This window comes from Castanea sativa, chromosome 1 (assembly GCF_040712315.1).
Source record: "Castanea sativa cultivar Marrone di Chiusa Pesio chromosome 1, ASM4071231v1".
Classification (NCBI taxonomy): Eukaryota; Viridiplantae; Streptophyta; class Magnoliopsida; order Fagales; family Fagaceae; genus Castanea; species Castanea sativa.
In genome coordinates, this window is record NC_134013.1 from 84,506,733 (window position 1) to 84,578,821 (window position 72,089).

A 72,089-nucleotide genomic window follows, 5' to 3' on the forward strand; every position below is an offset into this window, starting at 1 on the left:
AATGAGAAATATCTTAGAGAAAGCTGCTACCACCACATTAAAGACTCTGCACCAACCTCTCTAGCCACATTAATGAGGAAATGACATCTGAATAGTGGGAATCAACTTTACAGCTATTGTTTGAAGACTTCAAGAGGGTAGTGGATGGGACAAGTATCTGGATCAGTGATCTAATCCATACATGGAGGATGGAGGGAAGAAGGAGGATGATATAAAAAAGAACAAAAGGCATTCAAGCAGAGGGATCGAAAAAGAAAGAGAGAAAAACTGTACACACCACCCTCAATTGTAATCTATCTTTAGAAAAGGAAAATACAATACAAACCGTCCTCAACATACATCCGAGGATAATTTTCACTATATAAACAGTCCGTTGCATGTGAATTGAGATTGAGTCCATCATTTCTGTTATCCAACATCTATAGAACCTAGGTTTCAAGCTCACTCTCTACAAATTTCATTGTATTGGGCTTTTTGGGCCAGTTCCCTTCATACTGTTGGGTTCGGGTGCAAATTGTGACCCTACAACATCAATACTTAATAATTAAATTATTGTTTATATACCAATAATTGCACAGCCCAGTAGCACCTTTCCCCTGCCGGCCTTCCCCTCCCATTTGTGGTGGATTTGATTTGGCCTCTCCCACTCTAATAAAGTTGATATTATATTATTTTAGTCAATTTAAGAAAATAATTTTTATTTATGAACTTATAAAAACTAGATTTATTAATCTTTTAAAGTAAGAAATTATATTTGATTTTTAATACCAGATGGATCATATAAATTACTAATAAGTTAAAAATAATAGTTTGATATCTTGAGACTTATTTACAAATTTAGAAAAAAAAAATCTTAAATCTATATAAATACACATTTCGTGTGTGTATAATTGTATATATCTAATTAAGTTTCATATTTGTAAATTTATTAATTAACACATTATTATGTTTGAGCATAATTCGACTATTATCAAACTTAAGGTTTAAATTTGATTTATTTATTAAACAAATAAACATAAACAAGTTTTACTAGAGGAAGTAGATCTATTTGTAGATCGTTGAAAAATCTAAGTAAAGGGCCTCACCTTCACGAGACATGATGATTTCAGTAATTGTGTAAATTGGCATCATGTTGCCTTTTCAATCAAATGGAGGTCTCTAGCATCTTTGTTTACCGGCTATGTTAGATGCATCTTGGACATTTAAGTATGATTTGTGTAACCTATAAATGATTTTCTATTCATTGAATAGATACATTGGCACTGTAACTCTCATACAAGGTTTGGTTGGTGTAATATTTGAATGGCACAAGAAAGATTTGATTGAACCGTGAACAGGAAATTAACCGATGAACCATCGAATTTGGCAGCAATGACAAGCACCAAAGTATAGAGGATCATTACCCAAACTCATTGTAAGCTCATTAATTTCTTTAATTTCCCTTCTTAATGTTGTTTCTATGTTCATTCAATCTCTTCCATCTTGTTGAAGTATGCAGCAGAAGGGTTAGCTAATAGCCTAATATATTTTTGCTAGACAACTAGAGTACAATAGTCATCACTTTTTGTTTGTAAAGATCTCATCATGTTGTCAAGACTTGACTGTATTCGGAACAGCAATAAACTTTAGTTGAAAAAGGGAAAAAAAAATTTCTTATTTCAAACAGGCATGAAATTTCGTTGACTTGGGTCCAATTTGCCAATCAACTAGTACGAACAACAAAAACTTTATAGGATAATTTTGCAATCCACTACAACTTTTTGATTAAAACAACTTGTAGGGGAAAAGAGCTAGTACTAAGAGGATGTTCACTTAGAGTGTGATTGGCATTAGCTTCAAATTTTATCTTTTATGTACAGCTTTTTAATATATCATTTTTTCTCACCTTTCTCACTTTTTTCTATTTTTTTCAAGGTATAGGTATACATTAGCATACTTTCAGTTAAAAGTTTTCAACAAAAAGCTAAGGTCCTGTTTGGTTATCATTGGGGGTGAATTCATTTTCTCTTTTCATTTTCTAAACTCGTTTTTTGTTTCTCAAATCTTGTATTCATTTTCTTCACTTAGCTCATTTCATGTTTGGCATTATTTTTTAGTCTAGTTTTTGCTTCTTTTTTTTCACTTTATATTTTTCAATTGAAAATTCAACACAATTGAGAGAGAGAGAGAGAGAGAGAGAGAGAGAGAGAGAGAGAGAGAGAGAGAGAGAGAGAGAGAGAGAGAGAGAGAGAGAGTGTTTTGATGGGACAAATCAATGTTAGAGGGACCCACATATTTGGTTTTTTACGAAAATGCTACTGTATTCATTTTCAAGAAAATGAAAACACCAAAAAGTTGTATTCAGTTTTTTTATTCAAATTTTTTTTTTTTTTTACTAAAAATAAAAACTGAATACAAATACAGGGTCAAACAAGTTTTTTAGTGGTGGAACTCACAAAAAACTAAAAATGAATACATAATACACCCTTTTTTTGCTCAAACCAAACAGACTCTGAATAAGTTGTTCCCAAACAAACCCTTAGTGCAACCACATTGTATAAGATATAATTTAGATATGACTTTATATAATATTAACTTTATTGTGAATGTTTTGATAACACTAACTAAATAACTTATTATTCTTTTGTTTCAAAATTCTTATATTGTATTCCAAATGTCTTCAACATTTACAAGGAAGGAAATTTTGTGTTTCAATAGAATTTAGTCACAACTTATGTAAATTTATGTTACTTTTAGTAATAGTAACTCATTGAGGGTGTGAATTTAAAAAATTTAAGAAGGTCATTGTGTGGGGCAAAAGGATCCTGGTGGGAACGTGGGCCTTTTGGGCCTTGTTAAGGAAGGCCGACCTGACCCTGGGGTTAGAGATTGTTGGTGCTATGGGTCGGCCTATACGCCGAGAATCCGAGGATCCAGCCAAGGATGGTTTTCCCCTCGGACTGATATCAAAGAACCTGAGACTTCATGGTAAAGGTTAGGGAATGACACGGTCAAGACCAATGCTTAAAGGGAGAGAACCCTTGAATGTCCTAGAAGCGCCGATGTTGGAAGAATATCAAAGGTAAAGGCTGCTACCTCCACATTAAAGACCCTGCACCTACCACCCTGGCCGCATTAATGAGGAAGTGACACTTAAACAGTGGAAGGGAAACTTCTAGTTACTGTTCAAAGGCACTAAGAAAAGAAATATCTAGGCTAAGGGAGGAATTGGGGGCAACACGTGGATAAAGTATTAAAAAGAGGAGTATTTAAGGAGGGACCTGGGACAGAAACACGACGGAACTTTTTGTAACCTAAAAAGAAAAAGGACAAAGAGAGAGATATAATATAAGAACAGCTCTCGGCTTACGTCCGAGGAGGCCTATTTACATTACTCCTTTTTGTTTCCAAGTACTTGCAATCTTTAGTTTGTCATTTCATCCTCATACACTTCTAACCTGGGTTTCAAGCCCACACTCTACAAATTCATATTGTTTAAGGCTCATTGGGCCTGAGCCCATAACTATTCTTGGGTCCAGGTGCAATTGTGCACTTACAGTCATAACTTTAGTTAAAATTTTCTATATATAGGGTTTTTTTTTTTGAGAAACCATATAGGGTTTAATTTTGATTTACCTTAAATTATTGAGAATTATGCAATTTATCTAAGTCTTTAATAAGGTTAAACACTTGGTGCAATGAAAATTTAAACGCTTGACATAGGGAAAAGATAATCATTTAGCACAACCATAGTTTATAAGAGCATTTTGGTGCGATGTACGAATTAATAAAATTCATATGTAAAGTAAAGAAAATATTCTTCTTAAAAAAAATAAATAAATAAAAGGCAAAGAAAGGATTGCAAATATTAGTGGAATTTTAAAATAAATAAAAAGTTACCCGTAAGTTATTTGACAAAAGCCTATATATATATATATATATATATATATATATATATTATGTAGCATTGATTTTTTTTTAAATCAATCTAAAAATTATGGTAGTTGAATAAAATAATTTAATTTCTTTTAAAATTTTAATGCTCAAATATTCCTTAAGGTTTGAAGAAATGACATTCCACCTCAAACCTTAAGGGAAATTATACTCCCTTTATGGCCTGTTTGGAAGTTTAGAGAGGGAGGAGAGTAGAGGGGAAGAGAGTAGTAGGGAGGAGAGTAGAGTGAAATGATTACCCTCCACCTTATTTGGATGTTTTTAAAATTAGTAAGGGAGAAGGGAGTAATTAACCCTTCCCCTTGTTTGGATGTTTTTAAAATTGGGATGGAGAGGAGAGGAAATGATTAAATAGACAAATTTACCCCTATTTGAAAATGAATTGCAACATTGGTCTATGATTTATTTATCAGTTTTGTAAATTATGATTTTTTTTTTAAATTACTAACATATTACCAAAAATCATCAACCAAATTAGCCTATTGTATTTGAAATTCAATAATTAACATGTTAATTTTCGAAACAAAACGCACATAGCAAGCCAAAGTTGAAGCAAATCCATAAACTTTAGCAGATTTTTTGTAATTCAAAAAAAGAAAAAAAAAAAAAAGAAAGAAAGAAAATGAAATGCTAAAGTTTTCTTTCTCGGCACTGTTTGGTTGCCGAGAAAGAAAGAAGAGAAAAAGATATGATAAAGAGCAGAGCCGATGACGCAGCACCGACGATGATAACGTCAACATCGGCGGCGTTAGCGAATCTACATTATCTGGGCTGCCGCGGTTGCAGCAACACAGTTCACTGCCTCAATTCGCACCTCTCCAGCGGCCTTTTTCTTCACAGCAACGAAGCTATAAATCGCAAAGACGAGCGCGAAAATCGAGACGACGATCGCTCCCAACACGTACTGATCCAAAGCCACTGCCATCGATGAATGTCCGAGCCCAAGCAAATGCCCAATCTCGTGCATAGGCACCGACTCGAGATCGATCGCCATGAGCGGCGTGGACGACAGCGTTGAAGAAGAAGAAGTAGGCAGAGGTAATGGGAACGATGGTCTCCACTGGCAACCCATTAATCGATGTGGGATTAGCATCGACCAATGTTAAAGATCAGAGCATATTCGTCACTTCGAGAGAAAAAATTCAGTCAACATTTTGTTTGTTTATTTTCAATTTTCTCAGGAAACAAACAAAGGATATTTAATTGGTTTGTAATTTTGTTAATTTAAAAAGGGTAAATTGGAGAATTCATTTGGTCAATAATTAATCTACTCTACTCTCCCTCCAAATCTCTCCAATTTGGGAGAATTAAAAATGAGGGGTTAGAGATAGTTGAAACCCCTCCAAATCCCTCCCCCTCCTTCCTTAAAAATCTTCCAAACAAGGGATTTAAATTACTCTTCCTCCCTCTACTCTACTCCCCTTCCACTCTACTCCCCCTCCTTTTTTAAACATCCAAACATGCCACTACGGTTTAAGGAAGTTAACAAATTTGACATTTTTTAATACTAGTAGCAGAATATTCCCAATTTAAAAAAAAATTCTCCCAATCAAACCCTAATCATGGATAGTGAATTTGTTTTTAGTTGATATTGTTCCTTGTCACCCAATTGTGTTTAGGCCTTGGTCAAGAGGATAATTTCAAAATTCGGAATATTTTGTTATTGTTATTAATAAAAAAAACTAATATATTAATTCCCACAAATCTTAAGGGAGAAGATCGTCGTTTTTCCTTTAACGTTTGAGGTATAGTCTCATTTCCTTTAACTTTAATGGAAGTTTGTATATTTAACCTAGAACTTTGGTAATATGAGTTGAATTAGCTTCGTACTTTCAATGTGTATACAATTCAGGAGAACTCTTTTGTTATACAAATCATAACCCAAAAAAAAAATGTAAGACCAAATACTTACATATTTTGTTGTAGATGCAGGGTATCCACTTTTCATGAGGCACAATTTAAAAATATATATATATATATATATATATATATATATATATGTAAGTTAGGAAAATGTTTTAATGATATAATTGAAATTTAGTAACAAAATATATAATCAAAGTAATAGAACAAAAAATTAAATGCACATTGTGTAAGACCAAATTCTTATAAAAAAATTATATGTTAAAATAAAACCAAGTATGAAATTCCTTTTGAATTTTATCAGTGTTTGAAAGGAGAAAAATATATATTTTAGGGTACTTGATGAATGCACATTATGTAAGGCCAAGTCTTTATTAGATATTAGATATCTCATAAAAATAAAAATAAAAGTCTTTATTAGATGTAAAAACTTATATTACATTAATAATTAACCTAATAAATAATGAAACTCCTTTCACCTAAAGTTCATTAAGAGTGCGAATTGAAATGATTTAAAAAACTGATCATTTTAATTGAAAATTATATTATCTACCCAAGTTTTCAAGTTGCTATATAAAAGAGTGAAGAATGTAGTCACTTTTTTCGATGGAAAATCTTATGTAAAGATAATTTTTCATGTTTTTCAATGTTTGATAGTATCAGAAAAAATGAGTTAAAATAAAACTATCATGAGTTAAAATAAAACTATCTTTGGTCAACAGAAAATGCATGGCTTATTTTTCTTGACGTCCGTACCTACAGATGCTGCAGCAATTACATGGCTTATCTTTGTTACCAAACATTAAAAAAAAAAATGAGATAATTGTATAATAATAAAAAATTCTTTTTTTTTTTGAAAAATGACTTAATTTCTAGAAAACATTATCACTGAAACAAATAGAGCTAAATCTGAATCCTTGGAATTTAGAGTAGAACAGGTGGGAATTTGAACCAAGACAAAAAAAAAAAAAGAAAAAAAAAAAGTAATCTCCTCCTACAAAAAGAAGATAGTCAATTAATGTAATCAAGATTGATAAGACTGATATATTTTATTATATAGCATATGATATATCTTTATATTACTATATATTACTAAAAGCTGAAGCATAGCATCTAATGTTACTACGCTCACGTTGAGCCACATCAGCAGTCACGTCATCATTTTTTGTTTCCAATTTTTCTTCTATATATATTTTTAAAACATTTTATCATTTAAGATGACTTAAAAACTCCATTATTTAAAAATTAAAATATCTTTTAACCATTATTTTTATTATTAATTGTCCAAAACTCTCCCTCCCTTTTACCTCTTCATCTCCCCACTACTTTCTACCTTAACATCATTCTTTCTCTACCTTTTTATCTTCCTTTATTTTGACTCTTCTTATTCTCAACAATTGACTACAAATTTGACATTTTCTTTTTCATTATATGCATAGTTTTCTCACACAAAAAAAGTTACCTCTCTCTCTCTCTCTCTCAATTTGTTTTTTATGTTTTTGTTTGATTTTTTTATTGCATCAATTCTTTAGGTTGATGAATTTTTGTGTTAATTAAAATTCTACTTTGGTTTGATGCAATTTAGTTTTGTGTTTTAAGTTGTTATCTTTTATATTCTCTTTGATTAAATATTATACTAATGCATTATACATGTAGTATATAATAATATAATGTTATTAAATTACATAGAATGACTTGGATAAGTTGATGTTTATTATTATATATTTTATTTTTACTCTTTTTTCTTTCCATCTTTTTAGGAAAAAAAAAACTTTAGTTTAGATATTTATAAGTAAAAAATGAAATAATGATTCATGAAAAATCAAAAACAAAAAAATATATTATCTATACATATTTATATTGTGCGGTTGTAACTTTATATATAATTTTGCATTTATATATTCATCTACTTTAACTTAAATTATCATAACTTAATAATGAAATCTATAAATAAGATAATTAAAAAAATTATATTTCTACAATTCAAAAAGTCACAATTTATTTTTCAAAAAAATGCCTTTTACATTTCCTTTGAATTATTTATAAATTTTTTTTTTATTAAAACTTTGACATACCACTAACCTAACCACTTCATGCATTAGAAAGAAAATTTAAGGCTCATTATTACTTCCATTAATATATTATGAATATCTTAATTGATTGAGACCAAACTAGAGAAATGTCTTTCATATTTCCTTGAAAATTTAAAAGGAAATAAAAAATAAAAAAATAAAAACCTTTGACATACCACTAGCATTACTACATCTATTCTTATTTAAGACATCCATGATATCTATTTCTTATTGATAACCATAAAATTTACAACTAGCAAGGGAACATACAAAGTAATAACGAATAAATGAACGAAGAAAAAAAAAAGAAATGAAATCAAACATCAATTAATAACCGTTATTTGGAAAATAAAATGGTGGTCAAGAGGAGTAAAAAATAATATAGAGATGGCTATACAGTGGACATTGAAAACTTTATAGTGCAATAGAATCAACCATTACATTCACTTAATTAAATCAATAATCAACAATTAAATCTAATAATAAAAAATTTAAATTTAAAACTAATCAAACTCTAACTAGGGAAATTATATTTCCTATCATAACTAAAAATGAAATGTTCTTCAATAATTAAGAAATTATATTAGAAATAAAGTTGGAAGATTTTATAATCTCATTTTTTTGCCATTTCATTTAACCTTTTATATATATATAATCTTAATCTTCATACACCATGATTTAAAAAAAAAATCTAATGAATAGTTCTTCCTCTTATTTAATGTCTATGTTATGGAAACCATCAACCAATAAATATATAATAATGGTAAAAAAATGTTATAGACAAGATTATGAAAAATATAATAAAACTACTTTTAACATAAATATCATTCTAGAATCCCATCTATTCTTTTTATTCTTATTAAACATGCACCCTAAATTCTAATTAACATTAAATATGAGCTTAAAGGAAATATGTTAGGTTCTAAGACCTTTAGGTTTAAATGTATTAGAACTCTAATTTGTAATGTTGACAAACTATGATCAAAACGTTTAAGTCTTGTTTAGACTGCTCAAAGTATGTGTCTTTAATGTAAAGTTGAAATCGAGTTGCTGCAGAATTTACTGTGCAATCTTGTCTGGCTCGATCGATCGAGAATTATATTCGACCGATTGAAAGTCGTGCAAATTATTTTTCTGCAGAAAATTCCAACTCAACCCAAGCCCGTTTCGCGTGTAGGGTTTTATGTTTTGCCCTAGGTATAAAAGGGAAAACCCTAGCTATGTTTTTAGGAGTTGTTGTTACTGTGTGTGTGAATCTTCTATGAAATCTAGAGGTGTTTGGCTTCACACATACTTAGAGTTATCAAGGATCAAAACTATGTCAAGAACTTGGTAATCATTCAGTTGCTACATTAAGAGCTTAACAATATACAAACGGGAGTACTTGTGCTTGCTAGGAATCCAAGAAGGAAGTAGTCCGTGGACTCGGAGTTGTCACGTGGTCGTGGTAGTAAGTTTCCTACTCGAGATAGCAATAGGATGTTAGTGGTTTAAGTCGCTATTGTGTAAACTTCAATTTCTTCATAGTGGATTCAGTTTTACCTTGAGGATAGTTAGATTAAATCCTCCCTAAGTTTTTTACTGGTTTGGTTTTCCTGAGTCATCATATCATTGTCTTATTTATTTTTTCCGCTGCTTTGCATAATATAATATATTTGTGCTAACCTAGATTTGCATAATTTACCTAAGTTAATAACTTGGTTAAATAATTAGGTTAATCTGGTTGTTTTAAGGAGTCTAAAAACGGACAAGTGGTATCAGAGCGAGTAGCTCTCTTGTTGAAGATCTTTTGATCTTTGAGCTGATCATTGACCCCTGTTGTCATGAAACACGGACACTCTCTTGTTATTCCTTCTCACTTTGATGGGAATAATTATACTTATTGGAAAGTAAGGATGAAAGCATTCCTGAAATCTATTGATGAGAGAGTCTGGAACTCCGTTGAATACAAATGGGAAAAGCCCACTACTCCTGTGAGTGAGTGGCAAACTTCTCAGAAAGAAGCAGCCTCTTTTAATAGCAAAGTTATAAATGTTATCTTTAATGCTGTTCTATGGAGGAATTTAAGAGAATCTCTAATGTTGAGGTTACTCATACTGCTTAGAATATCCAAAAGACTGTGCATGAAGGCACAAAGACAGTTAAAATTAATAAGTTGCAGCAATTAACTGCTAGATTTGAAACCATTAGGATGTCTGATGATGAATTTTTTGATGAATTTTATGCTAAACTTAACAACATTGTTAATTCTGCATATAATGTAGGTGAAATCTATGATCAATCTAAAATTGTTAGGAAGATTCTTAGATCATTGACTGAGGACTTTAAACCCAAAGTGACTGCCATCACTGAAAGCAAGGATGTGGACTCCATCCCTGTTGATGAACTTGTAGGATCTCTTCAGTCCTATGAGTTGGACCTACCTAAGACTAGCAAATCCAAATCAATGGCTCTTAAGTCTGTTGATGATGTTGATGTGAGTGGATTTGATTGACGAGCTCTCTGCTACAGAGATTGTGTATCTTGCCAAGAACTTTAAAAACTTTCTTAAGAACAATAACAGAAGGGCAAGAGAAAAGAACATTGTTGAACCTAGAAATTTTAGGAGGAATGATCCCACTAAGGTTAATAACACTGAAAAACCTAAAGAAAAAATAGGTCAACCTTCTAATAATTCTATCGGACAACAATATTTTGGGTGTCAAGGGTATGGTCATATGAAATCCGAATGTCCTACTTACTTGAGGTCTAAGGGTAAGGTTATGGCTGCAACCCTTAGTGATGATAAAGTTTCTGATGATGAGTCTGGGTGTGACAAGGATGGAAACTTCATTGCTTTCACTGCTACTGCTGTAGTTGATGAAAGTGTTGCTGTTGAGGAAAACCCTTCTGATGGGGAACTCTCCGAAGATGCAGATCTTCAAGAAACTTATAATAAACTTTGTAAAGTTGCTGCAAAGGATGCTATGAATGTTGATCTAGGCTTAATGAAAATTGCTTCTCTTGAGCTTGAAAAGAAAATTTTGCTTGTGAAATTGTTTGATGCTAATGAACTGTTGAATAATGTGAATATTGAGAACATACTTTTACTTGATAAAGTTAAGAATTTGGAACATAATTTATCTGTTGCTAGAGAACAAACTAATAGATCTACTAGTTCCAAACTTGATCAGATGTTGAGTGTTCAAAAGTCTCCATTAGACAAAACTGGGTTAGGTTTTGTTGAAAGCGTCTCTGTTTCTGAAACACATTCCACAAACTTTGTTCCTTCTTCTGAGCCCTCCATGTGCGAGGTTGTCAAACCTGTAGAAGTCATACCTCCTAGAAAGATTAGGGTTGATCTTCAAGAGTTAAAATCTAAGGCTTTTAATCCTTCTAAGGGCAAATTGCATGATAGACCTGCATGGGTTTGTCATTTTTGTGAAAAATCTGGGCACATTCGTCCAAACTGTTTCAAGTTTCAAGTTGCAAGCTGCTAATTGAGCAAATAAACCAAAAGTACCTGTGTCTCAGGCACAAGATCCTATGGTACTTATTGGTGAGTTGGTAAAGTCTTTAAACCTTTATTCCAATTCTGGAGTTGGGAATCATTCTAATATGAACAAGAACTCCAATGCTCAAGGTGCATCTAAAAAACTTTGGATGCAAAAGGCTCAATTTAAGTAAGTCTTTCTGACATGGTCCTTGTGCTTCATTGCTCTGCTCTTTGTGACCATTTTTTTTTGTATTTATTGTTTTGTTTTCTTTACTTTTCTAGGATTTGCATTGCATTACATTCATGCCTTTCATTCTAGGTTGTTTTTGTTATTTTCATCATAAATTTTATAAAAAAAAAATGAGGAAAGGAAAAGGGAAACAAAATGTGTTTTGCATTGTTTTTTCTTGGATTTGAAATCAAGTTTGGCCATATTATCTTTACATAACATGTTTATGTACCTTGTTTAGCTTTGATGAGCTTATTTTATTGCACTTTACTAGTTTGAGTTTTGTAGTGCATGTTGTGTGGGAAGATGTTTATAGTTTTTTATCACACGCTCTTGATCTTGAAATCATATGCTTTTGATTGTCGGACTTGAACTTAATGAGAAAGGCATAAATAATCATCTCTCCACTGTTTATTAGCCAATCATGAACACCTTAGTGCATATCATAAGATTTTGTGCTTGAGAAAGTGTAGCACATGCACAAAAAGAACATAAGGTGTAGCCTCGGTTTAAATGCTAAAATTGGTGTGTACATTATTGGACTATAATAATTTCAATCAATTAAAATTGGTGTGTACATTATCCCGGCTAATTCTTAATAAGTTTCTAATCAAATAAAATTGGTGTGTACATTATGAGACAAATTAGGAAACTTACATGATTGCAAGCTTTTATTTTAGGAGATGTGAGAGTTATATGATGTAACTCTTTGATGGATAGTCTCTTTTAATTGTATGTGATGGATTTTGTAGAAATTGTGCTTAATTACTATACACATATCACTTCACATGTCTCTCAAGTTTTTGCTAGTTGCACACACTACACAAGTTACTCTTTACTAAACTTTGTACATGATATTGTGTGTGATTTTGGTTTAGCCATCCAAGATTTAAACTTCCTTGAGTTTAAATGCAAAATGTGTTTTGAAGTTTGAGACTTTAAGGTGAACTGAGTGAAAACCTTAATTTTTGGGAAATCTGGGCTCAAATCATGTGTTTTTGAAAAACATTTTATCTCATACTCATGCATTTTATTCATAAAATTCTTTGTTTTGAGGAGTTTTTGCATAAAAATGCTTTGTTTTTCAAAATTTTGTTTTTTCTAGATTTTCGATCGATCGAAATTGTTTTTCGACCGGTCGAAATTGCGATTAAATTCTTGGTCAGGTTCTGTCTGTTTCGATCGGTACTCGATCGCTGTTGAATCAATTGAAGACATTTTCGATCGATCGAACCTAATTTTCGATCGCACAGGAAGATTTTTAAAAGAGGTTTGAGGTCACGTGTTCTTCACTTTTCAAAAAAATTTTCAAATTTTTTCTCTTTTCAACTGGTCCAAGAGTCAAAGTTTATTTTTGTCGTTTTTCTCCGAATCTTTTGCAAGGATTTTGTCTTCTAAGGCCGATATGTCCATTCTACCCTTCCTTTTTCATTTATTTTCTTGTTTCATGCATTAAATCATGCATTTAGAAGGGATTTTCACACCTAAGGATTTTTGGGGTTTTTGATGTTTTAGGCTATTTCTTTCACAATTGATCAATGGGTTTTTGTTATGGGTTGATTTACAACAATTCTTGATGGTTTAATTTGATCAATTTGGATTTTTGTGAAAATTTTGAAATTCTAGGGCTTGAAATTACCTAAATTGGGGATTTATTTGATGACCTTGGCTTGTTGGATTGATTAATTTGATTATTTTAATGTGTTTTCTATCTTTTATAATGATCAATTGGTCAATTTCTTTTAAAAAATTGTACAAGTGGTTTTTCAAAATGTTGGGGTTTTTTATATAAACTCTATGTTTAAGCTAATTTTGTGATTTTAAAGTTATATTGAACTTATTCTCATTGCATTAGAGCATGCATCATTTGCTTACGCTGTTCATGCATCATATAGATTTGTTATTTTCTATATTGTTTTGTGCTAACTTGTAGTCTGCCCTTGGTTTTTCTTGTTTGCTCTTTTGATTCTTTTTTGTGTGTCCATTCCTTTCCTTAGCATCATGCCCAAGAAAACTAGAGTCAACAGGTCATCCTCCTCTTCTTCTGCTCCATCCTTTGAGAGTGAGAGATTCTTGAGTGAGAAACATCAAAAGACCTTCGAGACACTTAATCTTAAGAGAAACATTTGGGCTGAGAGATGGGTTCTTTTAGATGAGTTAGATCCCAAGATTAGAAGGAACTTTGAGTGTCAGAGTTGGTTGCCTTTGTTAGATATTTCTCACCCCCCCTCTGGCTACCTTGATTAGAGAGTTCTATTTGAACCTCTCCATCCACGTCTATGATTCCAACATTATACTTAAGAGTTGGATACGAGGTGATGATTACACCATTACCCCTTCGGTAGTGGCTGCTGCTCTTGGGGTGTGCCTTGTTAAGCATCCTGTCTACCTTTATGATGAGTCTCTTCCTCTAGACGACATCATGTTTTACATCACTGAGTCTTCTATCTAGTGGGGTTCTGATCCTCGAATCACTACTGCTGAGCTCTCTGAGGTTCACTATCTTTTCTTTCGGATTGCTTGTCATTCCTTGTGGCCTATTTCTCATCTACACACCATCCCTATTAAGCGATGTGTGTTTTTGTATGCTCTTGTTATTGATGCTTCTATCAGTTTTCCTCATCTGTTTATTCGTTCTTTGAACGAGGTTTATCGGAGTAGTTCTACTGTTCATGCTCTTTTCTTCCCTATTTTTATTCATAGGATTCTTCTCCATCTTGGTTTAGAGGAGTTTCCCGCATCTGAGCCTGTTCATATTATTGCTCCTATAGGTGCCACATTTCTTAGGCAAAGGGCTGCTCAGTTAAGAGCAAGCTCTAAACGTCCTAGGGTTGACTCTTCAGGTGTTGTACCTCCTCCTCCCTCCTCTATAGGTGATACTTCTGCTGAGGCGTCTGACGATCCTGCTGCTGCTGATGTTCCTCCGCCATCTACTTCGGATAATTCAGACATTCGACATAAGTTGGAGGTTATCATGACTGTTCAGGCGGCTCATGGTCAGCTTTTGGTGGACATGTTTGATGAGCTTTGTGCCTTGCGAGCAGATTTGGAGAGTATTAGACTGCCAACTCCTTTTAATGATGAGTGAGTGCCCTTTGGCAATTCGTCACAAAAAAGGGGGAGTGCATATATGGTGTAGAGAGGAGTTTTTGTAGTTAGGGGGAGATTTTTTGAGTTGTTTGGAGTTGTGGAGTTTTTAGATTGTATCTAGGTGCTTCACTTTGTATGTATCTTATTGGCTCATGATGTTTACGTTGGATTGTCCATGATAGAGGGAGATATTTTTGTTTTGTTTATCTGTTTCTTGTTTCACATTGTGCTACATTGTTTTTTATCTATATTGATGAGCTTATTCATGTTATATGTCTTGTATTTTATGTTTATGTGAAATTAAGAAGTTATGTTGTTTTACTTGTATTTTCCACACATGCGTTTATGTATTTGTTAAGTATTACAGGAATATACAGGTTGATTCAGTCGTACTACTGTCTACACTTGCAACTGATGGATAGTAGTTAGGTTGAATTTTTTATGATGAACTTTGTTTTTGTAATGGGCTATTTATATGTAAACTTTGAGCATTTTGTTATGTTTGTGTTTTGTCACAGATTACCAAAGGGGAGTTTGTTAAGTTCTAAGACCTTTAAGTTTACATGTATTAGAACTCTAATTTGTAATGTTGGCAAACCATGATCAAAACATTTAAGTCTTGTTTAGACTGCTCAAAGTATGTGTCTTTAATGTAAAGTTGGAATTGAGTTGCTGCAAAATTTACTGTGCAATTCTGTCTGGCTTGATCGATCGAGAATTGGATTCAACCAATTGAAAGTCATGCAGATTATTTTTCTGCAGAAAATTCCAACTTAACCCAAGCTCATTTTGCATGTAGAGTTTTATGTTTTGCCCTAGGTATAAAAGGGAAAACCCTAGCCATGTTTTTAGGGGTTGTTGTTGCTGTGTGTGTGGATCTTCTATGAGATCTAGATGTGTTTACCTTTACACATACTTAGGGTTATCAAGGATCAAGACTATGTCAAGAACTTGGTGATCATTTAGTTGCTGCATTAAGAGCTTAACGATATACAAGCAAGAGTGCTTGTGCTTGCTGGGAATCCAAGAAGGAAATAGTCTGTGAACTTAGAGCTGTCATGTGGTCGTGGTAGTAAGTTTCTTTCTCGAGGTAGCAATAGGATGTTAGTGGTCTAAGTCGCTATTGTGTAAACTTCAATTTCTTCATAGTGGATTCAGTTTTACCTTGAGGATAGCTAGGTTAAATCCTCCCTAGGTTTTTTACTGGTTTGGTTTTCCTGGGTCATCATATCATTGTGTTATTTATTTTTTCCGCTGCTTTGCATGATATGATATATTTGTGTTAACCTAGATTTGCATAATTTACCTAAGTTAATAACTTAGCTAAATAACTAAGTTAATTTGGTTGTTTTAAGGGGTCTAAAAACGTACAAAATCAAATATCAATAAGAGCCTAATTAGCTTAGCAAAAATAAACTAAAAAAGAATACAACATAAAAATAAATATGGTAATTTTTTTTATAAAAAAAAAAATCAAGGCAATGAGAGAATTTTATACAAAATCTACATTCATTTTTGCACCAACAAATCTATACGACTTCATATTACATATAAATTAACGTTATTTTCTATTATAAATTATTACATATAAATAAACCTCATTACATAAATATATTCTACACTGATATGATTTTGGAGATCATTCACCTAACAATCTTCACTCAAGCATCCTCCTTCTAAAGTCTCATCTCTTTTCTTTAAACCTGCATGTGAACAATTTTAAGTGTAATAGTTTCAGCCAATGGTTTTGAGTAAATAAAAGTCACTTTTGCCCAAATCTAAGTGCCCTTTTTTCTCCTTTTGGAGTGTGGGTGGGTCTTGTCTTTTGTAATTGCATGCTCTTACTATGCAAAACCAAAAACAAAAGATCCTAGAGTTTTTTATGTTTCAACATCTTATAGCCTTACACATCATCAAACACCATCATCATGAGAAGTTAATTCTGTGAAGCAATGTGAAAAAGAGTTGGAAGACGTTATCTAGCAAACTGACTAAAGCCATCCTCTTCATATATTCATTGCATGCATATGTGCAAGATAAAAAATAAGTTTTGTTTTCTTTGCTCACCATGACCAATATATATCAATCCTAATTGAGCACATATGAATTCAAAATAAAGATAGGAGTTTTGATTTTTATCTGCAGTGATTTTTCACTTTCATCAACCAACACCATTTGTTATAATGAAGAGCTACGTCATTGTACAGTTTATATATGGTATAGAATACGAGTAATGGCAATTGACAACACAGCCACATGCATCTTATTTCATTCATATATACTTTAGTTCATCTTATTCATTCAAGTCAAAATTTACTTCTCAAAGCAATGAAGGACACCACAATGATGTAATTATTTACAGTATACTTAATCCAAAAGTTCAAACTTTGAATCTGAGTATCATGAATAACCTAAACCTGAAACAAGAGATTATCCATGATATATTTTACATAATTTTCAAGTAATAAATTATGAACCCAACTTTGGAGAATGAGTTCATCTCTTAAAGATTTAGGCAGAAAACGATGTCTATGATGAATAGGGTACATCCTGCATAGATGCATCACCATGCCTTGAACTTGGAGAAAGACTACCGTTGTCATCGTGTATAACCACATCATCTGATCCTTCTGTGGAATTCCTGGAGTGATTTTGCATATCATCAATACCAGGTGAAGGTTCAGAAACCTCAAGAGTTGCTACGACATGTACCCTTGGTTCTTCTCCCTTAAAGGTATGTGAAGAGAGATCTTTTTGGTCAAAATGTTTTGCCATTTTAACTAATTTGGACCAATAGGAGTCGGCAAGATTTTCGTCACTCAAAACAGGCCAATGTGAGTAAAATAACTTAAACACACAAACCAAGAGTGAGACTAGAGAAGCGATTCCAGTGATGAGGAAGAGGCCCCCAAAACTGTCCACACCAAGACTATGACTATTTGGAGAGATTCCGGTGTTTTGATCTTCACAAGTAAGCTGACTTGAAAAGTACTTATTCTCAATTGCTTTGAATTTTCGATCTATTTTGTGTGACATTCAAGATTGCCCTCCACATGTGAGGGACAAAAGGAGATCCTTGTGGGAATACCTAAATAAACAAGTTAAAAAATTATAGCATTTAGGAATAAAAAATAGAGGAGTCCATTTCACAAGAATTACTATATGAATTCTTTTTTTTTTTTAGTAAACAATAATACTTATTAAAACACACATGAAAATAGTAGAACTAATGTCATGATTGAGGTTAAATATTAAAAATTTAAAGGTATATCCAATGTCACATTATTTAAATTTTGAAATAATGTGACACAATGTACACTCTTAAATTTAGAAAATAAAATTTTAATAGAGAGAGTGAGAGACTCACAAAGCCAAATCCATCGGTTTGGTAGAGGGATCCAACTGTAGTATACTTAGAGGGATAATTTGCAAGGAAGATCTTTAAATAAGGGATTTCATCAAAAATAGCTGCAACCCCGCCATTGCGAGTTCCGTTTGATAGTGCTTCATGATACTCTTCAAGGGTCTCATATGGTTTCAACATGGACTCATGGATATCTAATTGTTCTTTTAGAAGCTCCTTACAAAGGAATTCTTTTGATATCCAACAAAATAACGATTCTTTTTAATCTCTTTTACATCAACAAATGTAGGTTGCAATCTCTATACTGTTAATATTGAGGTTAGGCTAGCAATATAACTTTGAGTTAGGATGAGTACCAAGAAAATCCATATGACTAGCACAAATCTTGAGCAATTATTTACCACTTTCTCCCCTGCAAATACCATTGAATTATTATTACTATGCATGTGCGTAACAAATACCCATGCTTTGATTTGAATTGAACCACAAATAGAGAGATTAAAATCTCCTTTATGTTTTGAGCGTAACACTTAACCCATTGTGATGTTGTTTTATGCATAAGCCATTAGTTATGTAACATAACCTTCTTTAAAAAAAATTTAATGTAATACAAAATCCCCTTTTGGCATTGTTTATTGTAAAAATGCATATTTATATACGGACATGTGTTGTCATATGAGCAACTTACCCTTTATTTTCATGGATGCATAATGGGTAACACATAAAATTATATTATGGAGTTTCATGCTTTATGGAGAAAAAATAATGGGCTTGCATACTTTTCCCTAAAATCTTTCTACAAGATTGAAGAAATTTACTATGAGCAAAGGGTAGTGTAGAGAAGGAGAACCAGAAAATCAAGCCAAGTTGTTGCTCTGGAGGGCCTCGAAACTCAGTGTCTCGGTAGTTCAGTCACAGCAGCACACGTTGGTGAACAAGCCGGCCACTCCTCACAGTATTACGGTAGACGTGGACAAAGACAAAGCATTAAATTCGAACCATCAAGCTGCCGAGGAGGAGTTACAATCCGATATGTATCCAGGAGTTAATGTAGTTAATGAGGGGAGTAATGTCAATCATAAAGCACCATTTTCCCAAACGAATCCCACTAAATTCAGTATGCAATTAAATGGCATTGATTCGGATATACACAAAAAAGGAAACAGAGGTAACGTGTAAGATATGGACAGCAAGTCTTCAATCCCACCACGCCGCACAGATTTAAATGGAGAATATGAAGGAGAATTTAATGAGAATAAAAATTCAAACATTGATTGTGTCCAGCTCAGCAATTCTCATGCAACATGTAAATGAAAAAGAATTGATCGTGAGCCTCACGTGCGCAGCCAGTCCCCTACTTCGCTGAATCTCACAGAAAAGAAAAGAACATGCAATGATGTAGAAATAGACCTGCCTGAGTTATTGAATAAAAAAATCCAAGTTTCGAAGGCAGAAGTTCAAGAAATTTCAATGGTGGAGGCTACAGGGCAACCCCACCAAGAACAATGAGTCTGATCATGTGGAACTGTCGTAGGCTTGGGAACTTACATACAAGGAAAGAGCTTGAAAGAATGATTCTAGCAAAAGATCTCTTTGCCGTGTTTTTAGCCGAAACATGGGCGGATGAAACAAGGCTAAAAGAAATACAACGTAATATGAATTTTGATAATTTATTTTTTGTTGAACGAAATAATAGAGGTGGAGGATTGGCATTGTATTGAAGTAACTCAATAAATTTGAATGTTGAATCTTTTTCTAAAAATCATATTGATGCTATTATTAATAAGGGTGTAGGGGATGCTTGGAGATTCACAGGATTTTATGGTGAGCCAGTGACGCATAAACGCCATGAATCATGGGATATGCTTCGTCAACTCAACAACAGATTCAAATTGCCATGGCTTTGTGCAAGAGATTTCACTGAGATAGTGAGAAGTTCTAAAAAGCTAGAGGGTTGTTGCAGAAGTCATGCCCAAATGTAGCTATTTCATGACATTATTGATGAATGTGGATTTATTGACCTTAATTTCATTAGGTCAAAATTCACTTGGCAGAAACACTTTGCTGATGGGCACTCCATTTAGGAAAGATTGGATCAAGGCTTTGCAAACAATGATTGGTTTATGAAATTTGTTGGAACAAAAATTCACCACCTCTCCTCCAATGCTTTGGACCATTGCCCATTATGGATTATTCCGGATGGTCTAGAAATCTCATTCAGATTTGAAGAGATGTGGTTATCCGACAAAGGGTGCACAAATGTTGTTGAAGCGGTGTGGACATCCCATGAAGAGGCCGATCCTAGCATCAAGGTGATCAAGAAGATAAAAAAAATGTGGAAAAGAACTACAAGAATGGAACCGAAAGCATTTTGGAAATGTGAGAAGGGAGCTTGAGAAAAAAAAAATTATTGAGGGAGGCTGAGGAAGAAGCTATGAGAACAGGAGTTAGTTCCTAGGTTAGAGATCTTAAAAAAGAAATAGATGAGCTAGTGGACAAAGAATATAGAATGTGGTTCCAAAGGTCTAAGGTGTTGTGGGCAACCAATGGAGACAAGAATTCAAAATTCTTCCACTGCCATGCCACCCAAAGGAAGAGGAAGAATTCAATCCTAAAAATCTGCAAAGCGGATGGGGAGTGGAGTTCGGATATGGATCAAGTCATAGAGACGTTAATTACCTATTTCAAGGAGCTCTATACCTTGGCAAATCTGCCACCATGTGAGGCAGCCACAAACTCAATCAACCAAGTGATCAGTGATAAGATGAATGAACAACTCTCCCGGGAATTTCAGGCTTGGAAAGTGCAACAAGCTATAAAACAGATGGCTCCACTAAAGGTACCAGGTCCTAATGATATGCCCCCCCCCCCTATTTTTTTAGCATTATTGGAATTTAATTAGAGAAGATGCAATTGATTTAGTTCTTACTTTCCTTAATTCACCATCTTTACTCGAGCACCTAAACCATACTTTTATTACTCTCATCCCAAAGAAAAAAAATCTTGAACATGCTTCTGATTTTAGGCATATTAGTCTTTGTAAAGTCTTATATAAGATTTTTTCGAAAGTCTTAGCAAATTGGCTTAAATGCATTTTACCAAAAATTATCACTGAACACCAAAGTGCCTTCACCAAAAGCCGCCTTATTTCAGATAATATTTTTGCAGTGTTTGAATCCCGACATAGCATGCAAAAACACAAAGGGAAAGAGGGTTTCATGGCAATCAAACTTGACATGAGCAAGGCCTATGATAGGGTGGAATGGCCTTACCTAGCAGCTACCATGAAAAAATTGGGGTTCAATGACAGATGGATTAAACTTCTTATGTTATGTGTTACTACTGTTTCCTACTCCATTCTTGTCAATGGGGAACCCAAAGGATTAATCCATCCATCAAGGGGCATCAGACAAGGAGGTCCCATCTTCCTATTCTTGTTCCTACTATGCACAGAGGGCTTTCATGGCCTAATCAGTCAAGCAGCAGCATAGGGTGATATTCAAGGGTATTCTTTATCTAGAAATAGTCCTTGCCTAACCCACCTCTTTTTTGCAAATGATAGCCTCTTGTTTTGCAGGTCCACAGTTCAAGAATGTCAAAAAATCCTAGACATTCTAGATACATATGGCAGGTGTTTGGGTTAGCAGATTAATAGAAACAAGACTTCCATATTCTTTAGCAAATCCACTGATGAGGGCACAAGAGACCACATTAAGCTTGCATTGGGAGTAGAGGAAATAAGACAATATGAGAAGTACCTTGGTCTTCCATCTCTTGTTGGAAAAAATAAAATGGCCAGCTTTAATTACATCAAAGAAAGGGCATGGAGGAAAATTCAAGGATGGAAAGAGAAGCTCTTATCACAAGAGGGAAGGGAAATTCTAATCAAGGCTGTGGTTCAAGCAATTCCAAGCTACACCATGAGTTGTTTCAAACTCCCTTTGGGTCTATACTCAGAAATTGAAAGCCTTATAAGGAAGTTTTGGTGGGGTCAGAAAGGAGAAAGGAGACAGGAGGAAGATTCATTGGGTCAAGTGGGAAACATTATGTCTTCCAAAATCTGAAGGGGGTATGGGCTTCAAAGACTTGGCCCTTTTCAACGATGCACTACTTGCAAAACAAGCATGAAGACTTTTCCACAATAAGAATTCCCTATTTTATAGGGTCTTCAAATCAAAATTCTTTTTGAATTGTTCGATTTTAGAGGCCTCAAATTCTCATTCAGGATCCTATGCTTGGCAAAGTATCCTAAAAGGACGTGATGCTTTATTGAAAGGTGTTAGATGAAGAGTAGGAAGTGGGGAGTCCATTAGTGTGTGGCTTGATGCTTGGCTGCCATCATTGGAGCACCCATGGATCCAATCACCAATTGTAGTAGGTTTTGAGGATATTAAAGTCCAAGACCTTATAGATCCTGTGACACACAGCTGGGATGATTGTCTAATTCAAGGTTTGTTCATCACTCAAGAGGTAAGATTGATAAAGAGTATGCCCTTATGCACTACCTCTATTGCGGACACACTCACATGGCCATTCAATGCATCGGGCACATACACAGTCAAGTCAGGCTACAAGTTCTTAGCAAAGGAAGAACTCCACAATCAATTTCCTGGTCACTCGGATCACAACAGTGAGTTATGGAAGCTGATTTGGGGTCTTGATGTTCAAATCAAAATTAAAAAATTTGTATGGAGGTTAAGCAGGGATGCGATTCCAGTGAAGAAAAACCTAAAGAAGAGGAAGATATTGGATGATGACAAATGCGATCACTGTGGGCAAGCTAAAGAATCGGTCTTACACGCAATCTGGGAGTACGCCAAGCTTTCTACAATTTGGGATGCCATTCCAGAATTTTCATTCCGCCAAGCCCACTCATTTGCAGACTTAAAGGAACTGCTTCTCTACGTCTCAAATGCAGGTAGCAAGGTAGAACTAATGATGGTCATCAAGAAGAACATTTGGTTTCATAGGAACCAATTGAGAGTGAACAACAACGACAACCTCATCTCGCAAGCACTTCAAACTTCTCAAAAAACCTTAACAGATTACCAAAAGGCATGTAGAGTTCAAAGAGCTCAAAATATCATCCCACCACCAACTCGAGCTGCATGGCACCCTCCACCTGATGTCTATTTGAAAATTAACTTCGACGGGGCAACATTCAAGGACATAAATAAGGCAGGCTTAGGGGTTGTTATTCGGGATGGTTTTGGTTAGGTGCTAGCCTCTCTATCAGAGCAGATTCCACTCCCTTTCTCTTCGGACTTGGTTGAAGCCATGGCAGCAGCAAGAGCTCTCTTTTTTGCTGCAGAACTTGGTTTCTCAAGATTCATATTAGAAGGGTATTCAGAATTGATAATCAAAGCACTACAGAGCAAGGAAGACTCACTAGCACCCTTTGGTCACATCCTAGCTGCAGCCAAATCCACAACAGATGTCAACTGTATTTCATTTTCCCACATTCATAGATGTAAAGTTGTGATTTACAACTATTTTGTGTTGGCTTTAATCCCGTGTCAAATTTGATTGTAATTTTATTCAATCTTTTATACCTTATATTTATTGTGGGATTAAATTGTAAGGGTTGCGTGATAGAGAAAGAGAGTGTGTGAAGACTCCAGCATTTGAAGATAGAAGAGTTTTCATGGGTAGCTCGAGACTAATCATCCCGCGAAGTGATGCATGTGCCTCGCACATGACTGGAATGCAAAGAGTCATGATAGATGGTGACAGCTGATTTTCGCGAGTGTCTCGCGGGTAAGGCCTTCTCGTGAGATACCCGCGAAACAGTTTGTTTTGCTATTTTGTCCTATCTGCTCCACTACATCCTCATACACTATATATACCATAATTACCCACATATTGAGTAGAGAGCTTTTCAGAAGAAAAAACCCTAGCTTTAAACCCTTGAGAGTATGAGATTGTCATACGCACAATTCTACACACCATTCGTTGTGGTTTTCTTCAACTCCTACCTCTCCATTTCTAAATCCTTGAAAGGTTGATAGCCCAAGCACTTACCACACCCATACTGAGTGTCCAGTGAGTTTTTGGTGCTACTAGGAAGTATTGGAAGAAGCCAAGTTTTGGCAAATGCAATTGGGCGCATTGCAGGATCCGGAAAGCTAGACAAGACACGGTTCCGAGAAGCCTTGTTGGAGTAGGAGTTTGGAGGGCTTAGGTGTATTGGGTAGATTAGGTTTTGAGGGTCTTTTGCTATTCGTGTATCCCAATTTATTATTTAGTGGATCGATTTACCGCTTAGAGGGCGGCGAAGAGGTTTTTTGCCGAGTTCTTCGATTTCCTCTTCGATAACATATCGAAGTGTTATCTTGTGTTTGCATCTTTTTTCCCTACTCTTTTAGCTTTCTTTTTACTACTGTGCTTTAATTAATATGGCTTAGAGTAGTTGTTTTGTTTGTTCACTCATATTTACTCTATTCCGCACTTAGTTTAAGTTAGAGTAAAATCAACCGATCCATAATCTTTTAATTTGGGGTCTAAACAACTCTTGTGTTTTTAACACAAATTCAAGCTTTCAATTGGTATCAGAGCGGGTGCACTTGTTGTGGTTTCATTACCTAAGTGCAATCCAAGACCCTTTTATGATGGATTGGTCATAATCTCTCAATGCTCCACCATTCTTTAATGGGAGCAACTATGCTTTTTGGAAAGTCCATATGAGGGCATTTCTCTATTCTATAAATGAGTCTGTATGGGATTCTGGTGAGAATGGGTATGTTAGACCCATAACAACCAAGTCCGAATGGGACAAGGCAGCACTTGCTTTGGAAAATGCCAATAGCAAAGCAATTAACGCTATATTTTGTGGTGTGTCTACAGATGAATTTCACAGGATATCGCATGTAAAAACCGTCAAGGAAGCTTGGACGATTCTTGAGACTATCTACGAAGGTACCAAGAAAGTCAAGGACACAAAACTCCAAATGCTTACCACTCGATTTGAAGAGCTTAAGATAAGTGACGATGAGTCATTTGATTCATTCTATGGGAAGCTCAACAAAATTGTGATTGCCAAGCTCAATCTCGGTGAAAAGATTGAGGATGCTAAGGTGGTGAGAAAGATCTTGAGGTCCTTACCGGAGAGCTACCTTGCGAAGGCTAATGTTATAGAAGAAAGCAAAGATTTGGATGAGATTAAGATTCGAGAGCTAATTGGATCTCTTCAAACATATGAACTTGGACTGCCTTCTCACAAGCCAATCAAATCACTTGCACTCAAAACCATCAATGAGTGGATGGACGACTCTTTCGAAGAAGATGATGTGGAAAAAGAAGTAGCATTCCTTGCAAAGAACTTCTGAAAATTTCTGAAGATGAAGAATAGTGGGAAGTCCTTTAGCAAAGGAAATTTCTCATCATCCAAAGGTGGTAGAAAGGAGTTCAAGAAGAAAGATGGGAAGGACTTTCAAACCCCCTAATAAGTTGTATGCTTTGAATGCAACGGCCATGGACACATTAAGAAAGAATGTCCCAACTACTTGAGAGGGAAGGGTAAGGTGTTTGTCACTACTCTTAGCGACTCCGAAAGCTCAAATTTAGACACAGAAGAAGAGTGTGGTAGTGACGAGAAGGGCTTTCATGACTATTACCTCTATTGAATCTAAAGATGATTTGAGCACTTTGGTAAATGAATTTGGTGAGCATTCCGAGGGTGAGGAAGTTGAAGAATTGGAAGATGAAGATGTATGCCAAATAAAGGAGAGAGCAACCTTCAAGAAGCATATGATTCTTTGCTAGAAGATTATGGAAAATATACCAAGGTTACGAACCATGCTGTGAGAAAGATGAAGAAGATTGAAGAAGAGCATAAGTGTACTCTTGTGCAACTTAAAGAGGCAAAATGTGAAGTAGGAAGACTCAAGTGAGAGCTAGTTGAAGCTTATTCTAAGATCAAGTTTCTAGAGCTTGAAATAATCTAAGCTAATTTCAAGGTTGAGCATATCTCCACCAAGAAACTTGATAGTGTATTGTCCTCACAAAAATCCTCACATGATAAGACTGGTTTGGGTTATACCGGAGAAGGAAGCTCTAACAGTGAACCGAAGAAACAAGTAAGGTTCGTATCAACGAAGAATGTTGAGAAACTTAAAGAAGTGACACCTGAGATTGAGACCCCTGTTGCTGAGAAAAGAACCATTGGTGTAAGACCAAAAGATAAAGGGAAGTCATTACCCAAAAATCAGAGGGGGCCTCAAGTGAAGCATGTGTGTGATCATTGTGGCGTTCAAGGGCACATAAGACCCAACTGTTTCAAGCTTTATGTACTCAAGAAAGCTGATTCTATGCGTGACCAAGAAAGTTCAAAGAAGAAACCAAAGGGAACACAATTCAAGGGAGAAAATGAAGAACATCTCATTGGAGACGTCATGGAAATGCTGAAGAACATCTCTCTATACCTTGCTAGTTTCACTCCGAGGTTGGAAAGCTATGTTGGTCATGCACCTCCATTCAAGGCTCTCACCCAAAACACTTGAAAAGTGTGGGTGAAGAAGGGTACCCATGCATGATTATTTCCTATGTCTATGATTTAATTCTTTCAATGTTTAGGGTCATAGGTTCATGCATTATGTCATGCAAAATCTTCTTGTATCATTACTTTCGATTTATAGCATGTTTCTTTTGCTAGCTGCTTTTTATTTTTCCTTTTGTTGATCTTACTTTTCTTGCTATGTTTTTGAGTGTGTTGAAAAATTCAAAAACTCATAAAAATTGAAAAATCTTCAAAAAGTTTGATTGCTTGTATTGTGTATATCACATGTGAGTTTGGCCTAATACTTTTGTACTAATGGCATAGTGCATTTTTGAGCTTAGCTTGTTTTCTATGCACATCTATCTCTATGGAAAAAACTTGAAATTTATGTGTGATTTTTGTAAATCGATCTTCAAGCCTGTCATGAATGATTAGTCAATAGTCTTGTTGGTCTTGATACATGCGTAGACTTGTGCCTATACTTTTCCCATGTTTTTATATTTTTTTTGCTTAAAGAGCTCATCAAATGTAAATCTCAAAATGAAAAGAAATATTGAGATGCAAAAGCCATCACACATACTAGTATTTGACTAGGAAATAGGAAAAGCGACTTGTATTGAAATGTATGGTACCTCAAAAAGCCAAAAGGCTCACTTACACAGTTGAAATATAAAAAATTTCAGGCATCAATCTCAAAATGAGATGTACTTTGTTCAAAATGATCAAATGTTATGATTTGTAAATAAGCCAAATGAAAAGCTTCAAAGAAATATAATCATTTTCTTGTGGGAGATTATATATGTTCATTTCTATAATTGAGATAGTCTACTTGACTTAGTACTAGTTGTGTATGAGTTGATTGAATTGATCATTGAAGCCTCACTCTAGACTAAGGACTATTCCACATTTGATACTAACACACAACACACAAGATTTTGTCCAATGAATGCTTATTTCATTTATGTGATTGTACATGATCAAATGTGATGTGTATACTCAATTTCTTTCCGATCAAATCCAAAAAGATTTTTGAGTATTTTATATGTTTTTGAAAGTGTTTTTATACTTTCATGCTTTGAGTTTTTGTTCAAATGCATTTTTGTGTTTTTCTTCAAAAACTAGTTCAAAGGCTGTTTTATGAGAAGCTCGCGACTTAGAGCTTCCCGCGAAATGTGCTTAAGGGAAATTAAAAAGTCACATTTTCATATGAAGAGTCTCGCTACTGCATCGCAAGTATTTCGCGACTAAACTCTACTTGTGAAATGTTTTTAGGCAAAAGCTGGAAATTTTCAATTTCATACAGAGGTTATCGCGACTGTGTCGCTACTAAAAGCTTCTCGCGAAAGCTTCTTTGTGTCTTGCGACTAATATCGCAACTACCTAACCCGTGAAAAATGCGTGTTTCCAGTTTTTATGTAGTAGATGTGACATTTTTTTGAAAATCATTTCATTTCCCTCACTTTGCTTCTCTCGAACCCCTCTCAACCCAAATCTTATTTTCACTCAAACCCCATCATTTTCAAGCAAAAATCTTTGCAAAATCACTTCAAGGTATGTTTTCCTAAACGTTGTTTTCACTTTTGTCTTAAATTTTGCAGTTTTAAGCTTAGAGTTTTAAAAATTAGGGATTTTCAAAAACTGGGTTGGGGTTCTTATTTTTGTGAAAATTTCTTCAAAATTTTGTTTGGGCTGAGTCCCATTTGCTGTGTTTGTATCTGTGTTGGCCCCTTGTGGTATTCAAAACATGTATTGAGGTATTTTTCATCATGTTCATGCATTATTCAAAGGTGTTGCTCATTATTGCATGTTAGGTGTTTGACAGAATATCCTAGTGACATCCTTGTGTTGTTTTGGACTCAAATGAGTTCCAATACTTGGGTTTACTCTTGATTGAACATGTTTGACATGTTTTGGTCAATGAGTGTGTGTTTTTACACAATGTGCCCATTTTGTGCCTCACAATGCCATGCCATGCATCACCCAGGCACTCACTAGGTATCCTCTAGGCACACCCCATGTACCTCCTGCTACACTCACATGCATCAGCACATGCACACACATGCACAATCACTTTCTTCATGCTTTATGCTTCTGTGTTCATATTTTTAACACTTATAGCATGTTGTTTTAAGTTTGTTTGCTCTATTTTGAGTTTGTTATGTTCTATTTTAGGTTGTTTTTACTTCTGTTTTGGACTAACTTGAATCTAATCAAGTTTTGTGGTCTGTCTTATGTTTGTGCACCCGTTTCTTTGTTTTTTGTTATTTATGTGCAGATGTCTCCCACCAAACATTCAGCTTCTAAGAAACCAACTTCAAAGCGTGCATTCATAGATTTTGACAACTTTAAGTCTATTGAGGTAGACTTGAAGTATAATGACTCCTACAAAAGAGCAACCATTATCATGGAAAGGGTTGTGGAGTTAGACACTCTTGAGGACACTAGCATACTTGCAGTTTTCAGGGAATGGACGTGGACAAAATTGCTGAATTCAGTTGGAGTAGTGTATTCAAAGATTATCAGAGAGTTTTTCTCCAATGCTAGTATTGAAGGAGATAATATAAACTGTTGGGTAAGGCACAGAGAGTTTGTCATCACTAAGGACAGCATTCAAGAGTTCTTAGAAGTTCGTCCTCCCTCTTACCCAATCACGGTGCAATATGAGCATAGATTGGAATCTATTGAGGAGATGATGAGGGTACTTGGTGGTACTTCTATGAAAACCTCCATGAACATAATCCCATTCAGTCCAGAGATGAGGACCTTTGCTCATGTGATGATCAGCAATTTATACCCAATCACCAACCTCACTACATTGTCTACTCCAAAGACAATCTTTTTATATGATCTCTTCACCCACAAAGAGATTGAAATTTGTGGACACATCCTCCACCTTTTGAAGAAGAGTATTGAGAAGCAGAACTCTAAAACAGTCGTGCCATTCCCTTCACTCATAATGGGCCTAATTGCAAAGACAAGGCTCAAACTTCCTAGTGGTCTCACTGTGGTTCAGAGGGACTATCCTATTGGTGGACACACAGTGACTCAAAGCACAACTCACATCAAAGGATCAAAGACTGGCACTTCTCAAATTCCAAGGACTGCTGTTCAAGAAGAAGGTGGAGACACGGAGGATGAGATTGATAGATTCACTTCTGCCCTAGAGACTTTAGCACAGCCATCCTCTTCAGCACCTACACGAGGATCCGATCGTCTTGATCACCTTCTTACAATGGTAGATCAGATATATGGCATGCTCGAGTCTCATGTGCATCATACCGCGGATCAATTTGCTTACATCCAAGGCCAGATCATTGCATTATCATCTTAAATTGAGGATATGGCTGTGGCGCAGGGATTCGATTTAGAATCCAAGTAGTTCTAGCTCCTTTGGCCATTCCGGTCAAAAAGGGGGAGAAAATTTTGAGGGGGAGCATAGCGGAGCATAGTGTAGCACATACACTTCATAGATTTTTTGGTTAATTTTTGGTGGTTTAGTTGTTTACTTTCTTTTGCCATAGTTTAGAACTCTTTTATTTACATTGCTTTCTTTTAAAGCTTTAAGTACTTTGTTTTAAATTCAGTTTAATATTTAGTACTTTGTGTTTATCTCATTGCTTTGTAGCATTTTTTTCGGTACTTATAGTTTATCTTGAGTACTACACTCTTGTACCCTTGTTGGATTTTATATCCTTAATGCAAATACTTTGGTATTTTGCATTGGTTGAGTGTTTTGGACATACAATTGATTCTTGTTTTGCACTTAATTGCATTGTGTGTCCGGATGATCGTTTACTAGTTAAATGATCATTATAGTCATTCTGTAATGACTGTTCTTGTATGATCAAGTTATGCTTCATTGTTTATATCTTGACGTTTATCTTGATCGCATTATACTTGCTCCTATACGTACCTTGTATTCAACTTGTCATGAGCTTAATGAAAGTTTTGTTTGTGTGCAAGTGTTTCAAGACGTGCAAGTGCTTCACAGCTTCTAGATTAGGTGTGAGTGAGTTTTTCCACTGTTCCCAAACTCACGTTTAAGTCTAGAGTCAGTTATAGGGTGTTTTGTCACGGAGTAGCCAAATGGGGAGATTGTAAAGTTGTGATTTACAATTATTTTGTATTGGCTTTAATTTCGTGCCAAATTTAATTGTAATTTTATTCAATCTTTTATACTCTGTATTTATTGTGGGATTAAATTCTAAGGGTTGTGTGATAGAGAGAGAGAGTGTGAAGATTCAAGCATTTGAAGACAGAAGAGTTTTCATGGGTAGCTCGCGACTAATCATCCCGTGAAGTGATGCATGAGCCTTGCACATGACTTGAATGCGAAGAGTCATGACAGATGGTGATAGCTAGTTTTTGCGAGTGTCTCGCAGGTAAGACCTTCTCGCGAGATACCCGTGAAACAGTCTGTTTTGCTATTTTGTCCTATCTGCTCCACTACATTCTCATACACACTATATATACCATCATTACCCACATATTGAGTAAGAGCTTTTTAGAAGAGAAAACCTTAGCCTTAAACCCTTGAGAGTGTGAGATTTTCATACTCACAATTTTACATACCATCCATTGTGGTTTTCCTCTACTCCTACCTCTCCATTTCTAAATACTTGAGAGGTTGATAGCCCAAACACTTACCACACCCATATTGAGTGTCTAGTGAGTTTTTGGTGTTGCTGGGAAGCATTGGAAAATGCCAAGTTTTGGTGAATGCAATTAGGCGCATTGCGGAATCTAGAAAGCTAGACAAGACACAGTTCCGAAAGGCCTTGTTGGAGTAGGAGCTTGGAGGGTTTAGGTGTATTGGGTAGACTAGGCTTTGAGGGTTTTTTGGTATTCGTGTATCCCAACTTATTGTCTAGTGGATCGATTTCCGCTTGGAGGGCGACATAGAGGTTTTTCGCCGAGTTCTTCGGTTTCCTCTTCGATAACACATCGGATTGTTATCTTGTGTTTGCATCTCTCGTCCCTACTCTTATAGCTTTCTTTTTACTACTGTGCTTTAATGAATATGGTTTAGAGTAGTTATTTTGTTTGTTCGCTCGCATTTACTCTATTTCGCACTTAATTTAAGTTAGAGTAAAATCAACCGAGCCATAATCTTTTAATTTGGGGTCTAAACAGCTCTTATATTTATAACACAAATTCGAGCTTTCAGCAGACTTGACGATTCTGTTGCTCATAACCTTGCAAAACATGCACGACATGTCGCAAGTTTAAAGGTGTGGATAGAGGATGTTCCTTCACACCTCTATTCTGTATTGTTAACCGACCATGGTTGATTTATTTAACGAAATTCAAGTCTTGATTCTCAAAAAAAAAGAAAAAAAGAAAAGAAAGCTTAATATTAAGTTATACTGGTTGCTAACTCATGCGATGCACAAAAAAGCTTTGTATAAATGTATAATGATTAATTAATAAGTTTTAATAAATAAGCGTTTATGATTGGGCCCGTGAATCAAGTCAAATTCGGCCCAATTACTAACACCTGTTTTTCAAACATAAGACTCAGGCTTGGCATTAAGTTATATATATATATATATATATATGTATGTATGTATGTATGTATGTATATTTTGTTGAACATGCTTATACTACTTGATTTTTTTTTAAGAAACGTGCTACTTGATTATGTGTGTGTAAATTTTATTTATTTATTTATAAATCTACATTAATGATTAATAATTAAATTATTGTTAATATACCAATAATCGCACAGTACAGTGGCACCCATCCCCTTCCCCTCCCATTTGCCGTGGATTTGATCCTGCCTCTCCCCTTCTGAAATTAGCAACAATAATAAATTTGATATTATATTAATTTATTTTATTAGTTAAAGTAATTTTTATTTATGAACTTATAAAAAGTAGATTTATTAATTTTGTAATGTAAGAAATTATATATATGATTTTCACTAGTACATGGAGCATATAAATTACCAATAATTTTTTTTTTGTTGAAAATACCAATAAGTTAAAAATAATAAGTTGATATCTTGACACTTATTTACAAATTTAGAAAATCAAATCTCAAATCTATATAAAATTATAAATTCAGTTTTATATTTATAAGTTTATTAATGAACACATTATCATGTTTAAACTTAATTCAAAAGCCTCTTTGATTTATTTATTAAATAAATAAATATAAACAAAATTTTTTTTAGATGATATTGAGCTATTTGTAAGCCGTTAGAAAATCCAAGTAAAGGGTCTGACTACCTCACAAGGCAATGGTTGAACCCAATTTCAGCTTCTTTCTTTTTTTTTTGGTAGCAGGCCGGGTGCGAAATAAATGGATCAAATAAAATTTAAAAATTCGAACCCCAAAAAAATAAGAACTGTGACCCGGAATTTAAAATAAAACGACGCCGTTTCTATGAGAAAGAAAAAACCCCGAAAAGTCTAAAACCCTTTTCTCTTCGAGTCTGTGACCTAGTTCCACTCATTCGCACACACACACTCTCTCTCTCTCTCTCTCTCTCCCTCTCTCTCTCTGAAGAACTATCGAATTAGGCAGCCATGGCGAGCACCAAAGTTCAGAGGATTATGACCCAACCCATTGTAAGCTCACTCCTTTACTTTCGTTTCTCAGTATTTGTTTGTTTTTTTATTCTACGTTCACTCACTCTTTCCCTTTTTTGTTGTTTGGTTTCTTGGGGTTCGTGCGGCGCCAGAACCTGATTTTCAGGTTTCTTCAGAGTGTAAGTCTTTGTTTTTGGATTCTGGGTTTGCTTTGATTTGGTTTTTTTTTAATGGGTCTTGGAGCTTTTGTGCTCATTTTTGCTGTTTTTTTATGTTTTGGTTGGAAATTGGTACAGAAAGCTCGCATTCAGATTTGGCTTTTTGAGCAGAAAGACCTGAGGATCGAGGGCCGAATCATTGTAAGTTTATGTCTAAGTTTGTAAATCTTGTATTTTTTTTTAATTACTACTTAATTTTTCTATTGTTTGTAGATTTTGAATTTTTTTGTTATTGGTTTTGGGGTTTAGCTGGCTTGAGAATAATTTTTAGGGAAGATTAAATTTGGGAAGTTCATTACAGTGTTTAAAATTGGAGCGACATAACTTTTGTGGAGCAAGAAGGATGTGTTAACATCTAAAATGTTTTTTGGTGTAATTGGAGGGTTAAGTTCATGACTGATACATTCGATGAAGGAAGTGAGAATGTTACGCAATGTCTAAGACTTGTTCAAGAGTTGTCATTAGTCATGCTGGTAGATAGATTAGTTGGAATATTTGAGTGAAATGATTCATGAAATTGTATGAAATTGCTTTTCTCAGCTTTAGGGTTGGATAGCACCAGTTCAGCCTATGATATAGTGATTTACTAAAAGGAGAGTGATTGATATTACCTTGTTTATAAGTAAGGATTGGTTTAAAATGTTTATAGTTAGCAGTGACATATGTGAGATCTCATCATCTATAGCATTGTGGCCAAACCAGGAAATTTAGAAGCATGGTACTAAATATTACTTATTTCAAGCTCAAAATATTATCAAGAGTTTTAACTTCTTCATGAGATGAGCATTTCATTTGGGAAATTTTTCTTATACATATGTCAGTTAAGAAACCTGCAACCATGTAGAAATAAAATCCTAGCAATAGAAAACTTATAAAGTTGCTGGTCAAGGGATTATTAGGGCTTGTTTGGTTATGTTTTCATAAAGTAGTTGTTAAAACTACTTATATAAAAAAAGTAGTTTTTAAAACCTATTTTTAGAGAGCAATAAGAAAGCTCCAAAAGCATAATTTTTCCAATGTTTTTTTTTTCTTAAACTGAACCAAAAATAGTTTTAGGAAATTCTAATTTTTAAGAATAATTTTCTGTTATAAGCTTTGAAAGAGGGGGACTAATTAAGTGTGATGTGTCCTCTCTATATCTCCATGCACTTGATCTTTAATAAGTCGAGATGTCTTGGTCTTTCTTTTCTGTCATATTTCCGAAGCTCTCATTTATTTAAACAATGCATAGCTCTGCCAAAATAAAATAAAATAAAATAAAAAACCACCTTATCCTTATGTTTTGAATGAAATATTGGCTACACCGGAAAACATATTTTCGGGTCGCAGAGATTTTTTTTGCTATCTTTTTATGATTAAAGCATATCATAGGTAAACATAGTCAGCTTGGATATTGAAGGAACAACATCTTTTCCTGATACTTGGCCTCTTGAACTAACTGCATATTTGTCAATACTGATGGCTTCATTTGTTCTCATTATAATTTATGGATTGATTATCAAACTTCATACGTTTCTGCCATGAATTTGCCCTTATTTCTTGGATTTTTTTTTGTGGGCGTTATAACTTTTTTTTTTTATATAAGTAATTAACTTCATTGAAAAATAGATGAAAAAATTCAAGGCACACAGGCATTGTGATATAGCAACAACAAAAAGTCTAAACTAACTAGCTGTGAAAGTACAAAAATCAATTAAATCATGCAAAGAATTAAGAATAGAAACACTCATAGCATTTTCCCACTCAAACAGTGTCTAAAATAAAGAAAGTTTCAAATTGTGAATCAATATTTCATCGACTTTAAAAGTGCGCCCATTCCATTCCCTCCAGATACCCCATAATCAGGATTGAGGGATCATACTCCAAAGCTCCTTAACTTTGTGTCTGTTGAACTTGCTTGACCAACTAGCTAGAAGCTCCACAACAACACACAGCATGACCCTATGAACCCCAAATAAAGAACACACCATTTTCCATAACTCTTGAGCTACAGGGCAGTGTAGGAGTAGTGATCAATAGTCTTCTCACCAATCCACAACAACCACTTGCTGCACCTGCAAATTATTAACAGTCAAAATTTTCCCCAATGTCGCAGTCCAAATGAAAAAACTCAACTTTGTAGGAGCTTTCGGTTTCCTCAATGAAAGAACTTATGTGTGGTTTGCCAGTACTGTTGGCTTTATTTATTTATTTTTTCATTATTATCTATGCATTAATTATCTATTCTGAAAGTTTTCTGCCATGAATTTGGCATTGTGATTTAAGCTTTTGGTTATTTTATTTCTTTGAAGATTATTTGGAGAAGCAAGTATGGTCAAGCTAAAAACTTCACTGATGTGCTTTTTTAGAAATTTTAGATTGGAATCATCCTCTAAAGTATATTAAGTTAATTAAGGATCCTTAATGTATGACTAAATTGTAACTAGTGTGAGGACAAATGGAGTATTACAACTGAGTCTCTTATCACTATAGGTTTGCTTCAAGGATCAACATTCAGTCCATATCTCTTTGCTCTAGTGATGGATGAGCTCACCAAATCAATTCAAAAGGAAGTCCCTTAGTGTATGCTTTTTGCAGATGATATAGTTTTAGTAGATGAAATTAGTGGTGGAGTTAATGCCAAGTTAGAAATTTGGTGAGACACTATAATCTAAAGACTTTCGATTAAGTAGGACTCAAATAGAGTACATAGAATGTAAGTTTAGTAAAAGTAGAAACAAAGATCAAGGGATTGTACTATTTGATGGTCAAGAGATACCTAAAAAACAAGAGCTTTTGATATAATAATCCATAAAAGATGGAGAGAGTCGAGAGACTGAAGAGGATGTGAATTATAAATTAAGAGCAGGTTGGTGGATGAAGTAGAGAAGTGAATCAAGAGTATTGTATGATCGTAGAATGTAGGTTATAAGGAGAAATTCTATAAGATTGTTATAAGACCAGTTATGCTTTGTGATATTGAATGTTGGATTGTTAAGAGTTAAGAAAATTTGAGTGTAATTGAAATGAGAATTTTAAGATTGATAATTGGAGTTATACGGAAGTATAGGATTTTTGATAAGTTGATAGTTACAATGAGGGAGGGGGGGGGGGGGGACCTTGGATGCTATAGAAACACCAGGAGGTGCTAACTAGTTGAGCTATAAGTCTCTTGATAAGTGGATATATATGGAAATATAGGATTTGAAATGGGGAAATTCGGTTAAAGATAGAGGTGACCCTAATTGATGAAAAGATGAGTAAGAGTTGCTTGAGATGGTTTGATCATGTTTAGAGGAGCGAGATTAATGCACAAATGAGAAAGAGTGAGTTGATTCAAGTTGAAGGAATGAAGACATGTAGAGGAAAACCAAAAATAAAATTAGTAGAATTAGTGAAAAAAGATATGTCAAATAAGGAAGTAATAAAGAGTACGACTTTGGATAGAATTTTATTTTTGATAATTTGATAGTTGGGGGAGATGGGAGTTGAACTCTAGACATCCCTTAGAAACATTAAGGACTGCTAGTTGAGCTATAAGGCTCTTAACAACTTTGGATAGAATGAAATGGCAGAAGAGATTATGTGTAGTATCCTAACTAATCTATTGAGTATCAATAGCTGACCCCAAAGAGTTTGGGACTAAGGCATGATTGTTGTTGAATCGTCCCAAAGTTTTGCAGCATTGGCTGTTATACATGTTTGAAAATAAAATGGTTGAGGTTTGTGGATAGTTTTTGTATGTGGGGAGTTGTGATTTAGAGCTAGAATTTTTTTATTAACATATATGATAAGTACTTTTGCCATATATTTTGAATTTCAACCAAATCTGTGGGATGATATTGTCAAAATTCCATCTTAAGAACTTTGAAATCTTTGTAAACGTGTAATTTCTTGGTTTGCCTTTCTGTCCATGACTGTGGCCTATTCTTATTTTACTTATTAGCATCAGGTCTATAGATTTCTTAGATCAATGTACAATATAGTTCGTCTAATTTTGGCTGTTGAGTGAAATTTGATGCACAGGATTGCACCAAATTGGTCATGCATAATAAGATGTAGGTTTCAACTGAAAATGGCAAAATAGCTGACAGATGTGGTGCAATCATTAACTGTTGACATTTGGGTATAAAGCCAATCAGCTAAATTGTTGGAGTTCCAATGGGAATGCCATTGTGTGGTGATCCTACTTTTCAGATGTATTGATGTATACTCTTTTGAGGCTTGCCCTTACAAGAGACTTGGGGAATGTATGTTATGAAACTATTAAAAGTTTTTATCCGAAAATGAAGGTATATGCTTTAAATCCGATGCCTTGAATGGCCTCTTTGTGTATGAATGCACTCTACACCTAGGAAGCACGGGTGCGGCGTTTGGGCTGCCGCACCTGAGTCCGACGCGGGGACGCGCAGGCAACGCCGCTGCCTGAGCGTCCGTGCTGTGTCCCCCTTTTTTTTGTTTTTTTTGTTTTGCGATACGCGCTGACTCGGCGCCGACGCGCGCCGATTCGGATTGTATCGGTCGAATATCGGTGTGTTTCGGCCGGAAAATGAAAATCGGCGGTAAGGAAAAAAAGAAGAAGCTTATACTGAAAATACCACACCGCTATTGCCGTCACAGTTTCACCAGCCTTAACCCCTTTCTTCTTCTTCTTCTTCTTCTTCGCTTCTTCGCCTTCTTCTTTCTTTTTTTTTGCCGGAGCCGTGCGTTATGTTCTGTGTCTTTTTGGTTGATAAGTTTTGTTTTGTTTTTTTTTTTTGGGAAAAGGATTGTTAAATGCCTTTTTGTTATCAACTGGGCTTTATTTGTCTTGTGTGCCTCTGACCAATCACGTGACTGAGCCCCATCTTTCCTTCCTTTTTCTTTTTTTTTTTTAAAATGGGAAGCTACACCTATTTTAATATTTTTGTCAATAATTCAAGTGTCAACTTTTGTGTACTTATTATTATTATTATTATTATTATATAAAAAAGCATGCTTAGCAATATATAATATATATATATAAATATTTTTAATAATTTTTTAATTCGCCGCACCCCGCCGCACCCGCACCTATTTTTTCAAAAATTGCCGAGTCCCGCACCTGCACCGGCACCGGCACCGGCACTCGAATTTGAAAACGCACCTGTGCTTCATAGCTCTACACAACTGAGACTCAGCTTTCTATAAATTGACTTGGAAGTTTAATGTGTGTGTGTGTGTGTGTATATATATATATATATTGATAAGTAAAAAGTTTTATTGATATAAAAAAGGAACACCATGGTACACAGGGAGTGTACAAGGGGTCAACAAATCAAATACAAAAATTGCAAGAATCTAGGAAATCAATAAAAGAAGGGAATGATTGTTTTTGCAAAGCAAACAACCAATCTAATAAAGTTCTAAAAGAGAATAGCTTGAGGTCCGAAATAGATCTCTCAATTTCTTCAAAATATCTACTATTGCTCTCCCTCTAAAGACACCACAGTAAACAATGAGGAACGATGGACCATATATAACCATTTCGATGATGACCAAAGCTGCCTTGCCAACACCCTAACAGCCCCAAAACAGTATGCGGCATAACCTAAGTTACTCCAAATAAACCCAAAATCATAGACCATAGATCCATATCAACTAGATAGTGAAGGAAGAGATGGTCAACCGATTCACCATTACTCTTGCACATGTAGCTCCAATCCAAAATCCACACCTTCCTTTTTCATACATTATCAATTGTCAAGCATTTCCCTAAGGCAACAGTCCAAACAAAGAAAACTACTCTAGAGGGAATCTTCTGCTTCCAAATACTTCTCTAAGGAAAACTGTAGATTGTAGGGCCAACTAAAATTCTATAATAATCATTAACCATGAACCCCTTATCTTTGCTAGGTATCCAACACATCTTATCCTCACCAAACCCCCTTATTGAAGAACTATATGTGGTTTCCATGAAGCCTAACATAGCCTCTAATTCCCGAGCATGCACACCCCTAAAAAAGCTCACATCCCAAAAGAGGACTCCATTGGAGGACTTCATAAGCTTAGCCACACTAGCCTCCTTATTCCTGCAAAATTTGAACAAGTCAGGATAGCTAACAGCAAGAGATGTCTCTTCACATCAACGGTCTTGCTAAAACTTCACCCTAGACCCATCACCAATATCATACAGAATATGGCGTGAGAAAGAAGGCCATCCCTGACTGATACTTTTCCATAAACCAACGCCATAAAGACCATTATTGAAGTAGTGTATCAATTAAGTGATATAAATATTATTGTAACTAGATATTTCAATCACTTATTTTTTGCTCAACTAAATATTTTTGAGAATTTTGACCTTGAAGGTGGAGTAATAGAACATTCTTGTTCCCCATGGGGATATTTTTGTTGTGTATAACTTGATTATGTGCTACATCTATTGGCCTATAGCTTTGTTTCATGTTAGTATGGTAGCCTGGTCATTTCTTACATCTCCCACCCCCATCTCTCACAGTCTCACTATCTTTAACTGACCCAAAAATAATTGGGAATATGGCTTGGTTGAGTTGGGTAATATAGAGTATAGACATACTAATATTTTTTTGATTGGCAAGTTACACGTGCACCTGAAGAGGCTTGAACTCAGTACCCCACCCTCCACCTAGCACATAGAGGAGGAGGAGGTGCCAATTGAGCTAGAGCTCATTGGCAGTAGAGACATACTAATATTACATGATTATTATTATTATTATTATTTTTTTCAACAATCAGACTTTCTTTTTATTGCCAAGAGGCTAAAGCCTCCCTCTTACTCAAAAGCTTAAGTCTCACATGGATTGGAGTCTTCATTCCATGGAGCCCTTTTTGGACCCCTTCGTCGCCTCCTATCTATAAAGTTCTTCTATTCATCTCCAATTCTGCCATCATTATAATCATAAATAGAGTTTGTCACCTCAAATGTTTGATATGGTATCTACAGCATGAGCAGATATGGTTATGAGGGATGGCAACAGGGTGGGTTTTCTGCGTGGATCCCATTCCCCACCCTTGCCTTGCTCAAAGAACTCTGTCCCGTCCCCACCTTAGGTGGTAATTCCTCAGTGTGTCCTTGCCCCATGGGGATTTGTACCCCCTCCCCAAAGTTTGAAAATTTTGGATAAATCCCAAATTTTAACCATATATCCTTCATAAGATCCAAAGCTTTTCCCTTTTTCAATCCTTATCTTGAAATATTTTTTTTATAAGGTTTGGCTCCAAAGGAGAAGTGGATAGGGAGATCCGAAATTTTTTATGAGGTTTGGGTCCCAGCCAATTTCCATAAAGTGAGAGAAATGAACTAACTGTGGAGGGCAAGCAGGCAAGGTGATGACGCTCAAGGGCTGAAGCTCAAGCAGCCAATGTTGTTTCTCACTGAACCAATACTAACCTTCTTGAAGCCACTACTGGTCTTCATGAAGCCCCTACTGGTCTTCACGAAGCCCTTCTACTTGAGAAACCATTGGATCTCAAATCTTTACAGTTTTGAGGGCTTTGTAGTTTGGGAATTGGGAATAGGAAAGTGTGGTGAGCAAGAGTGTAGTGATTGTTGAAGACATCTCAAAGAGATGGGGGAGAAGAAGACATGGATGTGTTTGTGTGTGTGTGTGTGTGTGAGAGAGAGAGAGAGAGAGAGGCATCTGTGGCATTTAAGGCAACAAATTGTAGACATAAGAGTATATAATCGAGGGGTGTTTTGGTAATATTATGAACTCATTAAATTTAAATATACTCTGAGGCACGGCAGGGCAATCACAACATGTCCCCTCTTGTTCTCACTACTGATTATTTTGCAAAACAGTCCCCACCCTGTCCCCTTCATGGGGCGGTGGTATTTGCCATACCTAATGGTTTCTAATCAGTGCATATGGTAAGATATTCATGCACCCATCTGTATCAATCTGTTCACAAATATTTTAATGGCTACAAGACCTACACAGTTTTGCTTTTGCTTTCCTATATTCTATTTACATTTATACTTCTTAGTCAAGTAGTTCACTTTAGCTCATGCCTTGACAGTCTTATATGGGGTAGCTGGCTTGATGGAGACTGCAAGCTGCACATATGCCACCTTCACTGCTGCAATTAAGAGCCTGACTTTGCTAGAAAAAAGCTAGTCCTTGAGATTTGTCAATCAGTTGTTAGGGTGCACATAGCAACTAATCCATGCCATGAAAATGCATTAATTTTTTATTCCTTACAAATTAAATCCTTATTAATATATGATGCAGATGTTTAATTTTTGGAGTTTATAAAAACTGGGGGAGGATTCTTACTCATGATAATCTCATCAGGAGAGGATTCTATTTTGTTAGTTGGTGCTGTCTGTGTCGTGGGGACATGTTGGATCATCTAGTGGTACATTGTGATGTTACTTATGCTTTGTGGTGCTTTATCTTTGGAGCATTTGGGATTCAGTGGGTGTTACCTAAGTGGGTGATTGATGTGTTGTTTGGATGGAAAAAATGGTTTGGGAAGCACTCATCGGATATTTAGAACCTTGTCTCCGTATGTTTGATGTGGACATTGCAGAGGGAATGAAACAGATACCCTTATGAAGCTGCAGAAAGCTCAATGAAAGTTAAACCGTTGATGATTAGAGCTCTGTTTGAATGGTCTGTGTGTAGGGTCTTACGGATAGCAATTCCCTTTTAGAATTCAAAGAATCACTTTACTTTTGTGAATAATTAAAAAAAAAAAAAAAAAAATCTTTAGGCTACTTTGTGTTCATTGTTGTGCACATGAAACAGTCTATTCTCTTAATAAAATACCATTACTTGTAAAAAAAAAATAATAATAATAATAATAAAGCATTCAAGAAACAGTAGAAAAATAAAAAGAAAGTTGGACCATTTGGCACGTTATCAGGTTTTGCACCTCTGTTTTAGAACTAGGTTATTACTTGCACACCATTTTCTACCTTTCTTCTGGGCATTATGTCTTTTTGTGTATGTCTGTGCTTGTGCCTGGGAGTCTAAATAAAAATGAAAATTTTAACGTCATTTTTGCTGTGCCTTTCTAACTTCTTAAATCTTTTCACTCTGTAATACGATCAGTTTCTCAATAGATTTAGGGTAATAATTTCTTTAGAGACTTGCCATCTGGGAATGATAAATATTATATATAAAATGGTCAGCATTTCTATTTTCTAGCATCTTTCATAATTCCAAGTGAATAAATGTTGATTTGTTCAAATGTTAGTTTTTGTGCCCTATGGGGATTTGACAGTCCTTGCCATCAAGGAATGATAGATTAATTAAATAAAATGTCAGCATTTCAAGCATCTTTCATAATTATAAGTGAATAAATGTAAATTCATTCAATATAAATTTTGTGCCTTACAGGGCTTTGATGAGTACATGAATTTGGTTTTGGATGATGCTGAAGAAGTCAATGTCAAAAAGAAGAGCAGGAAATCTTTAGGTGCGCTCATTTTCTCACTACTTTTTCTTTGTAGTGTATTTCATCTCCTAAATGTGTATACGCTGAAGTGGTTCATTTGTTTTGTTTAGGGCGGATTCTTCTCAAGGGAGACAACATAACTTTGATGATGAATTCGTAAGTTTATTGAAACCGCAACCACCTCTCTCTCTCTCTCTCTCATGATTTCTTCTCTTAACGATTTTCTTTTCAAATTACAGTGGAAAGTGATGATGATTCCAGCAATTGTGTAAATTGGCATCAAGCTGCCTTTTCAATCAAACGGGGGTCTCTAGCATCTTTGTACCGGCTATGTTAGATACATCTTGGACATTAAGTATGATTTATGTAACTTATAAATGATTTTCTATCCATTGAGTAGATACATTGGCACTGTAACTCTTATACATGGTTTGGGTTGGAGTAATATTCGAATGGCACAAGAAAGATTTGATTGAATCAAATGCTGCCTTGCTTTGATTTAGTTATTGGCCACCCTGCAGCTAATTTTTTTCTGTTGGTTTAGGTGATCAATTGATGTGTTTGTATTGCTCAAAAGGGCACTGTTTGCTTCTAAGATCGTTTAACAAAAATTAATTAGCAGATGTGTAGAGACTCTTGTGGCTTACATCATTACATGCACTGAAAGTCTGAAATGATGCAACTTGGTTATGATCTTCACTCCAGACACATTGTTTAGTATCATTATGCTTCAATTGTGTTGGTAGCAATTTATAGTTTTCAAATGATTGGTATGCTTTGTATTGGATTGGGTACTATAATCTTTTGGTTGTGATAATGTACAGAGAGGATGATGCCATGGAATATCCATTAGAGAAGAACGTTTTCTCGCATTCTGTTAAAAGCCATAGCCTAAGGAATCAAGAAAAGTTCATCATCTCGTGTTTGGTCTACAAGAGTTTTTCAAATGTAGTGGGTTTTAGTTAGTTTGATGAGTAATGCCTTTTGCCAAGAGTCTTGCAGCTCAACTAATTTGCACCAGTTGATGATTTCAACAGAGATATTTAAGGTTTAAATTTTCAAATTCCCTTACCCTAACTATCGATATATCAAAAAAGTAAAAAATAAAAAACTAGTAAATCCTTTTGTCATTGAATAGAGAATGTGGAATTGAATCCAGTAATATAACATAAACTAATTGTTTATCTCAGTCTATTAATGATGCCGTAGCCCAAATCCGTCTTATCTATCAAAAAAAAGAAAGCTTAATCAAATGAATGCATAAAACCAGCTTCAAACTCTTGTATATGAAGTTTCAATAATTCAACTAAATGATGAAAATGAAAAGAAGAAAAAAAAAAGTGAAAGAAAATGACTGTGGCAGGGCAAAATGGTTGGGAGAGCTTTGTTTTTTTTTGGATAGGGGTTGGGAGAGCTTTAGTGTGATTGAAATGAGTCAGTCAGCTGGGCAGGGTGTGTAAGAAGAAAGTGACTGGTTAGAGAAATAGCAGGACCCAGATAGGGGATTAGGGTCGGAATGGTGGAGGGGTCACGAATCTCGTCATGGTGCACCCCTTTGTCCTAAGTTAAGTATTTTGTATACCATATGTCTCCTCATCAGCTAGCAAATGCTTTGACCCTTTTGTTCTCTTTTTTCAGCCACTAATACTACTACTGATTACTGACTCATCCTCCACACATATCATATCATTTCTTTCCTCTCTCTCTTCCAAACCAACTAATACGACATGCCTATCCTTGTATGCTTTTAGCTTGTTTGTTACTCCCCCCTCCCTTATTCCATAGCCTTAGAAGTTTGAACATTGTGTTCTTTTTCTTTGAAATGAATCATCATGTCTAATATTTGAGAGAGGGATGTAATATTTTGATTGTGGAAGCCTTGGGTGACTGATTGAGTGAAACTTTCTAGTGGACAAACAATGGGGACGAACTTGGATCATGTTTCAGACAATATCAATCTTCACAACTTGTTTTTGTATTCAAGTAAATTAGTGGAAGCCTTAATGAGTAGTTTGAATTTTTGTGTTCGAATATGCTGTGGGAAAAATCCAATTTTCATAAAAGTTAATGTCCTTGAAGGCTCCACTTCACCAACCAGTAGTTTTAAGGTTCATGTATTTTTTACGGTAGCCCTTTTTATTAGGGAAAATTTCTATTGATACACTCGCTTATACACATAGTATATGCACTCAGTTTTTTGAACTAAAATTGTGATTTCATGTGTAAAAGTGGTAAGTGTGTATACTAGTGTTTAAATGAACGTGTGAAATAGACATTGCTCTTTTAATACTTTGCCTTCTCCGCACCATTCGGGCTATAGTCATTGTTGACAGGCTAAGTTCCCAGCTTCGCATATTAAAATGTACTACTGAATGATTGCATAAGATGTGCAGTTTTTAAATTCAATTTATTGTACATAGAGACAGACTGCAATTATTTGCATAGGGACCTACACTTACTCCGGTCTCAAGGAGTGTATGGCTGCTTAAGATTTGAAAAATCTTTTTAAGAGGTTGGTTTGGAATTATGTATCGTGTAACTTTTAAAGATGTTTATTTTGATAAATTTGTTGTTGAATTATTTTTCTTCTTATACTTTCTTGTTTCTAAAGTTTCATGATGAACAAAGACCAATAGCTAACTTATTTATAAAATATTAAAGTATTCAAAATTCAAGTTTTTCACATTTTAAAATTTATGCATAAATGATGAGTTTTTTTTTTTTAGTGAAACATTTCATGATTTCATTAACCACAAAAATTGAAATACAACGGAGATAATAGAAATACAAAGAAACCCCTAGCACTTTGACCTATCAACAAGGAGAAGGTCATGGGAGCTCAGATCCCTCCCAAAGCTGGGATGTCCCAAAGTTTCTAGCAACCTAAGCTAGCTCATGAGCCACTCTGTTGTAATTCCTTTTTAGGTGCTTAACCTTCCATGAATCAAAAGAACAAAACAGAGAAAATGATGAGTATATAGATTATATAATAATTCTATTATTAACACAAATTTTGGCGCCATATAATAGATACATTACGCGTTAAAAAGAACCTCTTCTTTTTAGTAGATTATGACACCCTTCTATAAAATATTTTACGTGATGATCCTTTCCTCTACCATCGGACAAAACTCCAAAAAGACTTTATGACTTAAAGTGTTAAAATAAAGAAATTCTGATGTAATTGGCTGATTGAATATTTATCTCTTACTTTACTCTGTGTGGGTTAATACTTAGTATTCTAAATAATAATAAATAAATAAAACCTCAGCTAGTAATAATAAATAAATAAAATAAAAAGTGAGTGTTAATATAATATTAATAATTTAAAATTTATCGACTTAAAATTTTGGATTAACTAATATCCCAACATTTAAACGAATGCCTTACATCAAAATTCTCAATGTATATTATTTGATTTAAATATCCATTTTCGCATAAGATAGATTTCTACATTACACTGATAATTTTTTTTTCTATTCACTTTGGTTTGGTCCCATTGTGATTAACTTTAAGTTTTGCAACTCTTCCTTTTTTGACTAAAACAGTAAAACCTTTACTAAACCTTTACTAAAGTGACTTTGCTGTGATTGCAATGGCACAGAGCTAGGCTCGCAAAAGATTGATGGCGAAAACTCGAGTTGAAAGAACTTCCCGACATGATTGTAGTGCGTTCACCTTATGCACATTTTTAGGGTTCTTATGCTCTTTCAGTCTTTCTTATCTCAAATGGGTCGAATAGTGAAAGTGATGCATTTGTCCTGTCCATGCACATGGAGGGAACAATGTGCTTACTCTTCTTTGCTTTCACCATGTGAATAACAAAACAAAAGGGGTTGCGTTTGCTGAAGAATTAGAGATTATCTGCAAGAAATATTCTTATAAAGTAGTGATGGTTCAGCGAAAAAATATTCATGTAAAGTAGTGATGGGACACTAGGAAACCAAATTTTTGTTTATGTTTTTCTTTATCTAGTGTTGAAAATAAATTAAACCAAGTATCCAACATCAAAACTAATATCAGTACAAACAATGTGTGAATGTTCCATGCATGGAAATATATTCAGATAGTGAATAATTAGTGCAATGTACTTAACAAACAATATTTGACCACCGGGGGTGGTACAATTGGTAGGCGATTGCTGAGGCTTCACCATATCTTAAGTTCGAGTTTCCGCCGGACTATAATTGCAATTTTTGATAAAAGACCAATAGAGTCTAGGGTGTGTGTGAGTTCGGGGTCTCTGAGCTTCGGTTTGAGCTGGTGGTACTCATGGGCTTACTCAAATATATTGTGGAGCGTGAGACAATGACTGCCACACGCGAGTCCTTTTTTTTTTTCTCAAAAAAAAACAAACAAACAATATTTTTGTATGATAAATTTTTTATTTAATCTGTATCAATAAATAAAAATTCAAATTAGAAAAGTTGTAAGAAATAATATACCTAATTTAATTAAAATTCATTTAGAGAAAATTTAACTTAATTTAATATAATAAAAATAATTGTATTGAGTTTGCTTTATCCAACAAGGCGTGACTGGAATTTAGAATAAGTAAATAAGAATCCTTTCACTTGATATTAGTTATATATATATAGTGCTACAAATAATTGAAACAATTTTTTTTTTTTTTTTTACAATTACACTATCCATAAATTATATTGTAGAATCTCCAAGAGCTGTATCAACAGATAGGGTTGTAAATAACCCAAGTTGAGTCAAATATTAAAAAAATTTAGATTGTTAATTCAATTTTATTTTAAACACGAGCCAAATTTGAAGTTGTTGCAAAATTAGATTACATATTTAAAAATGGTTTAATTTATTATTGAATAAGTTTGAACTTGTTTACATGCTACTTGATCAATTTATTCTTTTATCACATATAGTAAATACTACAACTAAAACTTCTCTTCACAAATCTATACTAAAAATTAATCATTAAATTATAGTTGAATATATTATTTGACTTAAATAGACATAATGATTTTTGTTTATGAGCTGATAAATTACAAATAAAAATTTGATATCTTATAATTTTATTTACAAACTTACACAATCCAATATTAAATATATAATTATATATATATGTATATGAATAACATATAATATTCATTACAGAAAACATGGACTATGATGAAAAAATCTAGTGAGGAAAAATAATTTCGTCTCTAAATGATAACATTCAGTGAGGAAAAAAAATTCGTCACCAAATACTATTAAAATTTTAAAGATGGTGATGAAATCAATATATCATCTTTAAAGATATTCAAATTGGTGACAAAATTTTTGTTTTGTCACCATAAGTCATGAAAAAAGAAGAAGGCATAATTACAATTTTTAGGCCGCGAGGTGTACTGGTGTATATGGTGATGAAATATTTTGTCTTAAAAAGTGAAATCTAGGGAGACAAAAAATACACATTGTCAAATACTTACTAGAGGTACTGAACTCCTAATCTCTTCACCCAATATGTAAGAATTTAGGTATCATTGGTCACGAGATAATTTTTCATCTCTTATTTGTAAAAAAAATAAAAGGGCACGGTGCTAATTGTTGGGCTCTAGTGTACTAAAATTATTTTCCTTTATTTATTTATTTATGATTTTTGGGTTAAAAGTGCAAATTAATCCCTAAATTCCTTATCACTCTCACCTCAACCTAATCCATCTCTCTCTCTCTCTCTCTCTCTCTCTCCCTAAAATTTTCTTAAAATCTGGTATTTTTTACTCTTTTTTATTTTATTTTAATGTTTGTATGTTTATTCCTTATAGATAAAAGTCTCAAATTTACAAAGAGAGATATAAAACAAAAGCAATTGATGAAACAATATGTATTTTTGTGTTAGTAAAATGGGTTTCGTTTAGTTAGTGGGATTGTGGGTTTGAATTCCATGTGGGAGTTTCGATTAAATTCCCAACAAAACTTTTTGTTACTTGCCAAAGCTTACATAATAATCAATTTTGGTTTTTAAAGTTATTTAAATCGATTGTGCCAATTGAAGGATGGTCGTGGGTTTAGACAATCATTGATAAGATTTCATTACGGTTAAACCTTTAAATGTAATCTAATGTTATTAGAGGACTAATGGTAGAGTTTTAACATTACTTGATGCTTGGATTTATTATTATCTCATTGAAATTCAAGATTTTGTGTATCATCTTTATTTTTTTAATTTGTGGTTTAGGCATTGAAATTGTCGCACTACTCTCAAGCTACAAAGTGACGTTTTGATGATAATGTTTCTTATATAACTACATAATTAATGTTTTTGCTTTGTGGTATTGATATATTTTTCTTTATATTTGTGCATATATAAGATTGGTGGCAAAAAAACATTTTTTGTGGTGCCACTTAAACTCATTTTTATTTTTGTAATGTACGGAAGACATCTTTTATCTATATATTGTTGTAATTGCAACAATATATAGATAGTATAATGATTTTTTATCTACTTTTAAATTGTATGTATAATTTTTTTATGGATGTTGTTGAAAATGATCAGATTAATATAATATAATGGAAACTTAATGTAAAGAACATTAATAAATTAAAAAAAAAAAAAATTTGGCAACGAAAATTTCTGTCACCAATAGGTTGAACTAAGAATTAAAAAACAAATTAGCTAACAAACTTTTTTGTTACCTAAATGTTAAACTAAAAAAATTAAAAAGCAATTGGTGATAAAATGTTTCATCACTAATAGGTTTAATTATGAATATAAACAGAAATTGGTGATGAAAAAATTCATCACCTAATCTATTAAAATTGGTTAATTAAAAAAAGTAAAAATATAATTAGTGATGAAATATTTCATCGCCTAATATGGTCAAATAAAAAAAATTACAAATTAAAAAGCATTGATGACAAATTTATTTCGTCATTGAATATAATGCTAAGCAAGGAAAAAATTAGGTGATGAGAATATTTCGTCGCCTATGATTTTTTTTTATTAAAAAAAATTAAACAATTTAGCGATGAAAACTTCGTCAACAGAACATTTAGTAACCAAGATCATGCAACAAATGATGTTTCGTCACCATATGGCTTAGGCGAAAAAATAAAGAGCTTTCATGACAAAAAGTTTCGTTACTATAAGTCTTGTTTGTTCTAGTGTATGTACTTAAATTGAGTCTCATATTTACAAACTAATTCATGAGCACATTATAATATTTCTGCTCAACTTGTTTCATAATTGAGTCTGAATTTATTTTTGAATCTAACTTCTTCGCTAACTATACAAACATAAACAAATCTTTTTCGAGACAAGTTGAGCTATGCATAAACAATTCGATTTCATTCATAGTCATAGGATATGAATATCCGAATCAATTATGAGGTTGAAACATTTGGAATATCGAGGTCATGCATTCCTATTCTTTGGAAATACAAAAACCGTTCGCCACATCTGTAGTTGGTTCCCCTAGTCAATTTTAAGTTGAAACACATTTGATTTGCAAACCATATTCGAAACCTGCGAGATATCTATGACAAAAGAGTTCGAAAGTTGGGCTTCTATCTTTGAGTGAAGAAGATAGCTATGCCATTTCCATGTGAACAAGAACATTCTTTAGGGTCGATGCTGAAAAGCCATTTGAAATTGATCACGAAATATATGCTTTAGAAATATATTCGACAACGAAATTACAACGAGTGAGAGCCCACCAATATGATAAAAATGCCATTACTTGATTTTCGCAAATGGTCACTTCATTGGTCAGTAGGCAAAACTATTGAGCTTCATCGAACGTTCCAATGTATAATCCAACTCACTAAAATGACTAATAATAAAACTAGGGCCTAAAAATCTAATATTTTGGGGTATTTTTGGGCAGAAATATATTCTTTTTGCTCAACTTAAATGTTTATGCTATATTTTCAGGACGGTCAATATAGAAATTGTATAGGTAGTGATTGAACAACCGGAAAAAAAAAAAAAAAAAAGCCTTTCCAAACCGTTCCTTAATTTAGGTTTTAAAAAATATTCCACCTACATTTGAGAATTCCAAACACACATGAACACTATTCATGATATTTATGCTATCTTCATATTTAAAAACTCAAACTAACATATATTAATTATTTGCAGCCTGGACCTTTCCCTTACTGTTGGCTAGTCTCTTTTGTGAGTGTGTGTGTACGTGGGGATTGGATAGTAAGTTTTGTTTGTGTACCCATTTGAGCCACATTGCTTTTTAGTTTGTAGCTTTCTCAGGTCATTGCACATGGAAATTTTGTAGTCATTTGGGGCCACATCATAATTCTACCTGACCAAATGGGCTCAGATGCTAGAGGTGGAATCATCTGTCTCTCATAATTTTCGCTTTTGAGGGGAAACCTTTGATGTCTCAAAACTCAATAGTTATCTCTGTTGAAAAGCTCATCCTCCTCTGGATGCTACAACTTAAAAAGGGGCTCTAGCTAGGCCTTCACTTGCTCGATCGACTAGTTCATATACAATAACAATAGTGTATTTCATTACTTTCACTAGCAAGATGATTATAACCATTACCCACCTGCTCAAATCGGATTAATTGAAAGGTGAAGCTGATGACATGCCAAATCAATGGATATGCTTGACTAAGCAAATCAAATACATGAATCAAGACATCTTCTTTATCATTCTTCACTTTGATATCTTTTAATAATCATAGTGTTACACATGCCATCATTAGAATTATTAAATGTTGCCATCATCATATTTATAACCCTAGCTATTTCAACATGTCAACATCAATATTATTTACTCAATTAATCATTGATCAGAGAAGGAGAGAGCAAATTAGTGGCGATCCTCCCACCCTTTTTGTGTCTTAATATTAGTAGAGATCAATTAACCACCTAACATCTTCACAGAGAAGGAAAGAGCATGCTCTCAATTTTCTTCATGATAGATCTTTTTTTGTTATTTTTATCACTTATGGGTCTCACTGACAAGCCAATCAAATCCCAAGTGTACCTGCCCAACTTTTATTTTATTTATTTTTCCAAATGTTAGCTAATTCACTTCTTTTACTACAATAACTATTTGATATCTTGTTCATATATACAATTATTTGCTACTTTAAGAAATTGCTTTTGCATTTTCCCTTTTAGGGCTTTGTCCTTTCACGACTTTTGTTTTTTTTTTTTTGTTTTTTTTTTCCTTAGTGTATGGAGTATCTTGTTAATATTGATGGTTTCTCAAATTATTTTTGGCACAAATAAAATTTGTATGGGTGTGAGCTTGTCATTTTTATGGATGTACAACGGGCATATACTAAACTACTCTTACATCTTTTATACGCATACTGAAATTAATATAACTTGAGTGAGGACAGCTGCACACACTATCCCATATATAATTTATATGCAATTGCATCACTTTATGCAGATTCGTTTTTTTATAAGCTTCCAAATGATCACAAACACTAATCGAATAGAAAAATGGTTTATGTAAACTCCACATGTTAAGCAAAAGCTTCTAATATTTAATGTGTGTATCCAAGGTGGGAACATGTACTCACCCTCTATCCCATTCTCTTTACATTTCTTGTTTCTATTGATTCCATCATTTTTCCGGTTCAATTTATAGATGGCCCCCATACTTACATTTTTTTATTTTATACATATAGAGCCTGCCTAATTTATAAACTTCACTCAAGTGCCTAATCTACATATCTTTACTACGTATTAGTACAACTTTTCTTGATTAAGATGACTATTATATATTGAGATTATTATGATTATATTCGTTACATTTAACTTTGAACATATAATACTGCTTTAAGAGTACTGATTTCTAAAAGCAAAGAAAAGTTGCTTTGGAATAAGAGCAGCCAAAAAGCATTCATGGTTGTGATAACCCCACTTCATAAAACGATTTCTTATTAAGCAAACCACCCCAACACCAAAACAAAAGAAAAAGAAAAAGGAGGAGGTGGTAATCCCACTTGTAGAAAATAAAATAATTTTATTATCATCTAGCTAGCTAGAGGTTCCATTCATACAATTGTGATGATTACTTTATAGAAATTAAATAATTCTTTCAAGGTGTTTGTTTTTTGGATTTGTTAGATTTATCAGTACGGTTTAGATGTTTCAAAACTAATGGATTCCGGTACATTTATTAATTAGCTTATCAACAACACTCGGCAAAAGAATAGAGCGGCTAATTTATATGCTCACAGGAGCAGATTAGAAGATACGTCACTCATGCAACTTGAATGGCAAAAGCTAGAAAGTACGCATGTGCTAGTCTAATAATTTTCAATTGCATATTGTACTTCGAGCAAAAGCATTCGAATTTCAAGTTGAAATTCGGGGTAAGCATGGCCTTTGTAGGGTTGTTGATAAGCCATATTGGATATTCCCTTCAAATAGTGCACTTAGAAATGGTTCTTTGATGCATTCACCTTGAGATTCATTAGATTTTGTTTTTTGTTTTTTTTGTTTTTGTTTTGGTTTTGAGCAATATAATAACTTGAGGCCCCAATATATATTTCCTAATCATAAAGCTTCAGAGTTCGTTGGTCTATCAATTTTCATCAAAGCCTTGAGAGAGAGAGAGAGAGAGAAATATATAAACAAATCGTCCCAAGTTGTCAACAAAAGTTGACAAACTTGGTAGTTTTGGATTTGTATAGAACACTTGACCCAAACTTATACAGTTTAATCATGACTAACTAAGACCTGTTGTCAACACTAAAGCCAAATGTGCCATAATGTACAGCAGAAGCAGAGTTGAGCAAATCAAAAGAAGTTTTTTTTTTTTTGTTTGTTTGTTTGTTTTTTTTTTTTTTTTTGATACACAAAAGAAGTTCTAACCTATGAGGGAAAAGGAGATACGTTTGGTTAACTTAATCATCATTAATTAATCAACAGTGGGATTTGGTTTGGATTTGTTTGTCACAATTATTCTTTTTCATTTTTTTAACACCCCTTAAAAATAAAATAATCCATTTAATTGGATAAGATCTTAATCAGTGGAGAAATTAACAACATATTTAAATAATTATATCATGATGAGAACAAGTTCCTATGAGCTCTTCCGGGTTCTAGAAGGAACTTAACATAAAAGTTTATGATAGGTCTTGATTACATTAATAGAAATATGGGGATTCTATATGATAAAATTCAATCAACTTAAACCACATGATTAAAGTTGAGTGTTAAGGATGTTATTCATGGTGTGTTTTTGTAAATATTATATGGATATATCCTTTTTGATTTGTTAAAAAAATTCAATCAACTTAAACCATATGATTAAAGTTGCATGACTATGTTATCATTAAAAATATTTTAAATGAAGATTGAGTTGAAGAAGAAGCAGCCCAACAAGTGAGAAATAGGTTGTAAGAATCGGATGTCTGTCTAATTAACTGAATACAAATCATTTGTTCCTTTTTTATTTTTTACTTTATGATCCACCAATTTTAGTATTTTATGTGCTTGATTTATTTTATTTTTTTAAACTTTAGCTATTTTATAAATAAAGTAAAAGTAATATATATCAAATTAAATTATTCATAATATCAGCAATTCGACTACCAAATAAACCAAATTTGGACAAAAAAGTGAAAATCTTTGGATCATTTGTCTTGTCCAAATTTTAAAATCAAACAAAAATGGCGTAAATGCACTTTTAGTCCCTACATTTTGACCCGATTTCTATTTTGGTCCCTACATTTTATTTTTACCACTTTTAGTCCCTAAACCAATTAACGCGTGACATTTAAGTCCTTGCCGTCACCCAACTAACAGAAAATGTTGACATGGCTGACGGAAGAATTAAAATATTATAAAAAATGTCACATCACCCATGCCACGTCAGCATACAAATTTAAAAAATTAATTTATTAATTTTAACTAAATAAAAAATAAAAAACAGAATTAAAAAATAAAATTCACATGAATTAAGATCTAAAAGTTTATTGAACAAGAACACCAAGAACCCCAACCCAGAAATTAAAAAAAAAAAAAAAAACAACAACAACAACAACAAACATCCATTCAACACCAAATTCTCCAGCAAATCACTAATCCACATGATTTTCACAAAGTCCATAATTGAATAACTAATCAGCCAGTAAATCAAACCCATAAACCCAGTAAAAAAAACCAATTTCCAACAAACCCATAAACCTATATTTTCTTAGGAAACAAACACACAAAAAAAACCCAAAAAATTTAACTCTGAACTCCTTCCAAATGGTCAGTCAAGGCGTACACTGCCACGGTGACAGAGGTGAGGCCATATACCTCATCAGTGAGTATGTACGAGGTGCTCAAAGTGGAGCGAACGACTTCGTTGACAGAGATCAAGTCGGTGTACTGGAGCTTGGCCAAGATGTACCATCCGGACGCCATGATCCAACAACACCACCACCTCCAAGACAATGACAAGGCGGAAATCGAGTTGGACTCCGAATCGGACGGCAGAGATTTCATATATAGAGATTCACAACGCGTACGCGACGCTCTCCCATCCAGCGGCGCGTGCGCTCTACGATCTCTCCTTGGGGAACACCACTTCCCAGTTCAGCAACCAAAGGGGACCTTTTGGGTTCGGTGTCGGATTCGGATTCTCAGCTCCGAATCGGACCTGATTCTTTCTTCTTCTTTTTTCTCTAATTTTTGATTGGGGGAGTTTTTGTTTCTCTGTCACGGTACTACACAAAACAAAGGAAGAATGGTGATGAGGAGTGAGATTGAGATTGAGAGTGGTTTGCACGAGAGAGTGGGATTTATGAATTTATATTTTTTGCTTACCTGTGAGTCCAAATTGAGAGAGAAAGAAACTTTTAGATTTGGGTTGAGGTTCTTGGTGTTCTTGTTCAAAACTTTTAGATCTTAATTCATGTGAATTTTAGTTTTTAATTTTTTATTTAGTTAAAATTAATAGATTAATGTTTTAAATTTGTATGCTGACGTGGGATGGGTGATGTAACATTTTTTATAACATTTCAATTCCTCAGTCAGCTATATCAGTATTTTCTGTTAGTTGGGTGAAGATAAGGACTTAAATGTCACGCGTTAATTGGTTTAGGGACTAAAAATGGTAAAAATAAAATGTAGGGACCAAAATAAAAATCGGATCAAAATGTAGGGACTAAAAGTGCATTTACGCTAACAAAAATATCTTTGTATCTCTTAACTTTATAACTTATTTGTTTAAGTAATTTTTTTTTTTAATTCTACTTTTTCTAAATATGATTATATTTTAATTAACCTTCCAATTTCCACTAATAAAAAAAGTAAACAAAATAGCTACCTCCAAAATCATTCATCATCGTCTTTCTAAAATCCAAATTGTTAATGTGAGTGCGGTTTCTTTAGAGTGGGAATCGGAATTATTAGACGTGTCAGTATGGAAGGGAATATCCAAAAATCCAATTTGTCCTTGGCGTGTACGTTGGATCGATGGAAGCTGACGATGTTTGCGTTTTCTTTGGGTGTGAGTGGGACCCTCCCCACTCATTTTGGAAACACGTAGTTATAGTAGGGAACGGGACCCTCCGTCTCACAAACTCCATTACCCTCAATGGTTTAAAAAATAAAAAATAAAAAAAATAAAAAAAGAAAGCCTCCGATAATCATTCACGACATACTTATTTCTATACTCAATTTTAATTTGATTTTAATCTGATGACTCATGTGATTGTGAGCAATCGATCAGAAGCGTTGGGTTTATATAAATAGGAGAGGGCAAAAAATGTTAAATATATTGATTTTTTCAAATGTTTAAATTATTAAAAAATTGTTAATCTAATACTTCACTTACTGTGGGCAACCTAATCTGCCATTGAATGGGGCCGCAACACATGAATGTTTAAATAGAATGTTTATAATATATAGTTATAGAAGTTAATATATTGTGAAATTAAGTGTAAAATCGACTGTGTTCTTAGTACCATTCTATGAGTAATGAGTACTACAGGATCACACGGCTTGCTCTCTGTGTTTGTTTGTTTGTTAATTGGCCTTCAAATCGACACTCTTTTTCTTTTGTTTTTATCACACCAATATTCTCACAATTGCGTAATGCAGTGCCTAGTTGCAAACACAATTTGAAGGGAAGGGTGGATTGGCAGGCAAGCATATATCAGCATACACTAATGGTAGGTCCATTTTAATGTCCCATTATATACGACGGGGTCCCACAGTCCACCTCTTATTGTTAATTGCATTTTGTTTACAAGTCACTCTTATTCAATCAAACTCTCATTCTTGGTAAGTTGATCATCATACTACTTCTTAGTTAGTTGAACACCAACGCTATAATTATGGTTCAAAAATCGGTTTATTGACTGGTGATTATTAGTATATTGAAGTCAAATTGAATCAAGTTAATTAATCTTATCTAAGTCTTATCGTAAATGATTAAGGTCAACCTTATCTTAATTGCTGCCTTTAATTTGCTAGGAAAATTATTAGGTATTCCTGGAGTACCAGAAATGCATACTCCCCTCTCTCATATAAATGGTGGGTCTCACTATGAATTTAATTAGTGGGACTCACCATTAATGTGAGAGAAGGAAGTACGTATTTATAGTACTCCGGGAGTACACAATAATTTCCCAATTTGCTAAAGATAATATTTCCTAATAGTAGAGTTGTAATTTGTAAATGAGGTTATCATGTTGCTCATATAAAACTTGTTTAGTTCCAGGAAAAAAAAAAAAAATCTTGTTTATATAGATGCTTTGCACAGATCGTGGTTCAAGTAATTTTTATTTCAATAGCTCGGCCAAAATTTGCTTAATACTCTTGTGAAGTGAGTTCTAATTTTGTTGTAAATATAGCATAGAAGGGCATGATTGGTGGACTATAATAGACATGATAATGCAATATCTGTTATTATGATTTACCTATTTTATGGTTTGGTTATAGTTTTATTACAAGGAATAATCATCCCTCAGAGTAGTTATTTTTCAAAATGATGAATAACTACTTTCTAAAATTTTTGAAATATTTATTTCTTAATAAGTAAGAATTTTTAAAATTAATATATTTTTAAATATATGATTTCTTGTATGCACATAACAATTATAAAAATAAAAATTCATAAAAAACAACCTCTTTCAATTTTTTTAAACTTTCTTTAAAAAAAATATATTAACTTGTACAAATAAGATATTTCTTAAATATGTATCTTAAGTTTTATTCTAATGTTACAAATTATAACCAAATCTATGAATAAGTTTAATTATTCCGTTAAACACTTTTTATTCCAGTAATAAAAATTACCATTTTTGTAGTAATTTTCATTCAGTGTATCAAAGATGACTTATGATATTTTCTAAATAAAGATATTAAATTTTATTCTAATTTTACAACTTATAACTAAACATATGAATAAATTTATCGATTCTATTACAACACCTTTCATTTCTAGTAATAAAAATCACTATTTATAATTATATATATAAAAAATACTATTTATGTTATAATCTCCATCCATCGAACCAAACGTGTTAAGAACTCAGTTTAATTTGTAATGGACCCAAACCCAAACTCCAGTGTGTATTTTAGTATTTTGGCCATAATAAAATAACTTGAAAGGGATGTATGATGTATCTAACTCATGATTTAGCAATTTCCACAAGTTGCAAAAAATAGTGGCATACCAAAATTCACTAGTTCCAAGATCCTAACACATCACTTCAGAAACCGTTTTCCTGTTATTTTGACTGTAGTTGGACCATGCGCCGACGCCGTCATACTATGTCATGCTAGCTCCTCCAGCATTTCAAAAACACCATTTTTATTTTTTTTTTTTAATTTTAGTTATGTCAATGGATGTTCTTAAAGCAGTTTTTTTAAAAGAAAACTTAGAAAAATTATTAATAAATTATTTTATAAATATTTTTATACCGGAGAAATTTAAAAAAAAAATTGTAAATACATTACTTTTGTTTTCTTTTCGTTTTTTCATTAAAGCTTTCTTAAAATAGCTCACTAAAACATATCTTTAGGATTTGTTAACATTTGCCTTTAATTTTTTATTGTTTTAAATTCAAACAGATTCAAGAACCTACCTAGTTTTCATATACAACAATTTCTTTAAAAAAGAGAAACTCTCAGGTGTACTTCGAGTATGATGCTCCTGTTGCGCCTCACTCTTTCGACGGCCTTGATTGATTTTGCTTGATCAAGTGCCTAAGTTATCATTGCTAAAAGATATCCACTTTGAACGGTGCGATGTCGTGACGTGGTCCTACTACTTTACGTTGTTGAAGGATCAAATTTTCACGTTGTTTTACAACTGTTGTTGGCTCCAAAGTCTCCAAATAATACTATTGCTAAAGGTGACACTTCATCACGGTTCATACCAAAAATAGAGAGGAAAAATAGTCTTTCACTACCACGTCTTACATAAGTTTGTTACCCTTAGAATCTACGTAATTATTAGCTTCTATATTCAAGAATATACGGATGGGCTACGTAGAGTTGAGTCACTTGAGTGACGTGTCGTAAATTACATCCACCATACATCTGTCAAGAACATTCAGCGAACTTAATAGAGTTAAGTCATTTGAATGGCGTGTCGTAAATTTGGATTTCCTAAATCTTATCCATTGTATTTCTGTTCAAAAACATTTTGGTGGACTTAAAAGAGTTGAGTTACTTGAGTGATGTGCCGTAAATTTAAAATTTCATCTACTATATTATTGATCTATAAATCTATTTGAGAACAATCGGTTGGCCTTAATAGAGTTGAGTCACTTGAGTGATGTGCCGTAAATTTGAAATGTTATCCACCATATTATATATTGATCTATGAGGTTTTTCAAGGAGTCATGTACAAAAGAATAGAATAGTTGAGCCAAAGATACAACTTTCTTTATATATATATATATATATATATATATATATATATATATATATATATATATTAAAAAATTTATTAGTTCCCAATATATGTTTTAATTTTATTGATCGATTACTTCACATCCAATAGTATCTAGACATTTTCACACCATCTATAAAATGTAGGCATTTTTGAAAAATGTTATCTTGTGCCCCCATTTTATACATGGCGTGAAAGCAAATGTGCACCGTTACACATGAAGTAATAATTAGCCTAAATCTATAAACTTTTTTTTTTTTTAATACAAGATAGAATTTCTACTATAATATAATTTAAGTGTATATGTGTGTTAAACTCCCTACTGGAGACTTGAACCCTGATCCTTGCTCTCCATACCCCACAAGCACTTATATTTGTGAAGTGACTACCACACCAAGGGTACACGATGATATAAACTTATTTTATTTGTCAAGACTACTGTACATTTTTTGAAACTTCACTCCCTATGTATAATTATACTTTTATCTAGATTATATTTTTTTTTATCTTTAACAAGTTATAATAAGTCTAAGCAATTCCAAATGGAAAATTAATTAATGTCCTACTAATGTTTAAATATTTTCCCTTTTTTTTCTTCTAAAATGTTACGAACTCTAGTTTGTTAGATTGGTTTATTTTGAGTACGAAAAATAATATAAACTAAAAGCTCTAAAGTTATATTGCGGACGTGATACTAGACAGATCTCTATAAATTTCAGTTACAATATTGTGGCAATATCTTTTTATTTCTTATTTTATATTTTATGTTTCATCAATCACAACTAATAACAATTTTTTCCTTAAAAAATAATCAAAATTATGTACCATTAGTAACCTGAAGTCGTGTTACAAAGGAATGGTTTAAAACATAAAAACAAAAATTATCATTATAGTTCTATTTGCTGCAAAAAAAAAAAATAAAAAAAAAAAAAAATTCCCGAATACCAAATTGATTTAGAGTGAAATGAGTTTTCACCAACTTTCTATTTGGTGGCATTCCAAAATTATGTATTAAGTGACACTATAACATTATTGAATAGTAATGAATCTCAGGAATATTCATGATAGGAGTTTGGAAGAAAAATAAACCCTACACACATTGATTCAACTATAATGAAAAATATGGTTTTCAATTAACTCAACTGGTATCCAAAGCGGATACTATAAATTGAAATTGTCTTTATAATGTTGGTGTAAGCGGACACTATAAATTGAAATTGTCTTTATAATGGTGGTGTTGTTGAATGAATACGATGGTTATCTAAAAAAACAATTTATATGGACCCCCCTCATAATTATAGACGAATACAGACGGAACATTCTTAATTACATTCAGTCATGTTGCATTAATTACTCAATTTAGATAGCATCCCAAAGTAATGATGGAATGAGAGAAACCATTCCTTTCTCTGCACTGCTCGATCTCCTTTATTCTCTATTGTTCTTATCCATGTTGAGTATTGTCCATAACACTCACAATAAAGACACATACCCCATAGAAAAAAATAAAACTCTCTCTCACGTAACAATTATACCATGTCACCTACTCCGCTAACCAATAAATATTTACTTATTGAGTTTTTATTATTATTATTATTATTATTATTATTATTTATTATTGAGTTAAGTATTAATTACATGAGTAATTGATTTTGATGTAACTGTTATAAGGAAAATGTTAATAAAGAGATGCTTTTTTCGAGCAATCAACCGCCAATGGAAAATGGTGCACCACCTTTCATTATATATTAATTTAAACCTCTAAAAAAACCATCAAAAGTTACTTTCTGCGGTACCCCTGGTTTTCTATTCTTGGGCTGGTGATGTCCGTTATGCCCTAATTTGTATGGTAGGAACATTTATATACGCTGTCCTATCCTCTCACGAGAATCGGATGTTAATAATTTTCTCTTTCAACTTTTTTTTTTCTTCTTCTTCTTCTTCTTCTTCTTAGGTTTTGTTAATGGATGCATTGTACGCTCGTTAAGAAGGTTTCAAATAGATTTTATTTACGTTACAAAATAATAAAAACTAATAAACAAATAAATTACAAACAAAATGCGACTCAAAACTGTATTATAAAATTCAACATTAAAGAATATATAATAAGATGCCCATTTTCTCAAACAAACAAAAAAAAAGTCCGAAAATTCCATTGGGTATAAGTATAACCCAACGATGGCCTATGCTATGACATTGTTAAAAGACTCAATTAAAGGCAAGTGTATTTTCCTAATCAGCCCATGAGTGATAGTGCGTTTCTCTATTCACTCAGATGAGATGTAGCAACCAAAGCAAAGCAAAGAACTCAGTGGGTCCGTACCCTAGGGTGGGACCCACCATCTAGTGGCCCCCACTTCATGCAAAATGACGACATTAATCACCAAACCAAAAACAAACCCCACTCCCAAAAAAAAAAAAAACCCCACTCTCTTTCCTTTCCTCTTTCCCTCTATATATGTCACACCTCCTCTCCCCCCATTTCCCACTTCTCAACCCACTTTCCTTTGCTTTTCTTCTTTCTTCATCTTCTTCTTTCTCTTTCTAACAAATTCACAATCAAAGAAAGTAATGGCCGCAGCAAGAGAGCCATTCAACATGAATGGAACGGCAAGATCTCCAGTAGGGAGCATGGGCACACAACAACACTCACCATGGCATTCTCCTGTGCCGTACTTGTTTGGTGGGCTGGCAGCCATGTTGGGTCTCATTGCTTTTGCTCTTCTCATCCTTGCATGCTCCTATTGGAGACTCTCTGGGTTCCTTGACGGAGAAGGCAATTCAGAGAGAGACCTTGAGGCTGGCCAAGACGGTGAGGCCAAGCCTAACGATACGCATAAACAACCACCAGTGTTTGAAGAGAAGTTCTTGGTGATTATGGCTGGTGAGGCTAAGCCAACGTATTTGGCTACTCCCATGTCAAGTAGGTCATCTTCTTTTGGTGATACTACCTGTAGCAGCTGTGGGAGCGAGAAGAGTGACAAGTCTGTGGAAATGACTGAGGCAGAGAAAGCCAAGCAAGCACAGACGCCAGTACCACAACACAGTGACAACAACGAGAGCGAGAAAGAGAGAGAGGCTCAAGCCAATGAGACCTCAGGCTCAGCTGATTAGAGTCAGAACCATTAATGAATTCGTTTTCCTTTTCTGGTTTTGGCTTTCATGGGGGGAGCTAGCTCATATTGCAGGTTTTTGCTCTAGGACACATTGGTAGGAGTGTCTGTACTATGAGCTTTGCATGTTGGATTAGTAATGGGTTTTCCTGGATGTATTACCATTTCTTCAACCCCTCCCCCCCCTTTTTTCTTTTTCATTCGGGAAATGTAAATTTATTTGAGAAGGAATGGAACAAAAAGAATTTCGTGCATATTTTTCAGAGCTTCATAACAGTACTTCTTTTTCTTTTCTTTTTTTGTTGAAGTTTTTGTATGAGCAATCAACAGGTTGAGTTTTGGTGCGATAGCAGCGGCCTTTCATCCAAATCAGTATGTCATGTCAATGGTTTAAATCTGAGAATCAGTCTCTCAGGCTAAAATATTTAGCGATAAAACTGTCTATCAATCACCTCATTTTTATCTCACAAAAGTAGAAATTTTGTTCACGGGTATGTCCTACTATACTTTGTATCAATAATTAGATTTTGTTCTTTGAAGGTGGTTTTGGGAAATCCAGAAACCAGAAAATAAGAAAGATTAACATGCCTGAAAAATATGGAACCCACTCTTCGGTTCTAGTGATAAAAAGTAAGATAATGGTTAATTACGTGTGTTGCAAGGGCCGTGCGTGTGTGAGTAGGGAAAAGCGCGTGTCATAGGCTTTTGTATTCATTGTATTTGTATTGTATAGGTGTGTCTGATGCGGCGAGAAGAAGCTGAACACACTTGTTATTAATGGATGAGACTTTAATTAATCTTTTGCTGGAATTTTTTATTTCGTTCTATGTATATATGTGCACATTTATGTATGTTTGGTTTGCTCTCTGTGTTTATGACTGTTCTGAGTTAAATGCCATTCTCTGTTGACTGTTGTTCTACTCTCTGGTCACTGTTATTGAGGCATAAACCCAGAGCCTTTCATTAATTGATTTTGGAACAGTATGATATATACAACGTCACCTTCGCTATAGTAAGTTTTCTCTTGCTTTGCTTTAGTTTATTTCCACGCCTTTGTTAGGTAAAAAGCATATCCATCTTTAATTCCTGGCCTAGTAAAAATATTAAGTATTGTTCCCCAGTACTAAACTAAAACTATAGCATGTAGTGCAACATGTTCTGGGAGTGGTACACTTCAATGCGCAATTGAGTGATTTGGTTGTGTAGATGTTGATACATTCTTGTTTTTATGACGCATATAGCCACTAAAAAATGTATGAGCTAGGTTTGTTGGATCTTCATTGGTGGCTGTATGATGAGAATGAAATATAAACATTAAACAACAATGATTGGAAACAGTGTCTGAGTATACTTTAAATAGTGAGCCACCCACCAAAGTGGTTCGGTGAATTTTTAGCCAATTAAGGTTCTATATACATTACAATTCGACAAAAATTCATGGCAGCTATAAGTTTTATAAGTCAGTGACAAAACACAGTGGATTCAGAATAAATTGAATACATTTAATAAATTATCTTAATTCCAATATAGATTAAAAGGGGAAATTAAAAATTTTGTAATATTATAGGCGTTTTGAGCCATCAAAATGAAAATATGATACAAAATTTTGATTTCCTTGGCCAAAAAATATAAATAAAAAAATGTTGAATGCCATATTTAATGCTCAGACTGAATAATAAAAAGACTCAAATCAGAAAGGTAGCAAACTACATCACATTTATGATCTATGGCCCAGACGATTAAAAGAAACAAGAAAAAAACCAGAATCAAAAACCCCACAAAAGAAAAATCACATTGTCAAGCATGACAAGAATGGTACTTTAAAATTAAAATCAAGTGGGCGTTTATGAAACTGTTGAGAATCTCTGAAAAGAATTAAAAAAAAAAAGTGTGAAGAGATATAGAGACGCGGCAGGCTGAGAATGCCCAGACAGAAATGATAAAAATGTGTACGATCGATGGGAAAAAAGTAGCCATAAAAATGAAGAACCTTGTACCATCTTTGGAATTTTAAGAACCTAATTTTTCCTCCTTTTTTACATGATTATAAATTAATGAATGACAAGTGTATCTGATTTCCTTCCTCGCTTCTTTTAAAGATAAAGTTATGCTTGCCCTTTCTTTCCTTCTTTGCTTTCATTTCAGGTGTACCTCCACAGATTCGTCCCTCCCCCTATAGGCTAGCTATAGGAAATTTCTTGATCAAAAAAACCATTTTCCTTTGTCTGATTTTAGTTTAACTCATAATTCATACACCCATGTATACGGCTATGTGCATTGGTGCACAAAGAAGAGCTCTCTCTTTCTCTCTCCTTATCACTATTCATTAAATTATGTAAACTGAAAGGATTTGATCCAACTAGTTGAGGCTATGATAGATTAATTCAAGACTTGCCAAAAGGGAAAAGAAAAAAGAGAGAGAGAAACATCCAAATCTTTTTGGTAGGAAAAAGAAAAAAGAAACTATGTCTATGTCATAATGGATAACAATTAACTTTTTCTTGCTTCAAAAAAAAAAAAAAAATTTAACTTTCTCTATCTCATTCTACACCCAATACGTTATTGTCCATGAAACGGAGGGTTTAGATTGGTTACCAATTAAAATATGCAAAAACTTAATTATAATATCTTAGATGTTATTTTTTAGATTTTTTTTAAATTTAACCATGTAGTTATTTAATTAAAAAATACACTTTTATTTTATAAAAATAAATCTATATAACAGAATTTTAAGAGAGAACCTAAGTCTTGCTCTTAAAAATATTAAAAAAGAATATTATAAGAAAAAAGAAAAAACTATCAGCTTCGGTACTAACTCTTAATGAAGGGTATTTATCTAAAGAAGAAAAACTCTTAATCAAGGGTACTAGCTAGGAACCCAGAAGAATTGCCAATCGTTGTTTAGAACAGAAAATGGAATATGGTATTGAAATGTCATCTCAGTAAAGAGAAAGAGAGCCTAAATCTCTTTTGACTATGCTCCATTATTATACTCTCACTTTTCTTCAAAAATACAAAAGAGCTTCTGTGTAAATTTGGAGAGAGCTTTAATAATTGCAATCTATCATTCATATTATCCACATAGCGAGCATGGAATTGGTGACATACGATAGAACTCAAAATTTGTAAACAAAAGCATCTTTCTATCTTTAAAGCTCGTGGAGTTTCTTATCTATGAATTTTTTTGAGAAAAGCTTCTATCTATAATTAGATGAACTTTCCTTATCAAAGCTTGGCCTACGTTGATGTTAAACCATAATCAATAAAAAATTTAAAAGCTATCATTATAAGTGAAGGGACACAATGACTGTTATTCTATGTTTCGGAATAGATTAAATAGCATGGAAGTGCTTGTTTGAAGCATGAAATCATTGACATATATAGTTTTGTTCATATGAATGCATCATCAATTTCTTGTAGCATTTCTTCTCTCATTTCTAATTAACTTGAAAATGTGGTGCATTTTTCTGTTGAAGAAAAGTCACATTATTATGCAAATCACCTTACGCTTAAATAGCACAAAGCGTGAAGATAGACAGTGCCATTACAGCAACATCCATTAGGGTCATTATCGCACATTCTCCTTGTAATGAACTGTTTTCAAATCAAATGGCCCATTCTATTCATTTGAATAGATCAAAGATGTTGCTTACCTAAGAAACTTTGCAGAAACTATTGCTTTGACAAATTAAAGTGATCCAACTATAGCGATAAATGGAAATCTCCGAAAAATCCATTTCAGGGTTCTTGTGGTTGAAGGTTGTTCGAACAGAAAAAAATTCGTGGATTCAAAGTGGATCGTACCAATAATTGTGACCTGCATTTCGTGCTTGAGGTCAATTCAAAACATTCCTATTATAATTATCTAAACAAGTCTAGGTCTAGCTAAGAGTCGGACCTTTTTCTTCCATATAAAGTTTTGAAAGTCGTAACTCATAAGGTTTATGTTTCTGGCTAGAATTGGACCATGTGGATTATTAGCTTGATTCGTGAATTTTCATGGGAGAAATTTGTGTTGGTTGTTGAATTTTAGTGTGTAGAGTACCCCATATAATGATTAATCTTTAAATGTGTGTATCACATTGTATGCAATTTTTTTTGGGTAGATATAGTAAGATTTTAGTTTATAGTATTCAATCTATTGAAAGTAAGAAGAAAACCATTCAGGACCAAACCAAGTGTAAAGACAGAGCAAATAGAGCAGCAGTAATGAATACGGATCAAATAGCTAAAATACAAGGTGATTGGGCTAGTGCAGAGTTGCTTGAGTTAATTGAAGCAGTCCCTCACCATGAGTATTTCATCCACAATTCTGAAGAAGTTATGCCACGTGGATAGAAGAGTCAGATACAGATATGGTTTGGACAGTTTTACCCTTTACATGTGGACAAGTGGTTAGGATTGATTGTAATTGTTTTTTTTTTTTCTTATTTTCCGGAGTTAATTACTTTCTTCTGCTTACTTAGATTGTATATATAAGAGTAGATATGAGTTATATTTCATTCATTGTATTCCATTTTTCCCAATCAATAAAACATAGATTCTATTTAGAGAGACGGTTCTAGAATTTACATGGTATCAGAGCTCAGAGAAGCACAACAATGGCTTCCATTGAGTCAACCAATCCATATGAACCAGTTCCTTTTCAACATACACAATCTGCTTCGAATTCCAACAATGATTCTGCTACTACTACTCCTTCCAGTCCCTATTTCCTTAGTTCAAGTGAAAATCCAAGGAGTATCTTGGTTACACAACCACTCCTTGGAATGAATAACTATCAATCACGGTCCAAAGCAATGATTCTTGCTCTCACAGCGAAGAAGAAAATTGGTTTTGTTAACGCAAAGATCACAAAACCAGATTTGGATTCGCCATTATATGAAGATTGGAAGAGCTGTAACACAATGGTGTTGTCTTGGATGATCAATTCCATGCATGTGGATGTATCTAGTAGCATCATGTACTATGAAACAGCTAGGGAGATGTGGATCGAGTTGCAGAACCTCTTCTTACAAGGCAATGGTCCCAAAATTTATAACTTGCAGAAGGAAATTTCTCACATTGCACAAAATCAGATGTCTGTGACAGAGTATTACACGAAGTTCAAGAGGCTTTGGGATCAATTACTCAACTATGAACCCCTTCCAAAGTGTTCTTGTGGTGCTATGAAGCTGCTGAGTGCATCACACAACAAGGCTTATGTCATAAGGTTCCTAATGAGACTTAATGAGAATTTTGAGACTTTACGCAGTCAAATTCTCACATATGATCCTTTTCCTTTGACGAGCAAGGTGTATTCTTTAGTTCTACAAGAAGAATCACATAAAGGCCTTGGTAATGGAGGTTCCAGAGCAAGTCAGACTGACATGGTAGCAATGTATGCCAGTTCAAAGAACAATTCAGGAAACAATGCTTGGAACAAAGGAAATTTTGCACACATTGTAACATCCTAGGACATACCATTAAGAAATGTTATAAATACATGGATATCCACCAGGATATAAGCCTAAAAAGAAAGGGAATGTTGCTGCAAATCAGGTTTCTTCAACTCTGAGCAGTGGAGCAGAAGCTTCTTCAAGTGGAAACAATTTGTGTCCTATCTCTATGGCACAATGTGAGCAACTACTAGCATACCTTACAACTGGATCTGGAGTTGGAGAGGTACATCATGTAGCTACTATGAGGGCTTTAGGTTTGGTTGGTGGTGAAGGAAATCTTGGTGGAGGTCTTGAAGTGGGTTCTTCATAGCCACAAAACAATCTTGCTTCTTGCTCTAATGTTATGTCAGGTATCACTTCCAACATACCTTATGTTCCAAACTTATCACATTCTATCTTTTCTGCCAAAGTTGTCAATAAAAATGTGTTTAGTAAATCAGATTGGGTCATAGATACAGGAGCTACAGGCCATATGGTATATTCTGTATCTTGTTTCACTTCCATTACTGCTACTATCAATACACATGTTAATCTTCCTAATGGAGAAGTAGCCTTAGTCACACACATAGGGACTGTTAGGATTTCAGAAAGTCTTTTACTACATAATGTCCTATGTGTTCCTTCATTTGCTTTCAATCTCATTTCTGTCAATCAATGGACAAGATCTATCCTTTGTTGTTTCATATTTTTTGGAAACCTACGCTTTATCCAGGACTTTGCTCCCTAGAGCACGATTGGTCTGGGTAAGGAGATCAATGGTTTGTACTTGCTGCAAAAGAGAGAGTCAACTTCAACCTCAAACTATTTGTCAGCTTCTGTTTCATTTTCTGTCAAGATATCCACCTTGCATATGGCATACTAGGTTATGGCATTTTTCTGATGCAAAGTTAGCCTTATTGAATAAGAACAATGTATCTTTTCTTAATTCTAATAAAAAGTTTCATTGTGAAACCTGCCCTCTTGCAAAACAGAAAAGGTTACCTTTTAATCCTAGTTCACATATCTCAAATGAATGCTTTGCTTTAATTCATTGTGATTTATGGGAATTGTTTTTTGTTTCTACCATTGATGGTTGCAAGTTTTTCTTGACTATTGTAGATGATTGTTCAAGGTGCACTTGGGTATATTTGTTGAAACATAAGTCCCAAACACAATTTTACCTATAGCAGTTTTGTACAATAGTTGAAACTCAATTTGGAAATAAGGTAAAATGCCTTAGGACAGATAATGGTACTGAATTCATACTAAAACATTTCTTTGCACAAAAGGGCATTTTACATCAGTTGAGTTGTGTAGAAACTCCACAACAAAATGCAATTGTGGAAAGAAAACATCAACATGTCCTAAATGTTGCAAGAGCACTCAAATTTTAATCTAATATGCCCTTGCACCTTTGGGGTTATTGTGTGCTTACTGCTATTTATTTGATAAATAGGGTACCTAGTTCACTTCTTCACCATAAATCTCCTTATAAATTACTTTTTGGACATCCTCCTTATTCTCACCTAAGGGTTTTTGGATGCCTTTGTTATGCCTCTACCTTTTCTCACAATAGAACTAAATTTGATCCAAGAGCAAAGAAGTGTGTCTTTCTTGGATATCCTTTTGGGGTTAAAGGGTATAAAGTTCTTGATTTGTCAACTAAGGTTGTTTTCAATTCTAGAGATGTTATTTTTATGAAAATATCTTTCCTAATGTTAAAGATGCATCTGATTTTACTGATCCTTTTAATCTTATTTCTGAGGTTGCTACTTCTACTCCTGCTGACAGTAATGCAAACACATTTGTTACTCCTATTGGTATTCCAGAACCTCACACACCATCACATACTCAAATTGTTTTTCCTTCTAATTTACACTCTCATGAATTGCATACTGACCTGATTGATTTACACTCTAATGAGGTTGATGCTTCACCCTGTATTTCTCTTACTGATGTCAGCTCTACTTCCCCGTCTTTACCTGTTTCTGGTTCACAAAGCCCTCATCAGGAAAAATTCACCAGGAAATCTACTAGGATTCACAAACCACCTACCTACCTGCAAGACTATGCTTGCAACTCAGCTGGATCCACTCTTACTCCAGGATCACCATATGCTTTATCAGACTATTTGTCTTATTCTCATTTGCACCCTCCATATCAGTCTTATCTAATGACTGTTAGTGCTTGCCCTCAATAACCAACTTCCTTCTTTCAACTAGTCCAAGATCCCATTTAGAGAGCAGCCATGGATAAAGAGATGCAGGCATAAAGAACTGGTGCTTGGGTTCTTACCTCTCTACTTGATGGTAAAAGACCTACTGGTTGCAAATGGGTGTATAAAGTGAAGTTCAATTCTAATGGTAGTGTTGAAAGGTATAAGGCAAGACTTGTAGGCTTGTAGCTAAGGGTCCATAATGATTGTTCATTGTTCTTTATTATTAGACTAAAATACTAATTAATTTTTAGTGTTGATCGATAAGAGTTGAATTCAAATCCTTTATTTGATGAGAAGAAATTTTACTAATTAAGTAAACTAAAATCCACAATAATATAAATATATGCCATGAAATGAATAAGAAATTTTTTTTATAAACTTTCATTATATAGGCAACATTGTTTGACACTATAAGATTTGGACTTATGACATCCAATTGATAATAATTTTTCTTTATCATTAAATCAAGAATTAATCCTTTTTTAATGTATTTGGGATTCAAATCCTCGTAGCATTTTGATTACAAGAGACCAGTTGAACTAATAGGAATTACAGTAGTATGAAATTATATAATGAACTGATAGGAAAAAATTATTATAAACCTTCACTATATAGCAACTTTGTCTCTCTCACACACACAAATTAAGTTCAAGTAATATTTGATATAATTCTTATTATTGTTACATCACTTGATTCCTTTATATATATATATATATATATGTGTGTGTGTGTGTGTGTGTGTGTGTGTGTGTGTGTGTGAAAATTCTACTTACTAGATTACATTGTTTTCTCTTGCTCTAAATACTTGTAAAATATCAAGATAATCAAGCATTAATAAAAACTTTATCACAATATATAGTTGGCTTCCAGGGGTGTCACAGTAAAAAATTATTTCCCCTTAAGCAAATATTACAGATGACTTAACCGTTGCTATACTTATTGATCTAGATACAGGTTGGTGGAATGCTCCTCTTATTGACCAATAATTCCTTCCCTTTGAAGCTACACAAATCAAAGCCATTCCCTTTGCACCACTCATCAAGAAGACTCTACTCTGGCCAAGAAGCAAATATGGTATTTATTCAGTGAAAACTAGTTATCAACTTCTTTATGAAGTAGATAGGAGTGAGGTTGCATCGAGTTCAGATTATACAGAAGTTAATAAATTTTGGTCTTGGCTGTGGAAACTCAAAGTTCTTAGTAAGGTTAAAATATTTCTTTCGCGAGCTGCTCAAACTCTTTGCTAACTAAAGCTAATCTATAGAGGAGGAAAATTGCGGGTGACGCTATTTACCCCAATTGCTTGTAAGATAGAGAAACCATCCTCCATGCCTAATGGGATTGCTATGAAATTCAGCAACTACTATCTTCAGTTAGGTGCGTGCGAAGCAACAACCTAGGTCTATATGCTCGTTTTTGATCTTGTGGAAGTGGTAGGACACCAAAATATGAATCTAGATTTATTTGCAATGATAGCACGTACAATTTGGCAGAGAAGAAATTAAACAAGCTTCATGTGAATGAAACTTGTACCTCCCCTTTCAAAATTTTGGAGTCAGCAGCCACTCTTCTCGCGGATTTTCAAAAAAGGAAAGCTCTCCATATACCATGTCCTTAACCAATCTTGACGAAGTGGAAACCTCATTTTTTTCACGAGGAGGGGTGTGCATGGATTGGGTTGGATCGAGTTGAGGAGTTTTTTCAATTCAACCCATCATGGTTGGTTAAAAAAAAAATCCAACCCAACTCATAACAAGGTTCAACCTAACCCAACTCAACTCGCGTGATCAAGTTGGACTCATGGGTTGAACAATTATTATTATTATTATTATTATTATTATTATTATTATTAAAT

The 72,089-nt window shown here is 33.9% G+C and overlaps 3 protein-coding genes across 3 annotated transcripts; all 3 read left to right on the top strand.

Annotated features, from left to right (window-relative positions):
* The first annotated feature begins 22,514 nt into the window (after positions 1–22,514).
* Positions 22,515–23,243, top strand: LOC142635963 (uncharacterized). Its single transcript, XM_075810015.1, has one exon. The coding sequence runs from the start codon at positions 22,515–22,517 to the stop codon at positions 23,241–23,243; it is 729 nt and encodes a 242-aa protein (XP_075666130.1).
* Positions 23,244–32,917: 9,674 nt separating this feature from the next.
* On the top strand, positions 32,918–43,151 carry LOC142616765 (uncharacterized). Its single transcript, XM_075789553.1, has 6 exons — positions 32,918–33,092; positions 33,206–33,232; positions 33,350–33,412; positions 42,595–42,673; positions 42,763–42,808; positions 42,892–43,151. Exons 1-6 carry the CDS (start codon positions 33,051–33,053, stop codon positions 42,899–42,901), a joined length of 267 nt encoding a protein of 88 aa, XP_075645668.1. The 5' UTR covers positions 32,918–33,050; the 3' UTR covers positions 42,902–43,151.
* Positions 43,152–61,950: 18,799 nt separating this feature from the next.
* LOC142621895 (protein GLUTAMINE DUMPER 3) lies at positions 61,951–62,852 on the top strand. The gene has a single exon (XM_075795269.1). It carries the CDS (start codon positions 62,055–62,057, stop codon positions 62,595–62,597), a length of 543 nt encoding a protein of 180 aa, XP_075651384.1. The 5' UTR covers positions 61,951–62,054; the 3' UTR covers positions 62,598–62,852.
* Positions 62,853–72,089: the final 9,237 nt, after the last annotated feature.

What these genes read in the sequence shown, in the direction of transcription:
- LOC142635963 (XM_075810015.1), top strand. Translation starts at nt 22,515, where the DNA reads ATGCCCTTATGCACTACCTCTATTGCGGACACACTCACATGGCCATTC.
- LOC142616765 (XM_075789553.1), top strand. Translation starts at nt 33,051, where the DNA reads ATGGCGAGCACCAAAGTTCAGAGGATTATGACCCAACCCATT. An exon ending in GGATTATGACCCAACCCATT is followed by an intron (nt 33,093 to 33,205) that starts GTAAGCTCACTC and finishes GTGCGGCGCCAG; the next exon opens with AACCTGATTTTCAGGTTTCT. An exon ending in GGATCGAGGGCCGAATCATT is followed by an intron (nt 33,413 to 42,594) that starts GTAAGTTTATGT and finishes TGTGCCTTACAG; the next exon opens with GGCTTTGATGAGTACATGAA.
- LOC142621895 (XM_075795269.1), top strand. Translation starts at nt 62,055, where the DNA reads ATGGCCGCAGCAAGAGAGCCATTCAACATGAATGGAACGGCAAGATCT.